Genomic DNA, 72,089 nt, shown 5'->3' with positions numbered 1-72,089 from the left:
TCATCTCTTGGTTCTTGCCCAGAAAGATACAGATAGGGAAAATGGGGATTTATTTCACATGAAAGGGGAGGAGACTGAATAGAATAGAAAAGTAGCTGCTGGAATATTTTTGGTGTGTTAATTTTTTAATCTTTTTTTCTTTGTTCATAACTAAAATTTAGAGGGATAGCTGGTTTTGATCAGTCTAGAATCAGTATCATCATCTATCTGGGTTGGGGTTTGTTTTGCACATGGCCTTGGCAAACTGCATCCTGCTGGTAGAGTGTAATGTAGTGGAAGATCTAAGAGGCCTTCTCCAGCAGTAATTGTTTTGGTGGGAGCAGTGGGGTGAGAGAGCCAGTGTAGGACTCTTTCTGCATCTCAGTAAGAAAGGCCCAGCAACAAACGGCTTGATAACTGCTTTAATAAGGAGAGGAATATAGATACCCAGTAAATCTTACATCCCTTCAGTTACTGGGTACCCTGTGGTTGTGCAGCAATCGGTTGAAGCCTGGGTAGATTTTCACACAGCATGCTATGCAGAGCAGATCCTCTCTGTGGAAAGATCTCCCTTTTGGTCACATTATTTCTTCACAAGAATCTCTATGCCTAAAAGATATTCTCATGAGAACTTCTTGCTGCACTTTTAGATAAAGGCAAGGCCACGCAGCTGGTGCAATCAACAGTACTCAGTGGGAGCTGCCTACAGGTTTCTCTCTTTCAGTGCGGTGGCTGAGTTCATGCTGCAGCCAAGGAATTTGTGTAGCACAGCACAGACCTGAAGGCCTCACACAGTATGTGGCACAGTACAGCATAGTGCAGTACAGTCCTGCACCTACTTATGCTGACTGTTATGTACATCACTAGCTCATAAACATGCAATATTCTCCCCATCAGGAACAATAGAGCAGCTATCCAACAATGAAATAACTGTGAGTGAAGAGTTGTATGTAGTGTGATATCTGCATTTGTTGATAATACAGAACCTAGAAATCATGATTTATTTTTACTATTCATATATGTTCTGCATTTAAATAATAAATTGTTTTTTTTTTCTGGAAATCTAAATAAATAAATTTAAAATAGAAAGAAGTCCCTCATAATTTCCTCTACTTCTCCCATGCTAAAAAACACCAACAGATTAGATGGATGAGATTTAATCCAATTTGCAGTGACTTAATCGAGGGAAGTGTTGTACGATAGCTGATAACCTACATACATTGTCTACATCTTATACAAACATAATTTCAGAACCTCTTGAAAGGATATGCATGTCTTCATTCATTTACCTATTTATTGCAAAGGGAGAATCCATTTTCTTCCGGATTACGTTTATCTCTTATGAAAAAAGCCCTCATTTACTAGTAGAATTGACAAAAACCATGTATCAAGGGATTGTTTCTACCTTTGAAGTAATTTCATTTTGTGACTGTATTAAATATATATATATGCATACACTTCAGCTACATTTTGACTTAATGAAGAGCTTAATAAAAATCAGCATTCATAGCTCCTGTGTAGTCAGATAAATTAGTTAATGCACAAACTGAGCTCTTATGTATTATGCAAAAGATTAGTTTTAACATTTGCATAATATGCTACAATGACCTACTGTTTCAAGCAGTAGAAGCTTGGTTAAAAGTGGTCTGAAAGTTGAAGTGACGTCAATAATGTAATTACTCCTAGCTTGGCACATCTCATTCATTGTCAAAAGTTCAAGACCCCCTATAGTGCTGACAGAACAGCTGAAAGACATTGAAGGTGGGTTAAAGCAAAAATAATGCAACAGGAGTCAGTAGGAAGAGCAGAGAACAACCAGTGTGATTTGGATAGCGGGGATACTTAGCTCTTCAGCATCTGATTCAAAATCCCATTAAATTGAAAAGCAGTCTTTACGCTTTCTTGAAGAATAATAGTCTGGACCACAAACTGCAGATCTGAGGTATGAGATTGTACTAACACAGAACTGACTACTCTGTGAACTAAACCTTAGATCAGTGTAATTTCTGAGGAGCAGGGGGAAGTAGTCTTTCGTTACAAATCTGGAAATAATTATGTGATAGCTTCTCTACATGAGAAACAGCAAGTGTCTGAATTTACATCATGAATTCAATCGTATCTGAGTGGCACTGAAAGTGGGTTGGAAATGCATAGTCTCCAGTCAGTCCTTGGTTTGGTTCATTACATGGTCAGAGACCTTACTGTTTCCTCAGGTTTCATGCAGGAAAAACTATGAAAACACTCTCACAAAATTTTGACTTGCTAGAGCAAACAACTTGCAAGAACAATAGGTCCATGGTACTAATGCTACTCAGGATGGATTCTCTGAGTCAGCATTACTCATAAAATACCATTCTCTAGTTGTCTGGTTTTAGATAGTCTGTACTGAAGGCATTTCAGTCCCTCCGCAGTCCTGGGGGCCAAATAACCTCTTTAATTGGTGCTGTTAAAAAAACTTCTTAACTTCCTCTCAAAGGATTAAATGAACATGTTAGAATTGTTAACTCCAAACTGACTAAGACATGTGAATGGAGCAATTAAAAGAGATATATACTACCACTGATTGTATAATGGATTTCCCTCTGTCATATGTTGGAAGAAGCACAAAGGCATCTTGTGCTGTATGTTGGGCAGGCATACAGGTGCCTGAATTCATTTACTTTTAATCTAATTTTGAAGGGAATGCTTAATGAAATTTAAGAAGAAATCAATCAGTACACAAAGTATTATTGCTTTACTTATTTTGTTCTTATTGAAGAAAGAAAAGCCTGGAACAGCCACTTCTTTACACATAAGGGGTGAGAAGAGTTTGCAATTCAAATAATTTTTGACTGAGACCATCTTAAATTATGTTTTTCTCAGGATAGAATAAGGTCTAATCCACTCTTGTGGTATATAAATGTGAGTTGCAGAAGTTGAATTTCAGTGTTGTCAATTCTTGAAGCTTGTTATTATGGGCCTTGTAGTGTCTGATGGTTCCAGTGAAGTGCTGGGCCCCAATGTTGTGTGAAAACATTAGCAAAAGAAATGATTAAGTTTTCAGGTTACAGAAGAGAAGGTTTTAAAAAAGAATATATTTGAAGGACTGAAAAAAGGAATAACCCATTTTGGGGGCTGGGGCAAGGGGGGAAAGAACAGTTGGTCAGCAGTGGGGATGGGGGCATTACAGCACCCACAGAGAATGGCTGTCTTGGGGTGTCCATGGTACAATGGCTTCTGCCGCGTGGGGCGTCATGTCCCGTCTTTTTTTTCCTCACCAGCACTCCCACTGTGCCATGAACTTTCCCTTCTGACATGGCTTTGTTCGGAAAGCATTGAACTGTTTAGGGCCTCTGTCTCCTCCAAAATGGGAGCTGCACCCCTGCATCACCAGCTGGGGATGATGAATGTTTTAACCTGCACTCCATCTAATACTAGCAGTTCTTCCTACTCTGACTTCTCGTTTTCTTCTGATTCCTTACACAGTTCTGCTTCCTTTCAATAACACACATAGGCATAGCAGATGGAGTAAATGAACCAGCTGGTTTCAGCACTGAGCTACCTGTGTCTCACTCCAGCCACTCTATCAGGAGGAAGACCACCTGCTTGAATGTTCAGTTAAAACCTCTTTCAGGAGAAAGAAGCAAGAAATTCAAAATTATATATTTCATTCAAAAATTATATAATTTCAATGCTTTGGTGATCATGGTGGGGCATAAAAAAGTAAGCAAGGCATCTAATTATGGTAACTGTTTTCAGAGAGTTGGTAACAGTCACAGGCACAGTGGATTGAAGTCAGGTCATTTTTATCAGTCAGATGAAGCCTTATTTTTTCACTAGGAAGCAGTGTTTGTAGCTAGCTTTATGACAGCCTGTGTTCTGTTTTAATTAGTAATATTATTTCTACTTCACCTAAAATAGCTGAAGCGTTCTCCTGGGATTTATTCTTGGATAGTATTTTGCTTAATCTTATCATTAATGGTAATAATTTTTTTCTTGCTTGGATTATCATCTTTATGCCAATGATTCTATTATTTAAACAAATAATTATTACACATTACAATTCCATTTACTGCATGACAATAACAAATCATAGTTACAGCTTATTCAAAGTAAATTAGTTCTAAAACACTAATAAAATTAATTGCAAGATGTTTGATTGGAAACTAGAGCCAGTTAAAACTGGAGCTCTTTATCATGGTCTTTGATAGTGCATTACTTACTGGAATAAAGCTATCAGCCTTAAATATCTTGGTGCTTGTTAGTGAACAAAGAGTAATTGAAACTCGGTTGCTAAGAGACATTATTTCTCATTGTTTACAATCATGATTTTCTTTGATTGCTGTGTCTATTGTTGTTCATTACGTGAGCTAAATGTTTTTGTATAACACTGTGAAAACATGCTTTGGATTCCAATTGTTCTATGTGATACCACTGAGCCTGTTTAAAAAGCTTTCAGTCAGGATAGCATGCTCTTGGAAGAGTGGTGGTGTGGGATTTTCTGTTGTAGAGGTACATTTTTGGAATGCCAAAGAGACATGAATTGAAGCTGTAATTGAAGTCCAAGGTTAGCAATGCTAGTGTTCTCTCATATACTGCATGTGGAAAAATTTGTAGCAATTTGTTGTCAAAACATCTTAGCAGCATCAGATATATTTTTCAGGTATTAACACCAGATTTTGAGGAAGCAATATTAGTTATCTGAAAGCGGGCTTTATTTTTAAAGCTGCAAGATACTCTTTGTAAGCTAAGCCCCACAAAACTGCCTGTATTTTACCCCAAACCATTAATCAATGCCCATAAAAAATGTAGCCACCTTCTGGAAGGGTATTCTTTGGCAACTAGAAAAAGTCAGAGCTCTTCAATTACTGATGCAGGCAGCCATCTATCATTTTTTCCCAAGTAATTCTGTTTGATCAGATCATGTAGCTGGCAGATTCTGTTCCAAATGATTTTGGTGATTAATGCAAGGGATGAAAAATTAAGAGCAAAAAACCCCACCCACACTAGCTGACTATTTTGAGTTGCCTTAAAGAGGCAACTTTTATTTTAGGTCAGAACTGTGGCCTGTGGAAAGATTTAAAAGACAATTTATAAATTTTCAACTTTTTAAATTTAGTATTTTGAAGTTTAAATTCATAAATTGTCTTTTAAATTAAACAAAATTTAGTGTATGCATATTCTGATTCTGGCAGAAAATTTTAGGAAAAGGTGGAAGGACATGGAATAAAGACTTATGCCATGAGAAGGATCAGTGAAGATTTTTGACTCTCCAGTAGTTGCATGATTGTCTCTGCAGAGAGCTACTCCATATCACTTTTTTCTGGCTGGCTGAGGATCCCCCCACAGAGTGGTTGAGTGTTTCTTACATGTCTAGGAGCAAAGAGTCCACAAATGCAGGAAGTATACACTGCAGCAATTTGCATGACAGGATTGGTTTACATAGCAATTTACAGCATAAATTTTCAGACTGGGAATATATGCTTTGGAGAGAGGCCAGTAGCCATCCAAGGGGGAAGGAGGTGTGACCAATTTTGTTTTGACTATAGTTTTTTTCAGATTGGGAGTTATACCCCTGTGTGTCTGTGAAGTACCTTGAAAAATGAAGTTGGAGCCTGTCTGGTGCTACAGAGCACAACTGCTATATACATCAGTCCTTGTGATGTAAACAGAGCATACATCATAAGAGAGTGGCTTCCATCAGAAAGAGAAATGGAATTTGTGTATGTTATGTGTGTGCATGCGTGTATGTGCACATGATTGTTGGTTTCACGTGAAATTCCAGTGTGGCAAAAAATGTCAGTTCTAGTCCTCTAAAGACCAACCTCCCATACTGAAAAGTTTGAGGTTGAATACTTTGATGTCATTTCCATATTTGAGATACTTTTTCACTTTAATTGAATGATCTGAAAAGCTGGTTTTTTTCATTCATTTAAAGAGAGGTAGCTTCCACTTGAAACTGCTGGGAAGTGAGGTTTGTATTTAACGTGTTAGTAGAACAGGAATATTGTGAAAGGGCAGATGATCTTTTAATTTTCCTCTGAAAGGGAAGTAACCTTTGCAACATACTGCAACAAGGATATCCTTTGTGTGTTTCCATGTGTAGTAACTACATGCTGATGCTGATACAGTCTGTTTTCGTAATGAGTGTTTTGCTTTTGTATATGATTTGTCTTAGTATTCTTTTGTTTCTTTGTATTAGGCTCCTATTAACTGGCTTACTGTTTAGGTGCTGTGACTAATTCTTGGTTTCTAGTTTCTAATTTGATTACTTAATTAATGGTTACCAGAGTTCCAGTTTGAGAGAATGATGGCAGTTGTGTAAATGCAATTCAGCTACCACTGGTTTTATATAATGTAGGAAAGGACTGAATATCAGTCAAGTTCCTAGTGAAACATTTTAAGATAGTGGGGATAAAATCATAGAAACCTATAGCTGGGAAGCACAGAAATCAGACTTGATCCAGTAGTCAAGGCAAAATTTTAATGGGTTCAGATACCTTTATGTGATCTGAATGAGTTTATTACATATTTAAGGGGAGTTTCTCTAATGGAGTCAGCCAGAATAGATCTCCCTTGAGAATCTTTCAAGTTTTCAGCCCAATTCTATATGCACCTTATAACTCTGCACCATGCAGGAACCAAGTTATAAATTCCAAAATCTGTTATCTGGGTGGAATTACAGAGTGTGTGGCTACCTAGTCTTTTGGGACTTTATTCGTTCAAGAAGAAAAAGTATATACATAAAATCTAGTCACCTAGTAACAATGAAAGGACTGTCTGTGTCCAGAAAGCAGATTAGGCTGGGGTTGGTGACTTTATGACAGCTATTCCAATATGTTTTATTTGAAAGGAAAAATGCCAAAGGTTTAGTGCTTTGGAAAATACTACTATGTAAAGCCTATGTTGTATGATGAACACAATATCACAACAGCAGTGACAGCAAAGAAAGATTTACATTTCTTTAAATGTTCACTCTTTCCATAGCAGTCCCTGTGTTATACCACCCTCATAAACATTGCTGGAGTCTTGCAGTCTCCAGTCATTCTGGAGAGATGTTTGTCACTGTGGTGCATGTGGACTGCCTTACAGCAAAGGATTCAGGTGCATATAGGGCAATGTGTTGAAGGAAACCAGTTTGGACAAAAAGGGAGAAAGTCTTGAGATGGCCTCAATGAAACCATCATCTCCTCTACCAATAAACTTCACCTAAGTAGTATCACTGAGCCAAATGAAAGAACACAGACACTGGTATGTTGCATCCATACTATAAGAATGATTATAAAACAACATGCTGAACAGATATGATATAGTAGGAGAGGTCAGTATAGAGGGAAGAGGGCAGAGCACTTATCAAGCTGTGCCACATGTTTTGTGGAAGCTGGTACCTACACCAAGATCTGATCTAACTTTTTGTCTCTGTGTGTCTGGTGTTTGTTCTCCACACGTGGTAGTTACAGGTGGACGAATGGGTGCAACAGTCAAACCGTGTAGCTTCTTTATTTGTGTTCATAGTCATATTTTGCTGTCTACGAGACCATTATTGATACTTCCATTCTCAGAAAAGATCCCACTAAAATCAGTGAGCATATTGGTGCAATACAAGGGAAAGGGATCTGGTGTTGTATCAGTTGAGAAGCATGTATGACAATTCTCTTGCTCACAAAAAAGGGGCCAAGGATACACAAAGCTGCTACTGGTACCTAAAACAAGTAAGAGAGGGTTTTCAGTCTTTCACTTGAAGTAAAAGGAAAAGGAAACCTTTTAATGTGTAGACTCTCATCTACTTATGATGCTGTGCATGACAGTAGCTGTGGGTGCTGGATTACATTTACTGCACTTTCTAATTACTCATTACACATTCACTCCTGTAATTTCATTATACTCTTCTGGGTAGTGATGATAGAACATGCCGAACTCTCTCACACTCCCATGGCTATGTGCAATGGCCTCTCAGTTCTGGTTTGAAAAGAAAGCTAATCCTCCAGCAAGCATTATTAAAAAGAAAAATCCAAGACCTCTTAAAAATCCCCCAACTGTCAGGGTCTCAAGTTTGGAACTGGTGCAGGGCATGATTTAGAGTAACTTGAAAATCTCTCAATATTATTCTGTGTATGCACAAAACACATGTCATTCTGTGTCTAGAGTGCTATGAAACATGAAAAGATGTTCTGCCATGGACATTTTCATCTCTGTGTTCTGAGTGCAAAGTAGATTTGGCATGTTACCAGCCCAGACTGGTAATGTTTTATTCCTATGTTATAATAATGTAGGCACCTATCAACAGCAGAAAGTAAAAAAGTTGTAGTGTTGCCCATTCTTGTGATGCAATTGTGAGTTTCATGTTATATTTTGACTCTTATAATGCCAAAATTATTCAGGAAAAGTTTTCAAACCTTGTTATTATAGCAAGATGCTCGAAAACAGATGCAGAAATAGGCATGAAGTTTCTGTTCAGATCTATTTCAAGCTGCATGCAATGTAACATCATCTTACTATGTGATTAATTTAAGATTATCAATTTGTTCAAAGGATAAAATGGTTTGGATTTATTTTTTATGATGGAAGTTTGCATTGCATAAAATATGAGCATGAGGCAATTAAAAGCAAGTCATTGAATAATATTCCTAATGCTTCCTTTTAGCCATTTTTATTTAAATTTGTTTCTACCACCTTTCTGTACCTGGCATAGTTTCATACTAAGTGTTTGTTTCAGATCACTCATTTGGGCTCCAGTCAGTCCTGAAAATCCTTCTGCATGTGTTTAAAGTTAAGGCATATGCACATGCATTTAGTTATCAGGTGTGGAGATACTACTTGGTGTGAGTAAAGAGTACAGGAGCTGTATATTACCTTCAAGTTATGTAACAAAATGTCTTATGCATCTGACATAAATTAGTCATTCAAATTATGGAAGTCAGAACCTCCCAATCCCTCAAAGACAAATTTTGAGGGAGTCGGAAACTGTTGGGATATACAATATTCTATTTGTAATGCTTTGTATTTCCACAATTTTTACTTTCACATAAATCTTTTTTGGGTACTGCTTATGCTTTGGGTTTCAGGTTTTGTTAATGTAGCTCTAAGTTTTCATTTGCACCACATGTTTTTCCAGGGAAATATAATTTATCTATTCCAATTTTGTATTCACTTCAGCTTCCTGCCTTTCTTCCTCCACCCAAATTAATTCTTTATTCTAGAATTATTTTCTCAGAAGTTTCCTGATTTATTGTTTTTATTTTAAGGAAATGCATGAAATGATAATTAATGCAGGCATTACTGCTGTCAGTTTACAATGTTACTCTCTAACTAGGACAACATTCATTTTGCTGATAAATGTGAGCGAAATCCAAAATTCAGAGTAAAGAAGTCATTACAATTTTGTTAGAGAAAAAGATTTTTAAATGTCCCACACTGTAGCTTGCAAATGGAAACTGTGAATTTTTGGTAGCCAGGGCTTTTACTTGTAGCGAGTATATGCCTCAGGGTAAGAGGTCAAGGATGAAGATGTTCCTCAGCTGTCAATATTCAGGCAATTGATCTTCTCATTTTATTTAATCTCACCAGCCACTTCCCTTCCTTTCCTCTCCCTTCCCTCCCGCCTCTCTCTCCTTTCCCCCAGTCTACTTAGGGAAACTAAATGTCCCTACTGCCAGCAGAGCTTAGTGTAAGTGTAATATTACATGAATCAAAGGCCCTTTAGGCCATGATATAGACTGGTAATTTATTACTGAAGAACAGAGGCTTTTTTGAAATTTCCTTTAGTTCAGGCAGATCACTATGAATTAACTAGGCAAGAGGGCAGCAGGTGTTCTCATTAAATTTACAGTCACTGGCAGCAGACAGGGAAGTATTTTTAAAAAGAATATGCAGCTGTGCTGACACATGTAATCTCAACCATCCACAGACACACAAGATGTGCAGGAGTAGGCACAGACTTTCCATTACTGCCCTTGAGCTGTGCTGGCACACAAGGACCAATGCGCATTGTGTGTGATTAGGTCCCTAAAACAGCAAATTGCTTGGACTAGACGTCCAAACGTTGTGAGAAACAGAAGAGCTACTTGCAGGGCTGGGTTTATTTGAACCTCCCAGCTGAAGTGACCTTGAACTTCAGAGGAGTTCATAGACTGATTGCAGCTTTGCAGTTTTGGCATTTCTCCACTTACCATTTTGTGAGTCTGTGAAATAACAGGTTCAACAGATCTCTTTATCTATCTCCTTGGCTCAGTTTCTTCAGCCATCAGATAGTGTTTTGTGTATAACTGGTGTTTGAAACTAAACAAATTACATTTTCTGCACAACCAAACCTGTATTTTCCTTAAAGTGAAGGAAATTTCATAAAAAGTTGCTTCCACGTCAATAATGATATCTTCTCAGCTTACCTTTGTAATTGTTTAGTATAAAAATAGTACTGAAATGCTTATTTTTTTACCCTGAACATTGGTTGGACAAATATTTACAAAGTAAACTCTTGGCATTGATCCAAAGCTCAATTAAGGCTTCCACTAGCTTCAGTGAGGTTTGCATCTGGCCTTTAAAACCTAGTTTTAGGTTTAGATGTCTGTGCTTTGTTTTCATTAATTTTCATGGAAGTTGCACACACATGCCTAAAGGTGTTACATTAACCAGAGTCTTATGCCTTGTTATCTAAGTTCAAAACAATCCTTAAGTGCAAATATACTGAAGAGTCAGTGCTCTGTATTCAAAATATGCTATACTTTGTCTACTGCTGTGCAGCATATGTCTTTTTTATACTGCACCCTGCTACAAAATTGTGCCTATATTTTAGTTTCTTTTTACAATATTTTAACTAAAAACCCTGAAAAACCATTAGTTGTGTTGATTAGAGAAAATCTAAATTATGCAATTCACCATGTGTAACTACAAAGAAATATATTTTTTTCATTTATAGACATTTTGAGTTTTGAACTAACATTCTAGCTTTTTTTTCCCTTTCTTCTTTTTTTTTTTTTTTTTTTTTTAGTTTTGGAGAGCATAAATCAAGCAATAAAGTATAGGTCCAAGTTTTTAATTCCCTTTTATCTTGAAAAATAAAGATGTTTCATATTGCATTTTTCAGTATGTCTGACTGTTAAAGCAAATAAAGGGAAACATATTGCCACAATTCCGCAATATTCTTTCTATGTATAAGCTTCCTTTCAGGATTAAAAATCACCAGAGACAAATATAGTTATCTATACAAGGTCTGAGGAAAATGTTTCCTCTCTCTTGTTTTGTATTTACAGTTTCCCTGGGTTCATAAAATGTTCTGATGCTACAGAGCTATGAACGAAGTACACTGCTTTTAATAGAGCTATTTATCTGCATTTGAAAAGATTAGCATGCAATCCCTAGAGACATTTCTCAGCTAATAAGAATAAAATGAATGCTACTTAACCACCTGTAATCAAATTACTTTTTATTCCCTAAACTCTTGACAGAGTCTGAAGTCTTGTAGTTTCCTATGTGGGCATTTTACAGACCCTGGCAGTGTAGTGCTGAGATTTTCCCTCTCTCTTCTCTTACATTTTCCCTATTCACCATCCATCATTACTTGAGAGAAAAGCAGAACCAAACAAGCAAACAGAAGACCCCCATCAGGATGACAATCCCCTCTGTCACAGCCCAGTCTGCAGTGCTGGTGGAACGAGGCCAGAGCATTTTATGTCTTGATGAACCCTGCTACAGCAGGCTTGACTGTTCCCAGACAACTGTCACAGCAAAACTGATGTATCTATGAAAAAAAGAAAAAAAGGTTAATTTAAGGAAAGGAAAAACTAATAAAGTGTCTTACAGTTCAAATGAAAAGCAATGTGTAAAACTAATTCTGTGCAGTGTAACTTGGTTTTCAAGGAATTATATTGGGCTCGAGTTTAGTCCAGCATCTCCAGGCAGAATTCAGTAGTTTTAAGTCAGAATAATTTTAATAGATATTCTGAGCTTGTTATATGTATACTTAGAAATTAAATGGGCTTTAGCTGTCCAGCTCTGATTAATTTTTCTGTTATCGCCAAAGGATGAGGTTTGATTTTGTCTCATCATACTAAAATGACCTACTTGTTATATGTGGATCCATTTCCCAGGCTGGGAAACAGAAGTCATGTTTTGCACAAATTTTATGGGTTCTTCAAGTTGGAAGCCTATTAGTAGGTTTATTCTTCACCTTCTGAAAGTGAATTAATCTAATTCATTGACTATACCTTTAATTAATACTATTGCAAATAAATTTGCTAGACTACTAGGAAAAAAGCCAACAGAACAGAGCCAGAATACTGTTAGATTAAAAAATAGCAAGTACTAACTATTGGTTGAAAAGTTAATGTATAACTAGGTAATATGTTCATGTCATGATTTTTTTTCATGGATTTCTGATCCTGATGCCAACTTGATACCAAATCTTTTATTCTAATCTCACTCTCTGTAATCTGCCAGTATGGGATTCCCTAGCACTTGTGCTGGCACTGTCTTCGCAATGTCAATCACACTCCCATCTCAGGTGAAACTAATCAGAAAGATTCAGCTGAAAAGGACTTCAGCCGTTTCTGCATGTCATGAGGATAGCCTGTTGTGGGCTGTTTAGAACAAAGAGGAAAGGGTTGTTTGCTGGGAGTGGGTCTTACTAACACCTTTGAGTTTAGCGTAAATGAAATCCAGAAATCAACTCTCTCTCCCTATAAGGAAAGTTACACGGACATGCCTCACATGACCTGAAAATGATAGTGTAAAGCAAGAATTAACAAATCTTATACAGTGGCCCAAGATGCCTGAATCAATCATCTTAATACCAAAAAAATTTAGCAATCTGTTCGATTTCTACATTTTAGGCATGCTTTATAACTCCACTTTTATATAAGGTCACTAGATCAAAAATCTGATGGAACAGTTGCTAATTTGTCATCTGTTTTATTTTTCTTCTTATAATTAAAACCTTTTTTAAAATTTAAGATGTATTCTGTAAAGTAAACAGGAGTCAGAACATATTACCAGCAATGACCTTATTTCCATAACAATGAACTCATTATCTTACTGACTGTTGAAAATAGATGAGGCCACACTCACACCAAAAGACAAAGAGATCCTACAGGGAGGACACTTTTGCTGGGAAGCTGCAGGAAACCTTTGTTTGGTGTTTTGTGGTTTTTTTTAAGAGAAAGGAAATATTTTCTTTTTTTAACCTTACTATTTTTGGCTAACCTGAGTTCATTTTCTTGTACTCTGGGTATTGCAAGGTAAAAAACAAAGGTAAAAGGCATGCAAAAAACCTGTTAATAATTCTTAAATATTTATTCTATGCAAATTAATTGGAGCTTAAATGTATTGTATCCTTGATGAGTCACCTGCAGTATTGAAAACTCAGACCAAGAATCTCTCAAAATTTGTACAGAAATAAGTATTATCAAAATCTGGCACCTTTTTTTTGCTACAGTCAACTGAAGTTTCACAGGAGAAAAAACCCAGTATGTTGCCAACTACCTTTACTCTTTACAGTGTTCAGAAATTTTTGATTGCTGATACCGAGACTCCTCTTTATAATAGCAACAAAAGACATTGGACATAAATCTGAACTGATTACCATCAAATGCAAGTTTCTGTTCTCAACAACACATTGTTACACGCCTGCTTAAACAGACTATTTACCTTTTCAAATCTTTATGTAAGATACGTGGTATTTAATGCATCTTTACTGCAGAAAAGCTCATAATCTTGGCATGTATGTATCCAAAGGAGTATCTGGTTTACCATTAGTTCAGTTAGTTTGTTAACAGACATCACTGTGACACTTGTTTTCAGTGATAAACACTTCAGATGCTTAATGTAGAAGTGATCAGTTTTATTTGCCATAAACACAAATTCTGTCCAGAGAGCCATATCCTTTTCATTATATTTATCATACACATGGTCTAATTAAAATTTCCTTTAAGAGTGTCTTTCGGTGTGTTCTCTTTCTTCCCCCCCCCCCCCCCCCCCCCCCCCCGCAAATGAATATCACGCTTTCATGTCTCATCTTTAGGATTTTCTTAAGGAAAATAACACAGAATAGATACACTGTTAAAGAGGTGCAATGTAACTCAACTGAGAATATGAACCACCAGATGTTCTCACATCAGTCCATATCTAGAATGAGTATACTGGGATGCAACACCTTCATGCTCCTTTGATCAACAGCTTCTTAATGCTGTGCTGCCTGATTGACTTCTAATGAAGTTCAGTTCCACTAACCAGAAGTCATGGTGTAACTTCTTCATTTTAACCATTGTTATCTTACACACAGCACCTCTGTCTACCCTATTTCTTGCTGTCTATGGTATCTAACTTTTCTCACATTGGTCATTCAGAACAGGTATATCAATTTATTTACCCTATTTGAGTTTTCACAATATTTTACTTGGACCTTCCTTTATTTCCAGCTCCCACAACAAGCGTGTTAAAATTAGGGGACAAAGGGAAAGTAAAAATCCTTGTGGTTTAATGAAATTTTTTAAGTCAAATAATTAAAAATTTTATTTTTATATCGTCCATATATCATCCATAATATTTTAAGTCCAATTATAAGCAAACAAAAGTAAGTATATTTATTACACTTAAAAAATAAGTATAACTTAAAGCTGTAGGAGGACCAAGTACATTACATAATTTCCTATGTTGTTTTTATGTATCTGTTTAAATAAAGAAGAGTCCTAAAGCATTTTTCTTTTCCAATTATGCTGGGATCCCTCACCCAGCCTTATAGTCTCTGAAATGCAACATGAAAACCATTTCATGGCATCAGAAGTATGCGGACAAGAAAGCAGAGGCTTAACTTTTCTAGTTGAAACTTCAGGCAGGATTTTAGGCTCCCATGTGAAGTGCTAAGGCTTGGACAACAGGCCCAAGCCAGAGTTGACCTATAGATAAATCCTGTATATTTTATAACTGATAACCATTGTGCTAGTAGGTATTTTACTAAGTTATAACAAACCACCTATGCTGATGTAAAAAGTGCTAAAGTATTGAAATACTGAAGCCTGAAAAACAGGCCCCAAGCTGAAGCTGCTAATTTAGCATGTAGTCATTAACAAAGTATGTAAGCTCACTAGTGAAAGATGTAGCTTAGAATATAATCAGCAGTGAGGACGAAATGCTGAGAGAATGTATCCAACTTCCCTTGTTTAGCCTTGTTCAAGGCTGAGAACCCAAGTATTTGGCCTTGCTGAAAACTCCCTTGGTTTCCCCCCCTCCTCCGAGCCCTGGCAGGCTTTGGGTGGAATCCAACAGGAGAATGAAACCAGAAATTTTCTACTCAAAACAAAGGTGCCAGATATTCTGGCTTGCTGATTTTAGGTATATAAGGCTGGGCCCGCTCACAGCGACTTTGGAAGCCTCACCTACGGGTGGACGCACCGCGTAGGATTTCCCACTTGCCGGGACAGGCTCTCCAAACCCTCGCTGTAACCGGGGCTGCCCAGCGACTGCGGATCTGGATGATGGTAACGTATGCAAGTGGTGATGGATCTTTCTTAATCACTATTCTCTCTCTCTCAGGTAGTAATGATATTACTACTACAGCATTACCCTGTATTTTCCTATTTGTTGCTTTAGGTGCATTATTCTGTCTTTTCTTACCACATGTTTTCTGTATTACACTGTTACATTATTTAGTTATCACTAGTAAAATACGCCTGTTCTTTCACTCTGGTGTCCGAGTTTAATTGGTATCCTTAATCAGCAAAACACCATGTAGGAACCTAAGAATAGTCCTATTTTTGTATTCAGGTGAGTAAGTTATATTAGAAACTAAGAGTGTAAGGGTTGTAGGATTCAGTGGATTGGAATGGTCATATTTACCAGATGTAGAAGGGAAAGGGCAATGGGGAAAGACAGTAATGGTGTCTTATCTTGAGGCATATACCAGCACTATACCATATACCATATCACTGTTGGACCAATGTGAAAAAACATGATGATAGTTAACCAACTAAAATTGTTTTGATTTTCCCAAAACTTGAAAAAACACATCTTTTTTTAAAAAACAAATAAAGCAGTGGCTGATACAGTGTTCACGTTATGAAGATTTGAATAACTGAAACTCAGATATACCAAATTCTGGTGGACATACTTTTTTTAATATATACTTTAAATAGAAGCTGTATATTACTATCTTGTTCTAACCCAAATACGTGGTTAAAATGCATAAGTCTTAGGTTTTTAAATTAGTGCAGATGTCCAGGAAGTATCTATCTAAAATGAGTAATCAGTAAATCATCTCTACTGTGACAGAAGCAATGTTGCACTCCTTTGATAGAATTCTTTCTGTGAAGGAAAAAGAAATTAAGATATACTTGTAATGCCCAGTCTCAGGGAACTCCAACAAAGAGAAAAGCAGTTTCTTGTTTGTCACTGGGACTTCAGTTGAAACTGCCTAACAAAGGGAAACAGTGATTAACTTAAAATTAGGTGTTTATACTTGCCTAATGTTAGTCATGAAGACAAAAATTTGAATGGCTCTTTATTGCTGTACATGACTCTCAAATCTCTGAAAGATAAAATTCTTGAAAAGATGTTGAGTTTTACCTAGTGAGTGTTATGGCCTTGACAAACTTTGAAGATTTCACCTCTAAACAGTGCTTGCACAGGGCACAGGTTTGGAGACAGCTCCCCACTCAGTGATGACTGGTGAGCAGGGAACGCCTCCGAGTACTTACAGATCAGGTGAAGTCCGTCTGTGGGTGTCTGTTAAACACATGTTGAATCTTATCCAACATATGCACATATGTGTGATGAAAGACACCCATACATATTTTAGCCTTCATTTTATAAAAATGTATTGCTAAGTAATCTTTTCTGAGAAGATCTTCTCCTTGGGATTTAGGGAGACTATCATAACGCACATTGATGTATCGAGTAGAGCATTCAATTGACATTGCAGGTGGGGCAAGTATAACTCCTGTCATGGCAGGAGATTGCCTTGCCTCTAGGTCTGCTGAAGTGGTGATGTTTCAGGGGACTGTTCTTATACCTCTGGTTTTCATTGTCCTTTTTCTTCCCCAAGGTTGTAAATAGTTCTCTGTAAGTTGAGAAGTCAGTGTTCACCGCAACACTAGTTCCTGCCACGTGTTTGTACTGGATAAATGCAGGTGTGGGTTTTCTGAAATACATACGTCTAGCCAGGAGTGATCTGCTCAGCACAAGACGTTGTCTTCTGGGCATACAGATGTGTACAGAAGGAAGTAGTTTGTTAAGTTTGCTAAGGTATCTGGATTGTAGTTCTAGTCAACTCTCTCTCTCTCTCCACCTCTCTTTCACTCCCTCTCCCCCTGCCTTTTTTTTTTTTTTTGATCTTGTTAGTCCTTCCCTCTCTGTCATTTGCAGTATTTCTGGAGGTAGATGTAAGTCTTACACATCTGCCATATTTGCAAGTGATGTCTCCTATGGCTTTAACAGAATCCCAGCAAGTTTAACTCTAACTTTTTCAGGGGATTTTTTCTCTTCATTTGGTTGGTGTGGTATGATGGGAGGGTGATGTGACTGAATTTCTGCTTTTTTCACAATCTCCCACATGAATCTTAATTGCTCCCTAGTTGTCTGATGCCTTTGATCATGTTTGGCCCCTGTACAGAGTCTGTAGCATTCCAGTTACAGACTTCTACTCTAGAATGGATTTGGCATCTTTTCTGAGAGAGTTTCTGTTCTTAGTGAAATCTCCCTCTCTCTCTGATATGCACACATGTGTATGATACTCTTCTGTGTACTCATTTCATCCTAATAACATCAGTGCATTGAGGAAGCAGATGCAGATTCTCCTATAGTATCTGCCAGTTCTGACAGAATGATGGAAGTGAGACCTTTGTCATAAATGTACTGTATTTTTTATAAAGATAGAAAGTAAACCTTGATGTTTTATTTCCCCTCAAATTATTTCTAGTCCCTGCCTTGAAGCTGGCACACACTTGTTTTGATTAATGCTTTTTATCAGATAGAGGATCCTTTATTCTTGTTCAGTTGCCATATTTCTGGGCTGCAAAACTGTTCTTCAGTCAGCTATGTACACAAAAACACAGAAGATAAGACTGTTCTGTGCCCCATGTCAGGACAAACTATACCAATCTGTTTCAAAAACTCCAGTGATGAATATTTGACAATCTCCCCAGGCAATCTGTTCTGGTACTTCACCTTCCTTACCCTTAGGAAACTTTTCCTAATCTAATCTTCTGCTCCCTTATGCAATTTAAATCCATTGCCTCTTGTTCTAACTGCCATCAATGTGGAGAACAAGGTATTCTCCTTTCTCTTTCTCTGCCTCTTTTTTATGTATCTGAACACTGTTACCATGTTCCCCTATCAGTTTTATCTTCTTTGAGCTAAGCAACGGCAGTTCTTTTAATCTGTCCCCATAGGTCATATTTTCTAGACATCTGATTATTCTCAATTGCTCTCCTCTGGACTTCTTAACATTTTTCCTTTAAGGTTATTTGTGGATTTGCTTGCTTCAACACCGCGTTTTCCCCCTCGTTCTCCTCCACCCCAAAATATACACACACAACCCTAAGGGGAGGCTGAGGGACCTGGGTTTGTTTAGCCTGGAGAAGAGAAGGCTGGAGGGAACAAGTTGCTGTCTTCCATAACCTAAGAGTGTATGGAGAAGACAGAGACAAATTCTTCTCCAGTGCCCAGTAAAAGGATATAAGGTAATGGTCACAGGTTGCAACAATGGAAATTTTAGCTGAATACCAGCAATGACAGTCAAGCACTGAGACAGGGGCTCTGAGAGGCTGTGAAACCTCCATCCTTGTCGATTTTACAAATCCTATCTGATCAGGATCTTAGGCAATCTGACCTAGCCTGGAAGCTAGTGTTGCTCTGAATAGTGTGTTCAACCAGATGACCTTGAGAGGTCCTTTCCAGCCTAAATTATTCTGTGAATCTGTGTTGCCTAAAACTGATCATGTTACACTGTGCATCAGTAATGCTGTAGAGGTAGAAGGTGAGGGATTAATTCTGTACTTATAAATTATAGTCCTGTCATGTACCTCCAAATTATGCTTGGCTTTTTTGCAAATTTATGGACTGAAGTTCACCTTATGATTTCACTATAGCCTCATTATAGCCTCCAGACTAGCCAGTAGAACTGCTGCCCAGGAGGCTCTGTTCAGCTGACTCTTCCTACTTAACCCTTCTAAAGCTTCCTTGCTTTTTTGCATTCCTCTTTCTCTTTTTCTTTCATTCAATTCGTGAAGAAACTTTCAAATTTCAGTCCTACCCTTAAGAATGCTTGCAGACCCTACCAGCTTCCTTAGTACATGGTAAATTTGATATGCATATTTTCTTATCTAAATCATTAATAATAATATTGATATTACAGGATCAGAACATATACCCTCAGCTTTGGTAAACTCCTTCGTTAAGACAGAGAACAACTCCTGTATGAATACAGCTTTCTAATAATTTTTGCATCTACCTTAAGCAATTTGATCTCTACATGTTTTTCTAGCATGCTTATAAGCATGTTAGATGAGACAGTCAAAGGCCTTACTTAATTAAAAAGATGACATATTCTGCTTCTGCTGTATCCATAAAGTATGTTATTCTGTCACAGAAAGAAATTAGATAGGTTTGACATAATTTGTTCTTGACAAATCATTGCTGACTGTTATTCATTTTTTTTTTAGTTTCTTTTCTCTTTTTTCTTTCTGTTTTTTTTTTTTTCTTTTTTTTTTTCTTTAATATGGTATTTTCTGATGATGCTGGCAAAATATCTCACTCATGCAACATTTTTTTTCTCAGAACTGAAGTTACATGTCTGCAGTAAAATTTTGTGTAACTTCTTTTCCTTTCTAAATTACCCAGATGTTCCTTTGCCAGTTTACTGGTGTCTTTTCTGTCTTCTGTGACTTGAAGATCCCAAACCTGCTGCTTCCCTGAGAACCCAGAATGGTGAAACATGTCATGATTACATGATTAGAAGTCTTTAATTTTTCAGGAATTCTGTCATCTTTTATTTCATAATTGCCTTAATTTCTATGCCCTTTTTGAAACCCTGCAGTTCATTAATCTGAACATGTTTGTTGAGCTCCCATGGTCTGCCTTAATCATTATCAAAGACTATCAGAAGGTCTGTGTTCCCCCAAAGCCAGGACTTGCTTGATTCTTGAGACAGATATCAACATTTTCTAAATCTTTCTTTCTAATCACATCATTCTTCTAACAAATGTCTGTTAGGTCAGTTAAATCAGAGTTTTCATCCTGAATTAATACTTATGTCTCTTCTTGATTTTTTTCCCAATCTTCTTGTATCAGTGCACAAAAATCACAAACGTATAAAAGTGTGTTGGTTCACTGAACTTATTTCCTTTCTGTGATGCTGCTATGAATAACTTTATCCTTGTTTTAAGGGACTTTACCCAGATTGTTGCACTTTCTTGTCCCCAGTCGGTCGCAGCTGAGAAGTCTCTTCTGTAAGGTTAGTAAATGCCATGCAAAGATGTGTAAACCCTTTTCATGACATAGGAACCACCTTTCACCAATGGCTTATGGAGCATCTTCCCCAAGTCAAGGAAACTAAAGCCCTCCTGCTGAACCATCTGTGCAGCCCTACTTTCATCTGTAGGATGAATCTGTCCTCATCTGATCCTTTGACCCCTGATGGAAGGGATTAATGAAAATACCATCTGAGCCTCTGACTCCTTCACCCTTGCTCTGAGCCTTATTGTTATTTTTGATCTGTTTAGAGACACTCTTGGCAGTATTGTTAGCATTCAGGTCCTTTATTACACCACATTCACTTCAATAGCATACGCTATTGAATAACCATTTTGAAGGGTCTCTCTAAGAATTTGTCATTAGTCTTTGTGCAAATAGTTATCTGTTGTTGGGCACACTACAAAATCTTTTTTACATGTAAACACTATTGTAAGGTATTCTTTTTCAGGCTGGATAAGTTCATGCTTTGTTTATGCAAGAGTCCTTCATTAAAGAGCCAAGACTGTCTGTCTTCTAGTAGTTGTTCCTCAGTAGTTCCTCACTGCCAATACATGATAGCTGGCTTGTTCACATCATGAAATATCAAGATGTGACTGCAATCAGTGCTATGGTAAGTAGGACAGCTGTATATCGGGGAGATTTTTAAAACTTGATAATCACCTGCTTTGCTTTTGTAGAGATGAGCATCAGGAGTGAAGTCAAAACAGAGAAGTCATAAAGTGTCGCAAGGATAATATTTTGCTTTCTTTTACCTTTTTTTCTTGTTTTTAATCACTTTCTTATCTATATCCTGACTGTAGTAATCAAATGTGGAAACAGACATTCTCTTCACAGCCATGATCTCAGTATATTTGGTTACAGTGTTGACTTCTGCAAATTCTGTTCTCACTGCTTCCTGGTAATCAAAACTTGGCTGTAGATTTCAGCAAAAGATGTACCTAGCTGCAAGTGCCTTTATGCTGTAAGGCATCTGTTGCTGCGGTTTTTTAGCTATTAATTTTTACCAGTACTTTGCTTTGGTGTTAAGAATACAGAATTAGAATGTGTGTGAATTTTTCTCAAGTGGTAATAATGATATCCAGGAATACAGATGGAATACTTAAATTAGTTAATTGTTAAGGTTGAATTCAGTTACAAAGAATCCTGGATCAAAAGGAATAGTTTTTCATTTAAGGTTTAGACACTTTTTCAACATTTTCCAAATGAAACAATTAATTTCGGAGTGCCAATACTTTTATTTTAAATGCTACAACAAGGTTTTTCATTAAAAGAGCTATTATGGTATTTTTCATTTCAACATAGCTTAAATTGTTAAACAAAATGGATAACTTAGTCTTGAGACAGATAAAGTTTCATTCCTTCTTAATAAAATTAAAAATTACAGACAACATATGATGCTGAAGGATGCAGAAACAAAAGGAAGAGCAAGTTACTCTGAAATCTTTCATGTTCAAATGTTAAAGGAAATGAACTAAATACTGGTTATAAGATGTTAAGTAGAAGGGTTTGAGTTTTTAGGGTATTCTGTGGGAAGAAGATTTTTAGTTAGGTTATATGATCCTCTGTGTTTGTTGGAAGAGAAACCAATTGTGTTAGGTCAAGAAGTCATGAAACTAGGAAGAAATGAAACTGAAAATCATAGAATCATAAAATCATAGGATCCTAGAATGGTTTGTGTTGGAAGGGACCTTAAAGATCATCTAGTTCCAACCCCACTGCCATGGGCAGGGACACCTTCCACTAGACCAGGTTGCTCAAAGTCTCATCCAACTTGGCCTTGAACACTTCCAGGGAGGGGGCATCCACAACCTCTCTGGGCAACGTGTTCCAGTGTCTCACTACCCTCACAGTAGATAATTTCTTCCTTGTATCTAATCTAAATCTACCATATTTCAGTTTAAAACCATTATCCTTCATCTTATCACTACACTCCCTGTTAAAGAGTTCCTCCCCATCTTTCCTGAAGGCCCCTTTAAGTACAGGAAGACTGCTATAAGGTCTCCTTGGAGACTTCTCTTCTCTAGGCTGAACAACCCCAACTCTCCCAGCCTGTCCTCATAAGGGAGGTGCTCCAGATCATCATTGTGGCTTCCTCTGGACCTGATTGAGCAGGTCCATGTCCTTCTTATGTTAGGGGCCCCAGAGCTAAACACAGTAATCCATAAGTGACTGTAGTAGCTGAATTCTGAATAACTTACATGTTCTCAGAGAAAGTTCATCCTGTTGTTTCTGAAACATGGTGGAGAGGTCTGCAGGACATGGGACTAAGGGCTCTGTTGACTCTTAACTGCATTAACAAGAAGGGAAAGCCAACAGATATCTGATCAGAAATAGCATTGTTTGATTTGTCGCAGGTGATACTGAATAGCTATGGAGCAAAGTTGTGACAGAGCACTGGAGAACGGACACCATTTTCTGTGATTTCTAATGACTACTTTAGTCACAAAATATGAGTGAAGAGTAGCTTGGTAACTGCATGAATCAGTCATGCCACACAGCTTATTTGGACATTTGGACAGGCTCTCAGATATCCTTCCAGATTGACTTTGGCAGTAGTAAAACTATTTGTGTGGTTTGTGAATTTTACATGTGCCACTCCATTTTGTTATCAACTGACTTAAATAACAGGGGAGCACATTTCAGTCTTTGCTTGGCTTTATATTGAGCTCTGTTGCAATTTCAGATTTTCCCCATTGTTGTCTAAAAAATGTTCAGTTGCAAAACACATCTTCCTCTATGTCCATCTGCTCGTGAGAGAGGAATTTGGTATGCTGCCATAATTATTGTTTTCTTCTTTCTTTTTTTTCTCTCCCCTTTCACATACTTAGTTTCTGATTTCATGCACCTGCAGGAGCTGGCTCATTGCTGACCCCATGTTCAGTGTTTCCAAGTACAGAGAGAGAGAGCCAAGACAGTGGGATATTTCAAGTTTCATTTTTTTCTTCACATATTCACACTCCTTTCAGTAAGTACTTTCTGAAAATTCATTTCCCTACATTTCTAGACATAAGTCTCTACTACGCTTATCTTTATATTTTTATTCCCATATTGGCAAATTATCTCTTGTAATTGATATAACTTGTATATTACACTAATTAACCTTCAAATAAAGATGTTTATTCAGGTGTTTTGCAAAGAGGTGAATTTTGTTTGTTGAAGAGAAAAGTTTAAGATTAAGATCCTTCTAGTGCGGAACAAGATAGCATCTCATTATGGAGCACTTAGAATTGTCTGATTGCAAATTACGCTTTTTTCCTATTATATTTGTGGAATTCTATGTTGTTTTTTCCTATCAATGTGAATTCCTTTACTTCAACATGATTTCAGAGGGTTATCTTCCTGCACATCATCTTGCTGTACACTTAGAACCCAGTTTTAAAAAGGCTTAACTTTGCAGGCATGCTGTTTTGTTTCCTTAGAACAGTTTGGAAAGATGTTGTCAGCAGATTTGTAGGAAACAAAGCAGCATGAAGGAGTAAGGGAATATTTTGAAGCACTGCCAAGAACTAGTACAGCTTTTGGAATTCCAGGAAAAATAATTTAGCAGGTTTTGGAATGCAACATTTAAAATTAACATTACAAATCCTTTTCCTATTATTAGTGTTATTATTTCTGTTACTCTTATTCCCTTGCCAAAATCATTCAACTTGCAAGGAAGAAATGGAGAAATTTATCCCAGGAGTAACTAAAGGAGTCTTTAAAAATTCAACACTTGGCTTAGAGAATTAGAAATTATGTATTTAGAAGAGGGGGCTGTGCAATCATGTTGCAGAACAACTCTGTTATAAAATTCGTTTTTCTTCAAACTGTTAAACGTTGTAAGAGCCATACCAATAGCAAATAGAGAAAGTAGAGAAAGTTATTATTAATTAACTAAAATGTAAATGTTTTTCAAATTTCTTCTGCTTTTCAACACAGCCAAACGCTGTCCAGTCTCCATCAGTGTGCAGAGCTCATGCATTTGAATGATGATGCTCCATAACGTGCTACAGAAGAGCAGAGTGCATATATATAAATACGGAAGAAAGAGTCTTTTGTAACTAAATACAGTCAGGGGAAAAAGACTGCCTATTTTCTCAGGCAGAAAATATAGCTAATAACAAGAGAAGGTCAGGCAGGAGGGGGAAGTAGACCTTTTGCAGTCAGATCTGGTGTATTTCAGAAGTTTATAGGGGATTGAGCTAAAACTGGCAACCTGAAGGAGTCAAATCTTTTGTGAAATGAGTTCGGTTTAATATAATTTATCAAGCATTAAAAAGTAATTTACGAGGATCACATACACCCACACGTGCATCAGCAACTGGCTGATCCTTGCTCTGTGGTGTTTGTTAGTTTCCAACTATGCATTTTATTTTCCATGTGTTGATACAGATTTAGATAGTGAGGAGTCAAGAAAAGTCTTTCCTTTTCAATAAAGGTTAATCTTAGTTGGAGATTTCCTGAGCCCCAGGTCCTAGGAAATGACCCTCCTCAGACTGGGCAGAGTAGGGAAGGGGGAGGTTTGTCACTACGGGGCTGCCATGCACGATGCCTGTGGGGATGTAAGGGGAATGACAGAGAAATGCGTAGTGAGTCTGGAGGGATAGGCCTTTGAGTGGTGTCTCTGGAAAGCGTGCCTTTTGTGTTAATCGACACCCACGGCCAAACTATTGCTTTACAGGCACTGTCTAGCCCTTAATCGCTACACATTACAAGCCCAAATGGGATCATTTCCAGAGCTACACACTAATAATATTTATTAGAAGGCCCAATAAAGCTTTCCTCTGTAGCCAGGCTCTTATTGTATGGTGTCATTACATAAACAAGCCTTGGAAGACTGTTTCCAGTTACAGATGTGTAGCAGAAGGCTTAATCTGAGAGGCCCAGTAGGATGTGATTTTAGATTTTTTTTTTTTTCTGTCTACATAATAGTAGACTAAATATTCAGGATGATTTGGGGACTACAGGGTTTCAGCCAAAAAACATTCTTTGCAATAAACTATTTCTCTTTTTTCCCTCCTTCATTTTAGAGATTTGGAGGGTTTGGGATTCTTTTCTTTTCTTTCTTTTTTTTTTTTTTTTTTTTTTTTTTAATTCTGGGGAGTCTGTACCAGCATCAGCTTCCCATATGTTAGAGGCATCTCAGGGTTTATTAGTCAGTCTAGGTCAATTGAGATTTGCTGTATTTGCTTTCATAAAAGCTGTGTGTACTATATACTTCTTGAACTGGAAATCACACAATGCTCCTTATTTGCCTTCAATCACTAGCAGATGCAGAATGGTCAGATCATTTCCCTTTAAATTGACCTAAGGGATTAAAGGAATTCAAAGGAATTTCCTACTAACTAGTGCCTCTGCTTTCCCTGACTTTACTTCTTGAGCCTTTAGGGTCAGAGTCTCTGGTAACTTAATCTGTCTCTCCCTCCCCTTGATATGTTCACTTCCTTCCTTTTTTTTTGCCTCTGGAGCAGTAACTGAGTAGCCAGGCTTAACTCCTATGCTTGCTGGCTTCCAAATTCTTAAACCAAGTATTTGTGTAAATCTGGTGGGATGTGGGTGCTCTGTTGAGAGCACAGGAGCCTGAAATGCACCTTTGTAGCAATTTTCAACCTTTAATACACAGGTATCAATAGGCATAGAATTACATCAAAGGTAAATGTGAAAAGCAAGCCTGCTGGCAGTAGCTTAAATTTGACATGCAAGGGTCCCAGCCTCCACTGGAAAAAAAACCCAAAACAACCAACTGTAAGGATTCAAGAAGGACTGAAAGCTGCTCTCAGTGCAACAGACAGAGTACTGGGAACAAGCGCAGGTCTCCCAGGGTTCATGAAAGCTGTCCTGAAGAGAAGGAGTCAAGAGGTGCTGACTCACAGTAGAAGATGGAAAATCCAACGGGGGAAAGAGGAGAGCAGGGTCACAATCTGCTTCCAATCAGGGATGGCTAATGGCAGTCCTGCATCTTTTGTTGGTTTTTGTTTCAGAAACCAGTCAGGAGTCTTTGTGTGGATTGTCTCAACTATCAGGGGACAGGAGCTTACTTAGCAGGTGGCCATCTGAAAAGTGGCTGATGCTTTTAAAAATACCTCTACCTCTTTTGTTCTCTGCCTGCTGCCATGACTTTGCTGTTTCTAGTTTTGACATCTGCTCTTTATCCAATTACTCATTTTGACTATGTACTTGTAGGGCATGAAAGGGGCTTTCTTTCAAAGGCTCTATGTGTCATTACTTTCTTTGCTGACTGCCATTTTCTCTATAAATGTGTTTCCATCTAAGAAAAAAAAAATTCAAACCCAGCAATCTTGTAATCAGATTGGTGATCAAAAAAAATCAAAAAGAGCTTTCTCAGCACTTTTTCCTTGAATTTCTTAACATAAAAACTATTGATAAATAGTATTGATTATAAAAAGTAGGTTTTTATAACTCATGCAATGCATTATTATTATCTGAAAGTTAGAAATTCTTAACTGACTGAATGAAAATCTTCAAAATATGAACAAAATCTTTCAAAGGAAGATGGTGATTTATGCCTCATATTTGCCAAGAACATGCAAAAAAATCTCTTGTCATTCCTAGAACTGCCACCTTCTTGTTCAATGAATTATCATCATCCCAAAGGTAATTTAAATGCTTATTTTACCTACTCACTCCTGGTTAAAAGGAAGAAAACACATAAAGTAAGAGAAAGAGTATAATGCATGATTTTTCTGGAATAATGTTGGATTTTTGGATAGCAAGCAGTTGGCACTTAAGAGTTATCATTTATGTTATTTCTTCACTGTAAACCAGACAAGCAAAATCTGTATGGACAGAGCAAAGCTTGAATTACCTCTGAATCCATCCAAAGTAGCCAGAAGTGTCTCCAGCAATTTTGTCATTATTTCTTTAGAACTGAATCCAAAGAGCCCGAGGAAACCCAGAAAGATGTCAAGTTTAAGAAATCAATGGGATCTGATGGCAGATACAGAGATAAAAATAGACGATGAACCTGAGGAAAAAAAAAATAATTGTCATTCTGTTTTTGAAGTTCAATCCTATCTTTGCTTGTTCAATCTTTAGAAAGGAGGGAGGAAATGTTAATGAAGCTGCTGTATCCACACAGCAGACTTTTAATCCTGTGGCTCCTTCTTTTGTACACTGCTCTAGTAAGTGGTATGTCCTGTCATTTCTTGTTTTCTGGTGACAAGGAAGAAAGTGATTATATAAAGTAAATAAAACCTTAAATGTGGGAAACATGGATGGGAAGACATGTTTTCTACATTTTCACACAGGCATCTTACCATTAATAAAGCAGCAAGTTAAAGTGATTTCAGATGAAATGCAAATATCTAAATTACCGTTAGAGTATCTGATTGTTTCTAGCAGCCTGTGGAAGTCTAGACTTGTTAACCTATCCAGGATGCAGATACTCCTGAATTCTGAATCCAAAATATGGTCTGTTGTTCTTTTATATGAAATTTCTCCCATGTTATACTGGTGAATGAGGCACACCTATTAGTTGCTTCAGCAGAGAGGGACTGGTTAATTTCTCCCATTCATGCTAGTTTAGGAAGTAGGCACTGGCAGCTTACTGGAAATGACCTCTATGGATAAGCCCATGAACAGAAGTAGCGTGAAGGGTGCTTTGGCCCAATGATTTTACTGAGGAAAAATGTGGGGGAATTTACTTGGTCCTTGGACATCCAAGGCAGGCTGGTAGACAGTTACAGCCAAAGCAGGGAGCTGCACAGCCACAGCTTGTGCCATGCACACGCATCAGGTTGTAATCTAAACGGGTAGACATGTAGAGAGAGAACCACCATCTAAATTCCTAAAATATGTATTTTATAGTGTGTTATACTCTCTGGTTTTAAATGATACATCGTGGTACTTTCTTCCAAGTCTTCAGGGAAATTAGACTTAGATTTCAGAGCAAGGATGTTTTTTCTGATATTCAATCTACATTTATTTTGGCTTTCTTCCATCTTCTGACTAACAGTTATACCTTCTTGGACCAAGAACCCTGTGCAGCTCCCTACTGCAGAGCACCACGTAGTCTTCTGTAGAACCAAGCTTGTTTCTTTCTGTGGATGATGAAGAGGAAGAGGGGCTCAGAAGATCACTCATAGTCAGTACTTGACTTGGGTAATTCTGATGTCTCCCTGGTGCCTGTATCCTGCAGTTAATCATAGCAGCCATTAACTGGTATTTAGCTGATCTTGCTGCATTTTAAGTCTTCCATTTTAAGTGGAAATACTGTAATTGATTTCCGTAGAAAAAAGCTCAGAATTTGTGTTTTTGATAATGCTGCTCAATCCTTTATTTATGGAAGTTCTCTGAACTTTCTCTAACATGTTAACAACTTCCTGTTTTATCTGAGTTGCCAAGAAATGAATATTGATGTTTGAGTTCAACATCTGCTATACAGACTGTCAACTCTTGTATAAGAGAAATGATGACTTTTTCATACAGTTTCATAAAGTGTATTGGTCTCTTTTGCCACCACTTTTCTGTTAAAAGTTCTTTGCTAATTTTGAGTTTTCTATTAGTCTTACTGAGCTTTTATACCTTCACTGTTTTGCAAGTGCCTCCTTCCTGCTGTATATCTGTTTCAATTTATTTTCCCTCAGACACATTAACTTGACTTTTTCACATTGAATCTCATTTTGTTACTTCCTGCCTATATTTCTGACCCCTCTAGGACACTTTGTTTTATGATTAAACAAACCTGTTCATGGGCTCCATGAAAGAAGAGATCGTGCATTTGTAGGTTTATTTTTATTGAATCATAGTGAAAATTGCACCTTGAGGGAAGGCTTTATTACATTTAACTACTTAGCCAGGATTTATTAAAATAAACAGCATAGGAGTCAAGACCTTCCAGATGGGATCTCAATCTAAATTGTGCTTCAAAATATACGTGGACTTGTGGGCTATCTGTATATAATTCCTCTACTAATGAAGCTTAAATCAGCCTAGATTAGTTGCTCATTATTGTGGGTTCAGATACTCCAAAATGCTTTATATATCATGGATTTAGATAGGTTGAGTGTGACAAATGAGGAGGTTTCCCTTTTCAAGGTACCTTGTGTGGGGGACCAACAATTAAAAACATCACATAAGAAAGAATTGACCTGTACCCGGTGCTCTGCCATGATTAAGGTGATTCTATCATTTTCCAGGACTCTGCCTTTTTTAAGAAGTCTTAGTTTTTGTCCTGTTGTACTGCATAGGGAAATTCTAGCTCAAGGCCAATTAGAGCTTATGCAGTATTGGTCAGAGTTGAGGGAGAACTGGATTTCTGCACTGAAAGTGTCTTTTATCAGATCATAACTCTCAACTTATTTGAGAATGGTGTAAGAATCAAAGCCATATTTTTCTGTGGGTGTGTTGAAGAGGCCAAAATCTCCAGTTAAAAATTGGATGGTTTGATTTTGTAGAAAGTTTATAGGAAAAGAAAGCATTTTGCCATATGAGTGGAAGGGTTGCACTGAGACAGGTTTTCATCTATTGCATCAGTGTAATGCTAAATGAATTCTACTGATCGTAGTGGGATGACATGGGATTTTTTTCTGTATTCGCACTGGCCTCACTGAGATCAGAGTCTAACCTACTATTTTTTAATGGACTTTAGGGAAAGTATCGAGGTTATTTGAAGGATTTCTGCAACACATAGGAACTGTGTGAACATGTAATTTTTGCTTTATATATACATATGACAACGTTTTAGAAACAACAGTAGGGAAAAAAGTCCTTGACAGAAGTGACTTACAGGAAAAATACCTTTATTTTTCTTTTGTTTTTTAACACTACAGTGATGGTAAAGTTTAAATAAGCGTACTGCACAGCTATGGAAGAAATAAAACTCACAACTGTATTACATCAAAAACCGAGCTCAGGAAAGCTAAAATCAAAGTCCGTGTCAAGTACATCAAGATCACCATCAGGCTTTGTCTGCGGGCTCAAAGAGCTTAGTCTTGATAAAGGGGAAAAAGGCGGGAGGAAGCAAGACTTTACACTCATAACTCACGTTCCATATCACATAACAGCCGCTCTGGACTTTGTCTCATCCTTTAAATCTATTCTTTACAGAAGAATGAAAGAAAGGAATGAGAAATCCACAAGAGGAGTGTGCAGTGCCTGTGCAGAGAATCTCTCCATACTGACAGCTTGCTGTAATGCCATTTAAACATAACCACCACCAGCTATGGAAACAGGAACATGACTGTGTGCTGCGTGTGCCTTCCCCTTACCCCCTGCACACTTGTGCTCATTACAGCTCTTTCTTTAAACTGCTGGCTAGACAGCTGGCAGTGCCTCAGAGGACTGCCGAGCAAGGCAGCATATAAATTACTGTTGCGTTTTATGGCCAAGATAAACTCAAACTGCAGGGTTATAGCCTGAACTGACACACAAAAAAGAGAACCTAGCAGGCCTCTGAAAAGCAAAGGGAAAAAGAAGGAAACAAAGCATATTTCGGTGAACTACGAGTCATGTGGTGGGAGGAGGGGGAAGAAAAGACACATAAAATGTAGACCTTCTCTAGGTCTAAAGAGAAGAGCAAGGTTAACACTTCTGTGCTTGCAACTGTAGATCTGTAATTTTAAATTAGTATTTCTTTAAGTAACTTTAGGCTTGCTTGAACGGTTTATCACTGTAGATTTTCAGAGATGGCAAATGATATGTGGTGACAATTTCCATATTATGCATTTTATTAAGTGAGGTTTAATATACATGTAATTTCAAGTGGGTCAGTGATTGGATAAAGTTCCCAGGTGAACACTGAGCAGGCTGGTCTGCTTGGAGCTGTCTGTGCTGTCTCCATGCCTCCCACATGGCTATAGCATATCATTTGAAACAATGAGTTCCAAGATACAACAAAGTGTGAAAGAGTTATTAAGGTTAAAATATTATTTCAGATCCACGTTCATTTGTGACTGACTTTACACAGGAAAGAACAAATAGTGGTTCCTGATTTGAGGGGCTTTATTTAATCCTGCATGCACTGTTGGGTAGGTTATGCTAGAGAACACAGGATTTGTTTGAATGCAAGCATGGCTTTATGCTGCAGCCTGTAATACCAGGTGCCAAATATTCAGATTTTTCTACATAGACTCTCCAGTCCATTACCTCACACTACAACAAGTATTCCCTGAGAGTGACACATAGTTTATGCAATAAAGAGAAGCTGAAAATATATACAACTTGACTTGTTCCCTCAGGAAGCAGTGATCAAGTGTCAGAAGACCCACAGAATAAGCACTGGACTGACTTACTTTCAAAAACCTACGGACTGGTGCACAGTGTGTGGTGTGTATTACTGCTCTGTTGAAAGGAAACATAAAGCATGAAGCTTTATATTTCAGCCAGAAACTCTGGAACCTCTGGGAGGCCACGGTCTAAATCAAGAATCAAAACACTTCCCCAGTGCAACTGCAAATTGAAAAGAAGCTCTTGTACTGTGCTGGCAAAGATATAGATGGAGGATGACTTTGAAATGCTTAAAATGCTCTCAGATCAACTTGGTGACTTTTCTAGAAAAATATTAATGTCAGATATGTATTTGTTGTGGTTTGTGGAGGCCTGATAGGTGAGAAAAGGAGCTCTTAAGAAAAGCAATTATTTTTTTGCTGTATATTAAGAGTATGATGGTGGGCTTTTAAGAGTTATTATGTGTAAATAAAACGACTAAGAAAAGTGAGGCAAAGTATTCTACACAATTTATTATAATAAAAATCCTACAAAGATAAGTCATAATGTTGTTTTGGTCTTACACATCAAAACCATGTTGCCTTCAATCAACACTGTACTCTATACCAAGCTGAGAGACTGAGTTTAAAAAAACTCTGCTGATTCCAGTTCAATTTAAAAATGTTATAGTATTAGGACTTAGTACCAGGACAAAAGGCTGAAGAAACTGTTTGACAGGAACCTCATGAAGTTCAACAAGAAGAAGTGCAAAGTCCTGCATCTGGGGAAGAACAACCACAGGCACCAGTACATGCTGGGGGCTGCCCAGCTGGAAAGTAGCACTGCAGAAAATGCCCTGGGGGTCCTGGTGGACATCAAGTTGAACACGGGCCAGCAACATGCTTTTGCTGCGAAGGTGAATGGTATTCTGAGCAGAATTAAACAATGTATTGCCAGCAGGGAGAAGGAGGTGATCCTTCCCCTCTGCTCAGCACTGGTGAGGCCATATCTGGTGTGCTGTGTCCAGTGCTGGGCTCCCCAGTTCAAGAGAGCCATGGACATACTGAACACAGTCCAGTGAAGGTCCACATCCCCATAAAGGGACAGGAACATCTCTTCTGTGAGGAAAGGCTGAGAGAACTGTGTTGGTTCATCTTTGGGGATCTCATCAATGTATGTACATATCTGCAGAAAGGGCACCAAGAGGACAGAGCCAGGTGGTGCCCAGTGACAGGACCAGAGGCAATGGGCACACCATGAAACACAGGAGGTTCCCTCTGAACATCAGGAAACACTTTTTTAGTATGAGGGTGACATTTACAACATTTCAGTATCCTTAACTACAAATCTCTAGCAGCTTCTTTTCAGGTTACATACTTAATAGTGAGAGAAATGTTGGAAGATGCCTAGAAAACATTGCTGAAAATTGGAAGGAACAAATAGTAGAACCAACCATACAGTCTGGGGAGCTGGCTACACAGCTGGTTGAAAGTACAGATATTTCTAACATGCTTATGGTATTTGCCAGATTCTGCTTCAATAAGGAAATACACAAAGAATGACTTTCTTGTGAGGTAAGCCACCACAGGAAAGATGTACCAGAGAAGACATGTTCTCCCAGACATGGAGAAAAGGTCATACCAAAGCCTTGTGCCTCAGCATTGTTTTTACATGGTCACGTTTGCACAATGAGCTTTAGTAAAACCAATACACCATGCAAGTTGCTTGTACTAGTTTTTGGTAGTAGCTATTATTATACAGTTCGTGTAGTAGTTACTGTTGTAGTAGCTGCTACAAACTTGTCCTTAGCTGTGTCCTCTTGGCTTGGCCAACCACACTTCCTCAGTCAACAGACACAGCCCTTCTTTCCCAGGCTATTGAGTTGAAAAGCACTGCAGGGTAACAGCAAAGACCAGCTGCTTTGCAACTTGAATCTGCCCAGGTCAGGCCTTCAGGGATGCTCGAGCACTTGGAGGAGATGCTCCTTGCTCTGTCCAAATTCCTGTCACTTAGCTCTGCTCACAGGCTCCCAAGGCTTATTGTCCTTCTCTGTATTGTCCACATACTTAGGCCACGCTTTCATAAACCTCCCTGGGCCTGATACAAATGCTGAAGGGAACAGAAGCACTGATTCCTACTGGCTCTACATCAAACCTGTCATTTACAGAAAAAAATACTAGAACCAGTACAGAGAGTATTGACTTGACTGACAGAAAATTACTGATTTTGTTAATTTTCTTACTGAATTTTAAATATCAAATAAAAGCATAGGAACCCATTCAAAGAAACAGGGATGGTTGCATATCTCCAATTTGTACCATTTGCAAAATGTACTTAGTTTTACTTGCAGTTGCTCCTACAGAGCAGTCACGGGGAGACTGCTGAAGTCACCTGGGTACAGGGACTGCCCAGGACAGAAGGAATGCTACTGAAACCACAGAGCCTTTCTTAGGCTAGAGAAGAAACAGGGAAGAAGTGGGCAGAGATACTGATCTCCCTTCACTGCACAGCTTGGGAAAAGCGTTTCCACACAGAGCTGAAGAACCCTGAGGAAATACATGAGGGCAGAAGGCAGCTATTCAGGGCACCACATGGCCAAGGCCAGGCAATTCCCAGAGGAGGAGCCACCCCACAAATGCAGCAGACTGGGCACTGGCTGCAGCCCCAACTTTGCCCATCACAACTCGCTCAAGCAGGCTCTCAAGCAGGAGCTCCAAAGCCACCACTACAGCAAAGGAGACAAGGACATTTCTGTGTGTGGAAGAGGTGCACAACTGGGTCACCTCCACAGTGGGGCACTTTGATGCCCAACACCGCAGCCTTTCCTCTTCCTCCCTGTCCACCAGCTCCTACAGACAATGGGACACAGCACTGCCCTGCCATAGCCTACACTTCAAGACAGTTCAGTTCACTGTTCAACTCTTGAGTCCAAACACCTGCAGCTCTGGAAATGACAAGTGACAACTGCTATTCAGTAGCCTCCTCCCCTGCTGCTGCAGCGTGCCAGGACACGGGTGCCAGGCTGTGATGTCACTGCCATGCAGCACAGGCGACACAGTGACATTTGAGAACTCCCCTGTGGCACCTGCAGTCAACTGGTGCCAGTTTGTTAGTGCTTGCTGTCTGGCAGGACCAAGCACAGCTGCCCAGAGAAATGCCTACAGCTAGGCACCACTTTGGTCTAACTCTGACAAGTTTGAAAGGGAGCCGTCTCCAGAAGAAATGTCATCTGCTTCTGCTCTGGACGAACTTGGCAGACTCCACTTCTCCTGTCCCTCCAGGATGGGATAAAGAGCACCTTGTGATGCTGATCTAGTATTTCCAAGCATACAGTGAGCACCATAGCACCAGCAGAATCCATCCCATTTCTTCAGAGGAGACCTCTGGTGAAGCTGATGACTTTGCATCCCTCACCTTTAAAAAGCAGCTCTGGAAAATGCTCCAAAGTCACCAGTTTCAGTCCGTTTGGTAGAGTGATGATGGCATCTGTGTTGTCATTGATGAAGAAGCCTTCAAAAAGAACTTAATAGCAAGGAAAGAACCTCACAGAGTTTTTGAAACTGACATCATGAAAAGTTTCCTTCATCAGCTCAACTTCTGTGGATACACCAAATTACAACATGACCCCGAAACATCTGACTCGCTTGAGGAATTTCTGGCAGAATAAGCAGCAGGACCTTCTGCTCACAGCAAGGTACATCACTTCCCCTGCACACGAACCAACTCTCAGAATGATTTCAGCATGACAGCTTCACCTTCCAGTAACATATGCCTTGGCAATGGAGGAGAGCAGGAAAGGCAGGAAATGCTCATAGCATTCTTTCTCAGGTCATTTCTCAGGTGAAAACACAAGGGTGGCCATTACTTAAAAGAACCAGAGCATAACCTTTTGGTCAGCCTAAGCTTTAGGTTTCAAATGCCCAGCAGATCTTTCCAAGACTCACATCAGTCTTTTGCTATTACAAGACTCAGTTCTCCTGTCCTGGTGTTTTCCCATCTCCAAAGGCTGGCAACTAACTCTTCTTCTTTTGCATGTTTTAGTTCCTCTTCCACTATAATCTCAACTTGAAGAAAGATGATCCCCACCTGCTCAAGAGGTGCAAGCATAGAGTAGGCCGCAACCACTGCATTTTCACCAGGCCCAGCTTTGAAGGAAAACCACTCCACAAGAAGCCCACACGTGCAGCCTGGGGGGGCAGCCACTGCTGCTGAACCTTGCGGTCCCTCCCTTTTACCACCACAGTGCAGCCAGGCCGTGCCTGGCCTCCAGCAGGCAGCTTCTGCTGCACCTGCTCCTTTAACAAGCCACAGCATACCTCCCACAAACAACTGGACACCCTACACACAAGGGCCAGGGATTCGTGCCTTTCCACCCCTGCAGCCAGGCACAGCAGATCTGCAGACGCCGGGGCTACCCTGCCTCCCTTCTGGCACACATGGTTTCCCATGGTTGTCCATGCTGGAAGCAGCCTCTGCTCTGGTCATGCCAGGGCTACTGCACACCCAAATACCAGCCGCACCTCTGAGACCAAACCCTCCTGCTGCAGGTGGTGGGCTGGGACCCCAACACCCGTTAGACTGCATCAAGTAGACACACTACATACCCAGCCAGTAGAGTGTCAGACATCTGGGAATAAACTGTCTCAATAAGAAACCCTTTCCAGTTGTCCTGTCCTGTTTTTACACCCGAATCCCAGATTGACTTTATATTTCACCAGTCAAAGCAGGAGCAACTGTTCCACAAGTGATTACATGATTTCTGGTAACAATCAAGTTCACATTCTAAGAAATCCCAGATCTTTCATATAGTTTGAGAGCTTTCCATGTTTACGTAAAGTCACATAGAAGCAAACCAAGGTGGAAACACGCATTTGAATAAGGTTCAAAGGTGGAAACACACTTCTTACCAAAACCTACCCAACAAAATAATTTGTGTTAAAAACACTGAGCCAGAGCTGGGGACATGATTTGTAATGCGTCAGGTGTTGAAAATTTCTGGCCTTGTAATGTGGTGTCCTGCAGATGACACATAGATTGTGTCTCACTTGAGTTTTCTCATCCTGTGGGCTCCAGCGCAGAGTGGTTGAAACCCATGGGTGAGTGAGAATATCCCCAGAGATGTGGGGAAAAAGTAGGAGAACAACTATTTATACTTAGTTTATATCCAAAAAAACCCAAGAAATAAATTAAGCTTTACTACCATTTAACATATAAATGGACACCAGCATCCCCACTTGCTCCACACATCAGAGAATCTCATGTCACAGAGAGTAGCAAGGTATTCTGAGGGAAGAATGGGTGTCCACAGTGCACAAGTGTTCACAGGGGTGCCCCTCCTCGTCTGCTCACTTTCAGTATGTTGACACAGTGACTGACCAACAACCCCCTACCATGGAAGAAAGCCCAGTGAAGATGGGCCAAGGCAATGTGACTGTGAAGCTCAGGGAAGAATGTAGTCTGGGACTGACCACAGGTGTTGCAAAGAAGCTGACTTGATCTCAACACCAAGGGGACCAGAGGGTGGCCTTTGTTTTAGATTTACAGCTATCAACAGCTACGTGGTGATGAGTTGTTGGTGGAAAGGTTTCTCCCTCAATTCATTCAGAGTGTGAATGTCTCCCTGCATTAGACAGGCCAGCATGGGGGGAATGGATAAGTGGCTCAGCCCAACATAAAGTATAAAACTGAACAACTAATGAAAGAATTTCATAGTGAGCAACAGGTTTAAGATGCCTTCAACCCACAGATGCCTTTAGAGCCATTGGTGATGCCCAGTGTCCCCAGTGATGTTGATGGTGAGTATATTAGAGAGACCAGTAATGGGAATCACATTGTCATCATGATTAAACTGTTTATTGCAGTGGCTACATATATTTTGCTAAGTGTAACTTACATTTGTATTATGTAACTATTTTGTATCAGTCTGCTAAATCAGAAATTCTATGTAACATCAAGTATCTTCAGATAAGTAAATTTGATATTGAACATTATACATTCCCTGTGTGGAATATCTAAAAGAACCTAGTCAGAGAGTAGTGGACTCTGAGGAGGTTCTTCCTGAACATCAGGAAACACTTTTTCACTGTGAAGGTGACTGGGCACTGGTACAGGTTGTCCAGAGAAACTGAAGTTTTATGCCTTGGAGATATGCAAAAATTGTCTGGACACGGTCCTGGGCACCTGGCTTTAGGTGGCCCTGCTTGAGCAGGGAGGTTGGACCAGATGAAATACAGACGTCCTTGCCAGCCTCAACCATTCTGTGATTCTCAGAGATCACACCTTGCCTTACAGAGAGGCATGTTGCCTCTATCCTCTTCAGGCACTTCTAGCAATTCCTTCTTAAGCCAGAAATTCATACACAATGATTTGGGTCATGCTGGTCACATTCAGATCCTGGGTCTGTTTTGTGATGCTGAAAAATGCTGTATCTTAGTAATATGCAATGAAAATAAGAAAAAGATTGTGTTCAAAGGATGCTCGAAACAGATGTGACTTCTTGAAATTCACTGAAGCCTTCCTGAAGACTCATCATCCCTGCTATGTGTGGTCCAGCCACAAGCTTCAGCATCACCGGGCTGGCTGGTGGGCGCTGCCCTGCTACCTCGCAGCCAGGAGGCTGTGTCTCTGCTCTGGTGTGTCCAGTGTTACACATGATCAAGGTGCTCAACCTCTGAGAACACAGTAGGGGAAAGAGATCAGAGCTGACAGACAGGGCTCTTTTGTGTCATACTGCTAAAGAAAGGAAATATGTATTTTATAGAGAACCTGTCCATTTCCTTCTTAATGGAAAGACAGAACTTCTGAGACTAACCCTATATTTCCTGTAAAGGGTGGATGGAGCCCAAGTGCAGATTGCCTGTCACTTTCATAATTATCACACTTATAGGAACAGCTTTTAATCTCCAGAGATTTCTCCCCAGGTCTGGCAGAGCACCTCTATGATGTCTTAAACCTGGCATTGATATATAGTGTCACCACCATGTGACCAGACATAAAAGCTATCTAAATACTGTAATCTGTTCTCACCCGGCAATAACACAGCACACATGCATCCTTTCTGCTGTCTGTCATCAATCATGATGCCTGACAAGTATGGATAAAAGGCTTCATAACATTGCATGCAAACAGACAGGGTTTTGGGTTTTCTTTATCCATAAGGGAACTATGTAGTTATACTTCTGTAGCTGTAAGCTCTTCCAGTCATATAGAGGCAGCTATGGGACATGTTTTCCATTTTTAAAAAAACACATGATGTCCATAATTCCTGGGTTCTTCTATTAGACTTCTTTCATTATAAATGTGTGGTAATTCTTACCTGGAATTCAGTTTAAGTTCTATATGTGAAGCAATGATTAAATAGATTAACATTTAGTGATTTGGTAGTTGTGTTTCAAAACTCATTCTGCTGAGGTTCTAATACTAGCTTTGCTTTGGAGATAGGCTTCCAATGACTAAAGTAAGCTTCTGGTCAATAAAAGAAAAAAATACACATATCTGTTAAATTATTAACTTTTAACATCAGGAAGTCATACATACTAATACTGTGCACTACTTTTGCATCAAGAAAAAAAGTAGAATATTTCTTCAAAGGAATTTTGAATTTATGTCATGATTTGTTCCTCTCAACATTACACTCACTCAAGGCAGCTTCCAACAGTTACATTATGTCAAATTTTAAACCAGTGCTGTAACTTTTTGAAGACAACACTGCAATCTAAATCAGATATAGTAACAAGTTGCCTTGAGATTGAAAGACCCAGATTATTGCCTTTAAAAAAATTGCCCTCAAAACCTTTATTTCTTTTGAAGATAGACATTTGCTGGAGTGTCTGTCACATGATCAGCTGTTTTTATGGGAGATTGCCTTTATAAAGATCTGAAGAGTCACTGAGCTATTCTCTTTAGAAAACTCATACTTCCTATGATGCTAAGTAAGGCATCAAGTGATACCAAAGATCAGATATGCTTCAACTTTTACTGTTAAATTTTAATTCTCTCATCCGAGCTTCATATGTTATTCCTACCGTTGTTCTGTTTCTCTTCCACAAATCATCTCCATTCCTTAATAATCACATCAGATTTCTCCAATTGCTGTCTCCCACATATGCTTTTTAGGTTGGGTCACATCATATGTTACCATGTTTTCCAGTTGAATGGCATTCTGCTCATTCACTTAACTTTCTTAATCATATTTTTAAAATTTATTTTTATTTGCAGATTTTAATTTATTGAGATGGAGTCTAGAGGATGACCAAAGAGGTCTTCTTATTATAAAGCAGAGACCAGTTGAAAATCAAAGCATTGCTGTTAGTTTCAGATTCCATTTTTCCTGGATATTCTAAACTTCTTCTGCAATTATTTTGGATGAGTTATTCCATTTACTGAATACGTATATGGGCCTTGCAACTCATCTTTATTTTGTGTACATGGAAATTATTTGGGTGTTTTTGATAGTCATACAGTTTCTGTAACAACTTTCAATAACATTCACAGTTTATCCTTGATACAAAGCAGAATAAGAGGAGATTAATAAACCGTAAAGCCATCCTAAAGCCAACATCATTAAAATAAATAGCCATCATTTTCCCTTTTCAGATGTATTTCATAGGATGGGTGAGGATATGTAACTCAGCTGGGCTCACCATGCAATCCTCCATTTTTCCTGGACGTCACACCATGTGAGACAGCATAAGTATTTCTTCTTATATATGTGAAGATAAGCTGTAGAGTGCTTTTTACCAATAAATGGTATTGATACAGAAAAGAAAGGTCTTAATGATAAAAGGTACATGATCAGTAATGTATGTTATTTTTCAAATAGAAACACAGACTTTCAAAACAAAGAAGTGTGTGGTCTCTAAAATCCATCCTAAATAAAACTGTACATAACCATAGCCGAAGTATGTCAATCAATTCCTTGCTGGTTTTTCTTTGAAAAGAAAATAAAATAGCAAGTACACAGAATGTGGAACAAATTACTGGAATCATGAAGATAAATCAATTATTCACCATTTATTACAAAATAAAAAAGCTCAACAATTCATAAATATAAGGTATGCTAAATGCCTAAACTATGTCTATTACACAAGGGTCTATTTCTGTCTTTATTACATTTTGCTTTTAACAGAGACCTTTAAAAGAGAGGGGATATTTTTATGTGGAAAATTTACTGGGGGAAAAATTTCCATTCCATTTTTGGTGATTTCATGCGCCTGAGATTTCACTCTTCCATAAAATTCCTCTGGGATAATGGAAATTTTTCACACTGAATCATATGAATGTTTGAGAAGTCACTTCTGTGTGAAATGTCATGCTCTGCAGTTCTGATCAGACACTTAAGAAGAATTGTAGCGACATTTTAAATTTGTCTTTTGAAGGAAGATATCAGTAAAAGTGAAAAAAACATCATTATCTAGACCAGATGACTGTTGAAATGCTCCTATGTGTTTCTAATTTGCTACAGGACTGAAAAAATAAGAATCATTCTTTCTTAAAGAAAGGAAGCAGTGTTCCTGATACTCCAAGGGAACCTTAATGTATGACACATTTGTGAAGGGAGTGAGATGATTTCACAGAGCCCTGTCTGCTGATAGATCATCTGCCACAGTGCAAGCTGCTGATAATTCCTTGGGTTGGAGAAAGACTGTGATTTCAGTTGAGAAAGAGGAAATGGAGCCTGGCTTTCATTTCTAAGGATTTTACTTTCTGGATATGTCTTGGAAGAGCTGATTTGTTACTTCTGTTTCTGAGATGAGAATTCTTGCTTTAGATCATACGGAGGAGGTATGTCACAACACCTAAGGCAATATCCTCATTCCATATTGGTCCTTTTTCTTAAGGATGAAGGGGCCAGAATACCATGAAAGGACTATAAAACCTTTCTTTCTGGATTGCAAAGAAGTCCCTTGTGGCGGCCAAGCTCTAGTGAAAAGGACTTGCTCAGAATCAGGCAGCAAGCACAAAGGGCCATGTTGCCTCTGCTAGGCTGCAGAGTGGATCATGGTATGTATAGTCTGTTGGAAGACAGGCATGCTCCTAGGGCTATTGTAGACATGCTGAGGACCTTTCCAGTCCCTGGATCAGCAAAAACATGGCTGAAAGCTGTCCTCCTGGCTGCCTCCTCCCTTGGCTGCAAGTTCTGTGCTGCACCTCTACAGGACATGGTCGCAGAGTTCATTTCTGCAATCTGAGGCAACAGCCAGGTTTAAGTGACTACAGGAGTTCAACAGTTTTGCATGCACATAAGTGCCTCTCTGGTTGAAGGGCAGGAGGTAGGATGCAGTCCATGATGAAGTATCAGAGCAAACAACATGCACAAACTGCTAGTGTGGGAAATTTCAAATGCTGCATGAATCAGTCCTTTAGAGCAAATAGCTCCTCCTGCAATTTCATTTCATTATGTTGCAGTTCATGCTCTAAATAACTTCAAATCAGTCTGATGGACACCAATAATCCCTCTAGTTCCTCAATTTCATTACTTAATCTGGGATTTAACAAATATCTATGAAGTGTCATGGCTTAAAGGTAAAGCAGCATTTTAAAGCAATCACTCTGGCTATTAAGCACTCCAAGTGATGAAAGAATAGAAAAAAAACAAGTACTACATATCAGAGATTTTCTGAAGTTTTTTTGAATAGGCTGGACTATATCTCCAAAAGACAGATGGTTTGAACAGAGTTGCAGGCATATTTTCTTCACAGATTTTAAGGCTTCCTTGAAATTGTAGCCTCTCAGTTTACCAGAACATCAAGAAATACTAGGTTAGATGGTGTCAGAATTGATTTTGCAGTTCTGATCTGAAATCTGTGATGGAACATAAGAGAACAATAGGCAGTGACTTGTAAGTGGACTGCTTTGAAACTCTTACGCTACACGCTTTGCTGCTCCTGTGGAAAAGACAGCAAAACCAGTCAGATAAGTATAGGGACGTTGTTTCCACGTGTCAAAAGAAAACAACAGTTGGACACAAAAGCAAGAAATAAGTTTTGCAGAGAAGGAATGAACTTATTTCTCAAAGGAGCCCCACAATTTATGATCAAGTTAGCAAATGGCAAATAATGGAGCTGTAAAGGGGGCAGGTGGTTGTCAAATCCAGAAACTGTATTTGCATTTGCACAGAGTTTTCCAGTGAGTGAGTAATTACAGTTTTTCAGAAGCTGTGATGCCAGGCAGTGCTTTATGTGGAAATAAGACTTTGTTAAAAATACACTTGTTAAGCATTTCCTCTTTACATATGATGCATGCCTCAGTGGATGTCATAATATTTAAATGGTTACTTACTGTTCAGTGTGTAAAATGTACAGCTTGGGAATGTACTTAGTCACTTGTGCAGAACTGTGAAGTCTAGGGCAAAAGGTAAGAGTTTCCAGGCTGAAGACTAAACTGCTGGATGAAAAACAATAAGGATGGTGTTGGATACAGACTCACAGCACCACTCATACATGTTAAACAGTTCTTTGTGAGGCACAAGATCACACAGCCCCCACAGTAATAATAAAGCAACATACCTTCTGGTTTTTACACACTTCTCTCTTTGAAGAATTGTACTTAGGAGCCAAGTCTTCTGACAGATTTGACAAATTTTTATTACTGTGTGTCCAACACAAATGCTTCTTCTCAATATACTTAGAGAAGAGTAAAAAATCTTTTAAAAAACACAGAGGTGCTTTCAGCTCCAGTCAAGTGAGATTAGTTGGTTTAGTGTGGCTGCATGGCTGCAGTCATTAATTGAGAGCCAAGGGAGATCTATTCTACAGAGAGCAGAGTATTTTACAGCATATCTTGGATAAAACATCTTTGGGTCAGTATTAACTCCCAAGCCTTGTTAAACAGCATAATTGAAAGAAAAATGTCACATAATTTTGCTCCTAAATAATTGATGGTGACTGAGCACTAGACAAAAGGCCTGGTTCTCCCTCCTCTCTCGAAGGCTCTCCAGGCCATGTCTGCAGAAACCTGCTTGCAGTCAATGGGATTTATGGGGGTGTAAAAATATTGTAGCTGATAAAAGAAACAGGCTGGGTACATGCCTGCACATCTTTTGTTTACTGAAGTATTTCTATTATTTGAGTTCTCACACCCCTATTTTCTTTTGTTGAATACACAGATGTGTTCAAGAAAGTAGGGGGAAATACCTTCAAATATGCAAATAAACAACATAACTGACAACTTCATAACAAACACTGCTGGCATATCTGTTGTACTTAAAGCAGCTTAAGATCTAAAGAAATCTAGGATTAACTTTTCTGTCTTCCAAAAAAAACCCAAAACCCTGTGCAAAACCAGGTTACAAGCTAAGAACACTTAAAAGAGAAAAAAAATTATATCTTTCTTGTATGAAAAGACAGATGGACTTTAGAAAGAGAGATTATAAATAGTTCTTTATTCATATAGGAATTCTGGAATAAATTCATTTACTGATTTAGGAATCATTTCCTCTAACGCTAGGGTGACCTTTCTAACTTTTCGGGTTCACAAAGGACCTCATTCACAGCATGCAATTCATACATAGCTACGAAATTTTGCATAATGCAAGTGACACTTCTTGATCCATTTTCCTCCTCTTTCTCTTTCTTGTGAACTCAGCTGTTACATCTGTAGCAGTTTCCATAGTAACACTCGATTTTGGACTTTACTAAAAGGTGGGAATGAGTAGCTTGCGAATGACTGACCAGGAAATAGGTTTAAAATGAACAATTATAAAATATTTAGAAGCTACTAGAAAAAAAAAAAAAAAACAACAAACAAAACACCACTGAAAAACCTTAAACCCTTTAGAGTCCCTTACAGTGTTAACCTAGCCTTCCAAAACCACTCCAAACAGCAGTTCTGAACACATAAATCATTAACACTGTGACCTGAGATTTGGCAGCTTGATGAGACAGTGGTTTCTACTGTGAAGATTATAGTAGTGTAGCTTGGTACTAAATTTTAACACTAAAGAATCCTGTCATTCCTGCAACTGTTCCTCTTTCTCTCAGGAAGTGAGCTTGCCCCAGCAATGTCTGTGATAGGAGTTGTATGTGATAACATTGAGGTGATCTGGGCAGGTGTTGGAGTCATCTTAGTGCACTAAGACTTAGTAGTGATCACATGGTAGTTGCATGGAAAAAAGTTTGTAAATTTAATGGATTCTTCCCCCCAACCCCTGCCAAAGTCAACTTTAGGGACCAACATCTCACCCTCAAATAGCACTGGCTTAAAGGGGTGCTTATATGCATTTGGCTAAACATGGAAAGAAGAACAGCAGTGTTATGAACTGGCCTAAAGAGCCTGGAAGACTGTTTCAGAGAGTCTACCATGACCACTGCACAAGCCCTCCCCATGGCATGAACACTCACTAGAAATAACTGTTGCAAATGTTGTCAAAAGGAAAGGCAACAGAGGAGACGATAGAGATTTGGTGGCTTAGCAGCTAAAATTCTGAACCTTTCACTCTGGATCCATGCCGAATGCCCAGCTTGAAGTTCTCAGAAAAAGTATTTTCTACTTCAAAATAGAAAGACCTTACCATACATAATTGGAAGTGATTTAGGATAAGAAGCTGAATAGTAGTTTTACGGGGTCATGACCTTTTAACCTGCACATTTTGTCATGGTGCTTTTACAGCTGGTGACATTTAGTCCAGGAAATAATTTGTCTTGACATATTTTTGTTTGGCTTTGGGTTTGGTTTTGTAGCAGTGGCACATAGATACGTTTTGTGATAAGTGTTTAGATGCCTTAAATTTAATTATTAGAGGGTTGGTTATCCAGCTAATCTTTGCATAAATGGAATTGTGATTTATTGTAGTGGATAAATTACAATACAAGTACATATCTAAAATCAGCATTACAAAGGCATGATTGAATTTCCATGGAAAGAAATTCTCAAGCAGACTGAACAGAGAAAGCAGATTGTGTGCTCTAACTAATGTCAGCCTGCTGGGAATGGACCATGTGGTGGTTCTAGGTCACCCATAAGTCTTAATTTCTTGCAATCACTGTAGATACCTGTTAGAAGACTGAAGCAAATCATGTGACTGAGCTTAGAAAATAACATTTATTTCCTGTTATCATCCTTTGCTTTATGCAATTGCTGCTGTATAAGGTGATTTAGCCCTGTCTCAATTGTGCAATTCTGTCACAGCTGGGTTTCTGTGTCAGCAGTGTATGTGAGCCACAGCTATAGTTCAGTGGTTAACAAAGCCTTCGCTTAAGTCTTCACCAGAAGAGACATACTGCTATATGCCAAATTAATGAACATACTTATGCATACATACATATATACACATTTGTAAATAAAAGTTAGGGCTCAAGCGTTTAAAAGAGATTTCAGTTTATCCTGATATGGCTTTGGTAACCTTCTTCAGAAATACTATGATGAGAAAAAGAAAAACATCTTAAGAAACAATTGAGCAGAAGTTTAGCCCTATGAATCACGATATTTTAGGTGGAGAGGAAGAAGGAAAAAAAGAAAAAAAACTATCCAAACTCAGAAAAAGAGTATACAATAAGATGACTGGTGAAAAAGAGTTAAGTGCTTCACTTCGTGCAGCTTGGCAAATGGGCAAACACAAATCATAGCAAAGGAAAAAAACATGCTTGGAAATCTCTGGAGACTGACTTCACATGGCTAATTTACAACCACATGCCACATCTGTCACTTTTACAAATCAATGAGAGTGTCTACCCTTTAATAGCTCAGGGTCAATGGTAAAGGTTGCTAGTGTCGACCATACAGACGAGACCTTTCAGGATGTCAGAAAAGAACCTTGGTGACGCACATTAACACCCACATGCTCCTTTATGTCACTTCCAATTTACTTTATCTTAAATTGTCAGCTAGCAGAGCTCAGTCTCATATTAATAACTAGAGGTTTGCATCCAAGCCAGGAAAAATAAACCATGCTGATAGCTCCATGAGGCATCTGGCTTGCTCTAAGGAAAGCCAAAAGGGAAAGACAGAACTCTAAGTCCTTCTTAGTCAAGGCTGAAATATTAAGGAAAGGAAAAAGATGATATGACTTACAGATGTGTAGTGTACAGAGAAACATTTGTGTTTTGTTATTTTCTGTATATACTTTTCAATAGGAGAGTGATTCGGTTCTTTTACAGTACTGGACTACAAAAGAATATATTAAGGCCACATATTAATACAAAATATTCCCACAAGCCGGAACAAGTTTCCCTAGCCCTGAGTTTATATTTCTCCATGGTATTACTAGGTATTTAATCCTCTTTCTTACTCTTTTTCCACTCTTATTGGAATGACTTAATAGGCTTCTGAATTCAGTTGTTGGAAGCTGAGCTGTGGGACTTGGTGCTGGAAACATTATTTGAGTAGATCAACAATGCCAAATGCGTCTCAGTCCAGCTAGCAGGCAGTCCCCCCAAAGCACATAACTATCCCTGCTCTTTAATAACACAGGGCAGGATGCAGAGCTAAGTACTTGGGAGAAGTGCTGATGCAGCCAGTCCCATAAGTGTACTTTGCCAGGGTTACTCCTGAAGGACCACAGCTATCCACTGGGGGAAATTGCAGAGGCCCTGAAGCACTCCCCGTGATGATTGCAGCTTCCTTCCTTCCTGTATCTAGTCAGGTGAACAAACCCCTAGATTTTCTTTCTGGCTTCCTCACCTAAGGAACATTTATCTACAATTTTGACTGAATCTGCACACGAGAACCTTGTTTTTGCAGGCAAAACTTGATCATGTTCATTGGAAGGCTTAGAAGCGAATCTATTCCTGTTTGGCTGATTGCTAAACCTGTTCATTGATAATTTTGTTGGAATCATTCTCTGTTTGTAATTTAATTAACTGCAGCTGTTTCCCTTTGGTCATATTATTTTCAAGATAAAGCATCCTAGTACATTTTTACTTTTTGTAGGGAATCCATTACATGCCTCCAATGTTGTTGGCAAGTTTTATCACCTACCTAATTGTCTTCTTTTCATGGTTGTTTATAAATTCGTAAAATGCATAGATCTCAGTAGCAATCTTGTGGCATCTTCCCCTTTGATAAAAACAACCTTTTCTTTCTATATATTATTTCCTATCTTTAATAAATTGCTATTTCTTGGCCTTGTCTTCTCTTCCTATCTTGTAACACCTTTGGAACCAGCCTTTGATGAGGAGCAAGGCTGAAAGCTTTTCTGAAAGTTCAGCTACATGGTATCAGTTAGCTCATGCTTACCCACATGTACTAAGTGATTTCTTTAGATAAATTTAGTTGCTATACTAGCTATTACTTCCAGCTACAAAAGCAATGTTGATTATTTCCTAGGATGTCATACTGATCTCAGTGATCATTAATTCTTTATCTTTCTGGGAATGATTTTTAATGGCCTAAAGTTTGACTTTCAAATATGTATTTTCAGGATTACCCTTGAAACACCTTTAAGGATTGATGTCACATTTGTCACTTTATTTTCCTCTAAAAGGTAAGTTAGATATGTCTGCCTCATCAGCAGTCACAGTTTTGGATTGCAGAATAGATTTCTTTCTATTTAACAACTGGATGCCTATCAGGATGGCAAAAAAAGTTGAACTAGCTACTGTGTGTGAAATGTTACAAAAGGACTAAGTACACCTCTACAGCTGAAGTTGTAACATTTTCTCAGACTCAAGTTCCTGGTAAGAACTAGTTCTATTCATGTGTTTCTGATGAGGTGACTGAGTTTTGCATAGGAAATAATAACTGACCTAGCTGTCAATAATCTAAGCTACATGCATTTCACAGCAGCTGATCTATGGTGGCAGACAGTTGATGAACGTGGGGAGAAAGTGGAGTGTAACTACATCTGGCAGAGACACCCCAAAGTAAGGACGCTACGGAAGTGATTTATAAGTTGCAGTGAAAATTTTGCCCCTGGATTTACCTCTATTAGACTGGTGTTTACTAGGCTGGTGTAGTGACACTGGTGTTTACTAGGCTGGTGTAGTGGCATAGAGATATGATAGGAGAACAGAAAAAAAAAACTTGCAGAATTGTTGTCGATATAGTTCTTCTGCAGTGAAGCAAAACATTTTCTCTGTTGGAGTTATTTGCAAAGTACACAATGTGGTATTAATGAAAAAATGTATAGCCATGAAGGACATCTCTGGAATTTTACTTTCTGAAACTGAATGCAGGTCTTCAAGCAGTCCTTTCTGCTCTCAGGCTCCAATGATATCTGCCACATTCATACTGTGGCTTGGCAGACTTAAGCTACAGATGAAGGTAGAGGCTGCTGCTGTTTAGAATACATTTCTGGGTTTCTTTGTATTATACCATTACATCATCCCAGGTTAAAAAAAAATTGGTCCCTCAGCAAAGTTTTCTCAGGATTTGCAGCACAGACTGACTGCTATACCATGGTAATCACTGTAATCAAGAATTCTTGTTTTACTAACGAGTACTTTATTGTGAATGTTCACACTGTACAGTGTATGCTGCATTGATGCTGGGCATTTAGGTCATGTTTTCATTTAAACTCTCAAGAGTTTTCAACCTAATACAACCACACAGGGGAGCAACAGGGAGAAAAAGAATGACACATAAATGCAACAGGAAAGACACAGTTCCTGTTGCCCTATACAGGTAGAGACTAGTGTTTGATTAGTCTGTGTTGCTCTTTGGTTTCATTTCTCACCAATGCTTTCCAGAATGACAGAGGTGTGCGCAAAATCTTCAAGAAGTACAGCTGGATAAATCTGCTTGGCAGCTTTAGTGACCTATACTCAGCTTTTACTCAATTGTTCTCAGTATACTATTGTCATTTGCTTAGGCCAAGCTGACAGTCTTAATCATGACTTACTGGCTTCAGTCCAAGTCTTACTTGAGCTTAAGATGCAGAAATTGTTCTTAAGTTGTTCTTTTCTTGCACTTGTAGTAACTAAAATATGTTTGGGATAAAGTACTGTTAAAACCAGTTTATCTCACAGGAAATCAACACATCTGCTGAAATCATGCTGAATTGGTCTCACAGAGGAAACAAACACTGAAGGTAAGGTAAAGGCAGAATCACAGAATCACAGAATCGTCTAGGTTGGAAAAGACCTTGAAGATCATCCAGTCCAACCGTTAACCTAGCACTGACAGATCCCAACTACACCATATCCCTCAGCGCTATGTCAAGGCGACTCTTAAACACCTCCAGGGATGGGGACTCCACCACCTCCCTGGGCAGCCCATTCCAATGCCTAACAATCCGTTCTGGAAAGAAATGCTTCCTAACATCCAGTCTAAACCTCCCCTGCAACTTGAGGCCATTCCCTCTTGTCCTATCACTTATTACTTGGTTAAAGAGACTCATCCCCAGTTTTCTGCAACCTCCTTTCAGGTAGCTGTAGAGGATGATGAGGTCTCCCCTCAGCCTCCTCTTCTCCAGACTAAACCACCCCAGTTCCCTCAGCCGCTCCTCATACGACATGTGCTCCAGACCCTTCACCAGCTTCATTGTCCTTCTTTGGACAATCGATGCAGTTCAGACATGAGTGCATAGTATTGGTTTTAGCTCTTGCACTGTCTTTATCCAGAAGATGCTGTGCATAGGAGCAATCCTGATACACCATATTGAAATCCATTAATTTCTTGAATTCTCACATGCAAAGCTCTGCAATTAGAGACAATGGCTGGTGGGACATGTAGAAATTTTGTTCAAAAAACCTGGTCTTACACTGCCAACTCTCATCTTTCCTATTCCATCAGTGTTTTGACGTGTAACAATGTTCTGAATGCCTCTTACGGGACAAAGTTGCTTTCTTGTTCTGGATAACCCTCTTAGGGCAAATATACCACACAGGAGACATAAGCTAAGATAAACAAGAGATCAAACTGCCCTTTAGGTTACGCTTGTCCATAAAAAAATAAAAATTAAAAAAAAAAAGGTCCATTCAGACACACACTGCTTTGGGTTAACAATAGAAGCATTACAATTACAAGAGTGCTGTTTTGCATATTTTCTTCAAAGAATTATATATTTTTTAATTTAGATGCCTAAAGAAAAATGGGCATTGTCTGTATTTCTCAGATCTCTTGCCTGGAGAGTGTTGTACTTTATTGTTTTAGAGCAGTTCTTGCTATTCTGTCTTTTTTCTTAATTCAAAGTGCTCAAGGTTTTTTTTTTTTTTATTTCCTCTTCCTTCCTTTTATAGTTTTTGATGTTCTCTAGAGAATACAGGTGAGTGAATAATATCACATTTTTTCTGTGCACCACCCCTGCTCAGCATGATCACACAGAAGGAAGTGGATGGAATAATTGACACTGGTCAAGGAGCTAAAGGCTGAACTTCATCCATAATTAAACAATACTTTCCCATGGCTGAGTGAAGAGCAAGCAGCTATCACTGCTTTCTGATGCTGTTTTATAAGACTTATCTCCATTTGAAAGTGTATATTAAGAGTGGGTTTTTCCCCGCTAGTATTTTCAGCAAAATTTTAGATTACGCTCTAGATACTGAAATTATTTTTTTTCTTTTATATGTACCGATACTTTTTCATTTGTTGATGCCAAATACTATGGCATCAAAGTGAGAATGCACTGAACTTCAAAGAAATGCTAGCACAAACAATCGAAAAATTGACCATCCTTTGCCCCTGCTCCTAGGCGGCAGGAGGAGGAACTGCTCCAAAGGGATCTTCACTCCTCACTTGTTTGGGGTCTTGTGCAAAAGAAGAGGTACAAGGTGGCATGTACAGCAGAAAAAGTGTTACCCAGAAACAATATGCTCTTCAAGCATCCTTGGGACACTGGCAAAGCTCCTGGAATAACATATCAGAACAAAATAAATTCAAATAAAAAGAAAACCTGACAAATATATGCATCAGGTCCAATTTGCGCTCAAGATAGCCTTGACTTACTTATTCCTACTGTCTCCTTGCATGTGAAATTAGTTCTGGGCACTACAGCTGTCACACCAAACTTCTGGATGCAAATCAGAAATTACAGGCAGAGTGCAAGTCCCAAAGGATCTCTCTCTGACTACAGGTGTTCTCAACACCCACCTTGGAGGTGAGGTTCCCACTATAGACATTGCTCAGTAAGTTATAATCTTTCATGATTTTTTACTTGAGCACTGCTACAGTCAAGTGCCTGACCAAGGCTTGACAATCTAGATGACGTTAGGAATAACTGAGAAAAAGTGCATCAGCTCCACCTAGGTTAAACAGAATAAAGGCTTAAATAAGGTATAAATAAAGAATAAAGAATAAAAATCATTCTTTTTCTGGGTCGGCTGGGAAGGCCTCCGGGCGTGGGGTGCGCGGCGATGTGGGGTACCCACCCGACCAGGGGTGGAAACACAGCCCCACCATTTGCCATGGACTGATCCAGACTGCACTGGAACAGGGTGAAGCCCCAGAACACTTACACTACATTCATGACATCATTATATGGGGTAATACAGCAGAAGAAGTTTTTAAGAAAGGGGAGAAAATAATACAAATCCTTCAGAGAGCTGGTTTTGCCATAAAGCGTGGTAAGGTCAAGGGACCTGCACAAGAGATCCAGTTTTTAGGAGTAAAGTGGCAAGATGGATGTCTTCACATTTCAATGGAGGTGAGTAATAACAGCCATGTCCCCACCAACTAACAGAAAGGAAACACAAGCTTTCTTGGGTGTTGTGGGTTTCTGGAGTCTGCACATTCCAAATTACAGTCAGATTGCCAGCCCTCTCTATCAAGTGACTCAGAAAAAGAATAATTTTATATGGGGCCTGGAGCAGCGACAGGCTTTTGAAAAAATTAAATAGGAAATAGTTTATGCAGTAGCCCTCGGAGCCAGTTCGTACAGGACAAGATGTTAAAAATGTGCTCTACACTGCAGCCGGGAAGAATGGCCTTACCTGGAGTCTCTGGCAGAGAGGCCAGGGGAGACTCAGGGTCGACCCCTGGAGTTTTGGTGTTGGGGATACAGAGGATCTGAGGACCGCTATACTCCAACCAAAAAGGAGATACTGGCAGCACATGAAGGGGTCTGAGCTGCTTCAGAGGTGATCGGGACTGAAGCACAGCTCCTCCTGGCTCCCCGACTGCCAGTGCTGGGCTGGATGTTCAAAGGGAGTGTCCCCTCTACACACCATGCAACTGATGCTACGTGGAGTAAATGGGTTGCATTAATCACACAGCGGGCTCGAATAGGGAGCCCCAGCCATCCAGGAATATTGGAAGTGATCACAAATTGGCCAGAAGGCAAAGATTTTGGAATGGCATCAGAGGAAGGGGTAACGCATGCTGAGGAGGCCCCACCATATAATAAACTACTGGATAATGAGAAGCGATACGACCTGTTTACCGACGGGTCCTGTCGCACTGTGGGAAAACATCGAAGGTGGAAGGCAGCTGTGTGGAGCCCCACACGACAGATCACTGAAGCTGCTGAAGGAGAAGGTGATTCGAGTCAGTTCACAGAGGTGGAAGCCATCCAGCTGGCCTTGGATATCGCTGAGTGAGAAAAGTGGCCAGTGCTCTACCTCTATACTGACTCATGGATGGTGGCAAATGCCCTGTGGGGGTGGTTACAGCAGTGGAAATGGAGCAACTGGCAGTGCAGAGGCAAACCCATCTGGGCTGCTGAATTATGGCAAGGTATTGCTGCTTGGGTAGAGAATCTGGTTGTGAAAGTACGCCATGTAGATGCTCATGTACCCAAGAGCCGGGCCACCGAAGAACATCAGAACAACCAACAGGTGGATCAGGCTGCCAAGATCAAGGTGTCTCAGGTAGCTCTGGACTGGCAACACAAGGGTGAACAGTTTATGGCTCGCTGGGCCCATGACTCCTCAGACCATCAGGGAAGAGATGCAACATACAGATGGGCTCGTGACTGAGGGGTGGACTTAACCATGGATGTTATTGCACAGGTAATCCATGAATGTGAGACGTGCTGCAATCAAGCAAGCCAAATGGTTAAAGCCCATTTGGTATGGAGGATGATGGTCAAAATATAAATATGGGGAGGCCTGGCAGATTGATTATATCACTCTCCCACAAACTCGGCATGGCAAACACTATGTGCTTACAATGGTGGAAGCAGCCACCAGATCGTTGGAAACATATGCCATGCCCCATGCCACTGCCCGGAACACCATTTTAGGCCTTGAGGAGAAAGTCTTATGGCGGCATGGCACTCCAGAAAGAATTGAGTCAGAAAATGGGACACATTTCCAAAACAACCTCATAGACTCTCGGGCCAAAGAACAGTGTATTGAGTGGATATATCACATTCCCTACCATGCATCAGCCTCTGGGAAAATTGAGCGATACAATGGATTGCTGAAAACTACACTGAGATCAATGGGTGGTGGAACTTTCAAACACTGGGACATGCCTTTAGCAAAAGCCACCTGGTTAGTCAATACCAGAGGATCTGCCAAGCAAGCTGGCCCTGCTCAATCAAACCTCCTACATATAGATGGGGATAAAGTCCCTGTAGTGAGCATTAGCAATATGCTGGGGAAGACCATCTGGGTTACTCCTGCATTGGGTAAAAGTAAACCCACGTGTGGGATCACTTTTGCCTAAGGACCTGGGTGCACTTGGTGGGTAATGCAGGAGGACGGAGAAGTCCAATGTGTGCCTCAAGGAGATTTGATTTTGGGTGAAAATAGCCAATGAATTGAACTGTCAGATAACTCTGTTATTGCAATTGGTGCCTCACAACATCCTCCTGACACATCCTAAGCCTCCTGCTCCACTGACTGAGCCAACTTCACCTCATTCCTCCAGCCTTAAAGACTGTCATGACAGATGGAACCCAAAGTTATGGACTAATTGAACTCAGTAGACATTGTGGAAGGACGGCCCATAGACTGAGGGAATGATATCTGTGAGACCTGGGAAAGGGGTGGTGATTCCTTAGGATGTATTTGGAACCTGAGCATAGCATGGAACAAGGGGTGGAGACTGTACTGGTTTTGGCCAGGACAGAGTTAAATTTCCTTGGGCTGAGAGGGAGCACAGCTGGAGGGTCGGGTCCCAATGGATCACTGGAGCATTCCATGTCATGTGACATCAAACAGCATATAGGCAGGTGTGTGCTCTCTCATGAGGGTTGTTCAGTTTGTTTTGGGTTTCCGGATCGGCTGGGCGGAGTTTCTCTGGTGTGGTCTGATCGCTGCTTTGGGGACGGGCTCTGTACTGGTTGCTGCTCGGTGACCCACTACTGCATTTTACCTGTTTTGGACTACTACTATTGCTGTTGTTTTTTCTAGTAATTTGTTTTTTTTTTTAACTTTTTTGTCCCTTACCTATTTCACCGGGGGGGGGGGGGGGGCGGGGGGAAGTAGGTAAACAACTGACCACATGGCAATTTGCTACAGGCTGAGTTCCAACCACAACAAAAGGCTTAAATAAAGGCTTCTTCTGAGTTAACCAGTTGGCAAACCAAAATATGTGAGCACTTACATGCTGGTGTTCTTGTAGTAGCTCTAGCCTCTTATGGATTGAAAAATATTGCAAAAATTCAGCTTCACACTAGGCTTGTGTGTTGAGTGTTGTAATTTGGACATGGGCCTTCAGCCTTCATCTGTGTCTTGGGTTTTCCAAGTGTCCCAGTTTACAATATATTTATGTGCCTAGTATCCACCTTGCTCCATATCTGCTCTCCATTTGGATTGCACTTCTTGCAAAGTATCCACCTCTGAGTGGGTGTGTGCAGCAGCAGGAGAAAGATTAAATCACGTAACTGGTCTTGCTCACTTTGTGTATATAAAGAACAATAAGTGTGTCTTCTGCCTGCTAGTCCTGATGGTTCAAGCCACCTGTCCATTTGATGACAGGTATTGTTCAGGAAGACTTACTCTGAGTGAATAAGAATTTTTTGATCATATAAATCTGGACAATACTTTTTATTTTGGCCATAAAAGCCTTTACTAGTCACTTAGAAAATATACCTAGGATGTTCTATTGTGTACCACATGGCCACAAAACCAACATTATTAGCTTCGATTATGTTATTATATGCTATTTTGAAAAAATAATTGCAGGAAAAAGGTGCAACAATTTTTTTTTTTTTTAAATAGCACAGAAATTCTGTAAATTATTACTTTGTTTTGCAATTATTTCTAAAATATTTTTGGAGACATGGACCCCACTCTATATCAATGGGGAAAAAACTAATCAAGAACCAAACATTTATTTAATTTTTTTACTTCCACAGTATTAAATTCTTCTGATGTTTTAGAATTTTGATTCCTGCTTTTGTTTTTACTTTGAAAAAATCTATTTATGTAAGTGTATTGACTTCAGTCTCCCTTTCAGATGGTTCTTAGATGACATGTATGTAGCACTGCATATTACTAAAGTAGATAAACTTCAGCATATTCATAATTTCCTGGACCTGGAAATCATGGTACTAACTGGTGATAGTGACTGTGCTGCTACTGCAGTGCTTATGAAAAAACACCCTTTGGTGCATTACTAAAACAATCATACTGAATGCTTTAGTAATAATGAACAAAATCTGGACCTGTCTTTTTTCCCAACCCAAACTCTGTTATGTGTTCTTCAACCCAGATGTACAATGGAGGTGTTTATACATACCAAACCAATGGTCTTTTTTGATTCTGTGATGTAGAAAATATGAAAAGAAATTTTGGCCTCTTGAGATTATTTGTTCTCCTTTCTAGGGAAGAAGAGGAGAGAAAATATTATGAAAGCAACTACTCAGAACTGATCAGAACTTAAGTGTGAAAGTAAAAGAATAAGAGGAAAATAAATAATTACAGAAGTGAAAAGACTTACAGGAATCCTATGTCTGCACATTGAAACAGTATTTCTTTGAAGGTCCAGTGAATATTTTCTAATAATCGTTAATACATAAGTAGCTTTACCTGTAATAAAATATATCTGATATTGTGGTAAATATTTTACCTGCATTGATATTATTGATGTTAGTTATAAGACATTAAAGAATAAAAAACCTATGAGAATTACTGCCATTTTAAGAAAAATCATTTACAGGACAAAAGGTGCAAAGTAGTAGGCACTGAATTTACTGTAAGGGCTAAAACACAGCACCTACTCTGAAGAGCTCCTATATCTGCAGTGTGAAGATATAGTAAGTGGCATATAGCCTTGAGAGCTAGGCTGTAAAATGCTGTGATTAGAAAAAGAAATAACAGGGCAGAAAACAAGATAATTGACTGCAGAGGAGATAGGAAAGAAGAGAAAGCAAGATTAAATGCTAACAAGGAACCTATTTCTGGAAGACATGGTCGGAAAAGTTTGCCCCCTATTTTGTTTAGCAGAAGCTTAGAAATGTCTAGTAAGTGTAAAGTAGGTGTTGTGAAAGCATATGATGTGGATTTAAATCACACTTTTGATCAAAATGATTCAAAGAATTGATGGTGGGAGGCAGAAAGAAGTAAGGCAGAAGGAAACAGACTCAGGTTCTTTTATTTGCTTAAAGGATGAAGTGATCCTAATTAAATAATCTCCCTTGATTTGCATTGAGTAGTAATGACGTTTTCTTCCCCTGGCACTGAAGTGTGTTTTACAGTTTCAGCAGCACTCTGTGTTTAAATCCTATTATTGCCTACCAGAATAAACAGGAATTTTAACATGATTATTTGGGATGTTCCACTTATTTAAAGCTGGATTTGTTACTACATCTATCAATAGATTCAGCATTTTCTTAGACCATAAGATAGAGTGTGAGCATCTGTTTGTCTTTCTCTAATACTTAGAGTGCTGCTTGGTGAAAATTATGCAGGATTTGAGAATAAATTTTCTCAGAATATTTTTAAAGGCTTGTTTCTAAATATACTATTCTTGAGAGCTGCGACTTTTGGAAAACAGGGGATAGTGAGCATAACACAACAAATAATCTTGAACAGATGTTTAAGAGGGAGGAATAAGGCATGTGTATATTTGCAGGAGTTTCTCTGAAGCAAAGGATAAAAACACTTGAGCACTTCAGGCATATGCTGCCTCTGCTGTCCTTAGTTTATAAAGGTGACAGAATGACATCATTTTTTTTCAAACTGAATGCTTAAAAGAAGCTGTGTAACACAGGGTTGGGAAAGTCCCATTGAACAAAATGCTGGAGTTTTTTTCAAGAATAGAAGGATGGTAATACGTGAAGCTGCCTAATGCAGGGTACTAGTCTCCAGGCATCCTGTCCACACTGTCTGTGCTGAGCTGCAACAAAATGAAGCCCTGGGAAAGCTGAAGTATTCCCATTTCAAGGGATTTGGAGAGGCTGAATGAATATTTCTTCTGTTTAAACTGGTCATCAGACAACCTTTTTAATTTGACTACTGCTGTTAACTAGGTCCTGTAGGCCCTTTTCCTCCTATGGACGGAGCAGTGAACATGTGACTACTTCTGGACATGACCAGCTCAACCCTGTTGCAAATCTCATGGTTTGTTTTGTTAAATGCCATCAAGCACCCTAGGGAGGGGAAAACCTGTGCCCTGTTCATGAGGGCTGGATGAGGGTCAGAGAGAGGGAGCAGCCTCCCACTGGCACTGCTCAGTGGGGTGAGCATGGTCATGGTCCTGCACACTCCCAGCTTACCCAGTGCTTTTCATACCCTGCTCTTCGCTTGCCACCAACCCTGCCCGACCGCTCCCTCCACTCCACCCCCCCACCCCTGGGATTCCTGCTTGACCAGAACATTCATAAAGCAGGTAGGTGGCTAAAAAAACTCCTGCTAACTATTTTGAAAATGTGATTTCCTCCTAATAATGCCACATTTCTGGAAAGCAGTACTCCAAAACTCATTTGGGTGCCATAGTCTCCATTGATTTTTTTAATAAGTATGTATCTCCAGTGAAATTTTTCGTTCATGAGGACCCATGATATCATAATCATTAGAGAGTTACTCATTGCTAATTGAACATTTGAGACTTCTGCAATTCATATGGAGTAAATTTGTCTAACATATGAGGACTCTATTGCTTATTTTCCTTATTTGTTAATTTTATAGTACATGTTGTAATTTAAGCTTATTCTCTGTTAATATACAAATGCTGTATCATAGCTATTTACTTTTGAAACAAGAGGTTTTGTGCAATTTGGAGAGAGGAGGGCATGTATTAATTTTTTGCTAGAGGGTTTAAGCTGGCTATTGCTGGTAATTTTCCCAAACTCTTTCAAGCTTGAAGACATCAGCTGGCATGTGGTAAAGTCTGCTGATAATTTTTATTTTCTTTTCCGATTTGAATTTAAGAGGGTATACAGCTTGGGACTGTGGCTCTTTCTCCCATTTTATTCTTACTAACCACGGCGCATAGATAATGTAATAATGCACACAAAAGTGTTCTTCTTTGTTCGAAAAGCTGCAGTTTAACGTGATCAGATTAAATTCAGCACTGAATACAACTGTGCTCAAAGGCTGGTTTAGCTCTTGCTAGCAACATTGCACATTTTCTCATGCAACATGCCAGTTTAGATGGACTCTAGCAAGTTTTGATACTTTATTAGAATTGCAGGATATGGGTATTTGGATACCTTATATATATAGGTATTAGGATATCTTATTAGGATTTAGATATCTTATTAAGACTGCAGTGCCTGTGTGTTTAAAATTGTAAGGTATTATCAGCATAGAAAGAGAAGTCCATGAAACATGATGTGATGCCATGAAGTGATCTCATACAAATGCTTCCATCAGTTGGCTTATTGTATTAGAAAAAGTAATCTTTCCATTAGTCCTTGCAGAAAGTTGCTCTAACATGTTTATGTTGTTTATGGTAGTTTTCATTTATGCCTACTTTTTTTACACTGCATTTTGCTTGGAACCTGATCTTCCAGGCCTAAGTTTTATTCAGGCAGAACTGGGTTTTCATTTTGCTTTTCTATCATCTCTGGTCACGTGGCTTCATTTCATTTTATCATGTTATTGTTATATAATAGCACAGGAAACAAAAAACTTTTCTGCCTTTTTACAGAGAAGATTTTCATTTGGAAGGAGAGGTGGCTGGCACTTCAAATTGGCTACAGCAATTTACAAGTAAAATTGGCAAAAATGGGTGAGATATGAATTGTACCTCCTCAGTGAATAACACCTATGATCTTCAATATACCACAGAAATTCAGACATCTGTTCTGTTAAACTTCTGATTGCTTGAAAATTGTCCTTACATACAAAAACCCCTGTGACTAGAGTATATGGGTATCTTTAGTGCTACAGTTGTCAGCACTAGTTAGATATAATAGAGACTGACTGTAACGTTCATCAGAGAACCTTAAATGAGGAAGGTAGTACTGCCTTGAAAAATAGAAATTACAAGTGTCTCTACTATGATATTCCAGTGGGTATAATTGAACCTCATCAGGTAATTCTATTTGTGCTAGATCCCATTTTGCAAAACTGCATGTGTAAAATATCTAAATCTCATTTTTATATCAGTGTTTGGAATCTTTTCAGGTCATCACCTCAGAAAAACAGTAGAAGGTTTGGACCAGGATTTTCAAAACTGACTTTAGCAACCAGTTTTCCATCGCCTCCAGTTGGGCCTGATTTTCAGCCCATTAGCACTAAGGATTTCCTGAACAACGGTGTTTTTAAAGAACAGGCTTTAGACTGCCTTGAGATTTTATTTGCTTTCAGCCATAAATCATGGCCTTTACCTCTGAATTCCATTTTTTTTTCAGACCATCAAGTTCTGACTTGACCTAAAAATCATTCATCAATCTTGGTCTAAATCTATCCATGTTACTTACCTGACCTGATTTCTGGTATTGCATTGCCTGTTTCCACTCAGTTGAGTGATGCCACTTACCCATTTGGGCAAAAAGACTCTTTGCTGATATGGATTAGCTTCATCAATAGCTAGGTGATCTTGTAGACATTTTTCCTGTTTTTCTTACATTATTTTTGTATTTTAACATACAGTTTTTTACTTAATCACTGTCCTTGAATATTGTAATTACACCTTCTGCGATATTTCAGAGAAAATGTGGACAGCTTAATGGAGGGGTTAAATTTACTAGACATGTGGAATGTTTCTTAAACCTTACTACATTAGCATTCTGTGCTCCGTCTTCTATCCTCCAGCCTTTAAGGAAGTGCTATATGATATGTGCACATCCCAAGTCACTGCTTCTGACACCATGAAAGGTAACAGGAAGATTTATTCAGACTTTCAGTCACTTTTCAGCTTCACTTACTTCCTTCCCAATCACTGGAAGATTTCTTCCATAAAGCAAGTGATAATACTTACAGTTGCATTTATGATACTTCTGGTTTTGTTTCACTTCCTTCAATTCTTTTGGTGCTCCCTGTGTACAAAGCTTGCATGAAATGTAAATTATAATAACCTTGAATTTCCATTTCACCAAGCCTCTGAGGTATTTTAAGTATCGACAAGCAACACAGAACTAACCTCAGCAGGTGAAAGTGTAGTATGGATAGGGACCAGGAACCAGCCCTGCCTGCAAGTTGCAAATAAAGCTGCAGAGAACCTTCTCTTCATGGGCAGTGCCTTCCCACAAACACCACGCAGAATAACCACTTAACCTGAAAACACCATAAACCGGGTTGCTGGGATAACTTACTGCATAAGAAAGATTCCGTTGGAGCATACATACAATTATGGTCTATTTTCATTCTTTTTTTAGTTTCAGTAGCCAAGGTCCCCCTCTTAGGGAGTAAATTTGGAGATATTATTAAATTAAAGCCAAAGCTGCTGCAAATATAGAAAATGATGCTGCTAATTGGACTCAACTAATGCAAAACTGATCCATAGCAGTCTACACAACCATCATATTTCGTGTCTATAGGCACATATATCTGTGTGTATGGTCACGTATATAAATGTATGCAAAATGAAATCTGCTAAGTATTATAAATTCATCCAATTACACTCTGTTATAATCCTTAATAATCAGCTTTAAACAGAGGTATTCATATGAATCTCCAGGCTTTTAGAAGGTCATTATACAAATAGATGTTATAGTTCAGTAACATTGCAGTTCTTTCTACAAAATGCAGATATCAGAATCCATATGCATTACCTCTGTCTTACTTGAAACATACAATGTTCAGCCTTTAGTGTAAGATTGATAAGATTTCAAGTTAAACTCAAGAATTTAATATTGGAGCACATTTCTGCCAAGTTCTGTTGGCTACCTTTTCACAAATAGAAATTTTCTCATTACAATTATGATTCTTGGTTATGTAGTTGAACCCTTACATATTCTGATGGAAAATTAAAGAAAGGAATGATTTCATTCTCGCTCTCTGGTGAGAGTGATCATTATGAAGCAGGTTTACTTTAAAATCCTGTCAGCTAGCATTTGTTTAATTGACATGTGCACTAACACTCTCCCGTTGAAATTTTAGCCAAGTGAAAACAAATTGTTAAGATCTTGCTCTGTTTCAGTTTGGTATGTGCAACTTGCCTAGTGCAATTTTGTTATTCCAGTACTGTAGTGTTTTTTAGAGTCCTGTTAAGATATATTGGCATGTGACCTGGAAGTTGCTTTTTGTTCAAAATATATTATATATTTGAGATTTAAACATTCTTATGTGATCAAGTGAAAAAATCTATCAACATCTTATAGCTCCTAACGAAGTGTCTCTCCTATACAAAATTACTGTTCAGATTGAGTATTAAGCGTATTTTCAAAATTAACTGCATTTATTTGTCTTTTGCTTATTTGTGTCATAGAAAAGCATACCTCTCCTTCAGTGTAAATCCCGTATCCAAAGTAACAGAATCTTTATACTGTGGTATAGTCTAATCTGTTCAATGTAGCCCATGACTGTCACATGCACTAGATTAATTTCTTTAGTCTACTCCTTTCTCCAAATGTAGGCAGACCTTAGGAACTACCACAGAGGACAGCAGGATTTTATTCTTTTGCAAGTTGGAAACAGTTTCCAGAATCAAGACTGCTCCCTCCCAGGCACCACAGCAGTCAGCCTCTCACTCTTTCGGAGGATGGACTTGATGAAGTTCATGAATCCCAGCACCAGACCTCAGGGGATGTCAGTTTGGTGGTGGCACATGATCAAGAAGGTCTACCTGACAGCTGGGTCCCTAACTCACACCTAGGTCCAAAGCTGCTTCTGGTCATGAGGCTAGGCGTGATGGGGAGGTCTGAATGGAGCCACTATATCCCCTGGCGAGGTATCCCCAATGAATATATGTGCATGTGTGGTCTGGTGCAGATAATGTTTTGGAACTGTCTTCTGTTGTAGTGTGCTGTTTTGGTTGTTAGATCTTGGGGTTTGACTTGAGCCCTGATGCTTTGCACAGTTATGTCTTTCACTTCTAACACTGGGTATTTCTAACTTAATAGGTCTGTGCTCCTACTCCTTACTTCATTTTTCTGGATCTTCTTTACGTCTATTAGATAGTCCCAAGCTATGTTAGTGCAATATCTTCTTCTTTAAGATCTGAGAGCAGTTTTTTTCTTTTATGAAGATATATCTTTGTAAGTATGCATTTTCTTGGCTTTTTCTTTGCAAATTCTTTAAGATTTTGAATGGACACTAATAAGCCTTTAACTGGGTCCCAAAGGTTAAAGTTAAAAAAACTAGTGTTCAAATTCTATCGCTCTTCAATTTTCTGACTTAAATCTTGACAGAATTCATAATTATCTTACTATTTTTTCATTCATCTAAAACCTTTTTATAGACTAATGGTGTTTGGTATCCCAAATTATATAAAGCTATTGAATTTTTTTAAAAGCTTGGTTACAAATTAAAAAAACCCCATGTGTCTATAGTAAGATGAATGATAAAAAATGATTTTATAAACAACTTCAGATGTTATAAACTAACATCTTCAAGACTGAAAATTATTCTTTTGTTGTCTTGTCAATTCAATATAAAGTAGAACTTCACAAATTCTCATGTCAGTAATTTACAAACTAATGGTTTGTTAAAGGAACTTGGATATGTCTTTCTGCTTGTTTGAAAATATTAAGTTGCAGAGAGTAAAGAGGTCTACTTTTCCTAAGACTTTGGCATCTTTACAATGTAGACTACATAAATATTAAAAATGGGCTGAAACAAAAACCTTCGCTGTGTCCCAAAGATATAGGAACAGCATACTTTGTTTTGAATCTGATGTCAGACCCGTAATTTTCTAATGGAGATAAACTCAAACCTTGACCTTTGGGGAAACTGGGTTCAGAGATGATTCTTTTTTATTCCGCACCATCAATAAACACATCTCATTAATAACGATTTCTCAGTGCAAAGGGAATCTTGATTTTTAGACCATTTGCATTGTTTTTGTTACTTCTTCCATGCAGATGTTTGTTTCTTTACTTAAAAAAAATTAAAAGCCATCTTAAAGGTGTTGCCCATCTTGTTTAATAGGATAAAGTAATTTTTAATGGACTTTTTTGTGATTACCTTATCACACCTTCATAAAATATATGCTAAGCAGGGAAATCACCAATACATCATCTGCACTTTAATAACTTTGTTTCTTTTTCTGATCATTATTTCACATTCATCTTCATATACAGAATACTTTTCACATTCTTTCTCTATTTGCATACCTATATCATCATAATATTGTTTGCATGAGAAATTGTTCATCCTTTTATGAGCTTTTGTTGGCTGTATATACTTTCTTTGTATGTCTTCATACTTTCAAGATTAATTTGATCCAGGAAGACATGTTAACAAAATTACCACATGCAAAGCCATTCTAATGATATCTCTAGCCTAGATGAAACCAGGACATTTTGAAAAATACCTAAGAGTCAATAGCTGACTCCTAGACTGGTTGGATTAACATTAGAAACAACCTTTTAAACCATTAGGATGTCATCTAATATAGAAGTATAAGAAATATACTACTTTCACCTCTTAAAAGTTCATATGAAGATTTTCTTTGGTTTCATTTCACATGAAATTACAGTAGCATATCTAAGTTATAGGGGGAATGCTTAAGCAAACCTGTGACCATGAGAATTTTTCCAGGAATTCATTCTATATACTTACATTCTTTCTTTTTCTTTTTTTTTTTTTTTTTTTTTTTAATTTATTTAAGCATAAACAATTATGGGAAGGTACCTCAAAGAAAATATTAAGACCTAAAATAAAAACTAATAAATACTACTGAAGAATAGTTTTGATTTTAAAACAGTGAGTATGCACAGTATAAATATAATTTTAAGAATCATAGTCATTCAGTCAGGAGGATGAAATATTCTGTGCAAATACTATGTTCAAAATAAAATCAAAACACCTCTAATTTTATATATCAAACACACAGCATATTTTATGAACTATTTACAAGGTAATAATTGCTTACAGAAATTACTCTAAGGGGGAACAGATACTCAATTTTTTGTTAAAAATTTTTATAAAGGTTTTAGCTGAAAAGACACAAAACTTACTGGTTTTTGTCAAAAAATATTTATCAGTTTTCAATGACTGCAAAGCATTAACATCATTTGCCATGTTTTGCACTAAAATATTAAGAAGAGTTCTGATACAGCATCATAAATCATCTCTAACTCATCTGAAAGGATGTAGCCTTATGAACTTTAAAGATCTTTTTAATGAAACTGGCTGAATTCTAAATTTAGAACCATGCACAAATCTATGTTACTTTTTATTTTGGTTCATACTATAAGCACATTAATCTTTTAACAGATATCAAATCCTCTGTGTTGCAGTATGCCCTTGAAACCGCACCATTTAGAAGCAAGAGAAAAATTCAATGTCTCATTTGTAGAAGACTACCTGACCTTTTTGAAGTAAAGGGAAAAAATTTGTACGGCAAATATGTTTCTGGAAACTGCCTATGCCTGTGATAGTATGTGAATATGTTGACACAGTTCAGATTTGTCATACTTTGTATTTGATCTGAACAACACTCATTTTAAACTGCATCACACTGTTGCATAAAAAGTAAAATCTCACTAACTATAATTACCCACATTACATTCAGAAAAAATACAACAGATGTATATAGTATCTTCTGTCTCCTTGCTTTTCAGTGATAAAAGAAAAAAGCTATAAATGCTTCAAACATTTAAACATAAATAATTCCTTTAAGCATACCCTTTCTCCTGAGCTGCAACATTTAGCCTTAATGACATTTTTGTCAGGACTACGGATGATATGCAAGAGTTTCTTTTGCTTGTGGGTTTTTTTTTTTGGTTTGGTTTGTTGGGGTTTTTTTGGGGGGAGAGGGGTTTCATTACTTTTTTTTCAGGGGGATATTATTCCTATGACTATTAAGCATTAGAAATAGAAATTAAATCCACGTAAAATGGCTTAGTTTCATTTAAACTGTCACAAAATTACCTGTATTATTTCAGCTGGTTTGGAGAAAGAAAGTTTTCATTGTGAATGAGACCAGCATAACTCATCCCATTATACCATCTCTAACCTAATATATCAAATATTTCCCCATTCCCCCTTCACGATTTTTCAAAATAGATTTTTTCTGATGGCCATAAACTCTACTGTGTATGAGGTGTTGTATCAAGATATTTTATGAACCAAAAATTAATGGGAAGGCCTGTCTGTAACTCCACACATCAAGGAAGGCTAGCTGAAAATGTCCTGAAGGTAGGGAGGATGTAAGGTACCTTTTCTCATTCATGCTTGAGTAGAGCTCTCATTAATGTTACCATGTTACCTTGTTATTAAAATGCTTCCTCCAATAATTTTTAGCATGCTTCATTCATGTACCTCTAAACAATGGAAAAATAGCATGGTTGGTAGTGTTGTTGGAGAGACACTGCCACAAACCTAGCTTAAAAATTGTGAGAATCCTAGCTCAATGTTTTAGCAAAGGACAGGGAAATGCAGAGTGGTGTTAAGATTTCTTTCAGGCAGTAGGGTAAGCTAGAAGTTATTATTACCACATGAGTTCTTGAACTTCAGCAACATTCTCAGTGCATGAGACCAGACTGCTTTCTCTAATCATAGCATGCTTATGAAGAAAAACATTTCCAGTGCGAGACCTCTGATTTAACACACAAGAAATTTTGATTGCTATGTCTTCTCAATTTGCAACTGCAACCAACCACTTAGGTTTTGTTTCCTTACACTAATAAAGGAGTGCAAACACTTCAGGGATACATTCTGCCTTTCAAAAAGTCAGAAACCCCACAAAATCTTTATTACAGTCGTACAAGTTGCAATTATTCATCTAAAGGAAAACACAGCAGAAGCTGCAGAAAAGCACTGATGTGCTGAGAAGAACAAGAGCATCAAGCAAGGAGTCAGCATGTGCAGCTTGGGATGAAGCTGAGCACCCTGAAAGGGGGGTCAAGAAGCTCAACAGTGACAGCAATAAGTAGACTCTCTGAGTGAAAGAGGACCATGGTGGGTCAACATTTCTTCAGAGAACTTGTGTGAGGAAGAGATTTACAATGGGGTCATTCTGAAGGGTCATTTGGCTTGAATCGGCTTGGCCATCCAGTAGGAAATCACACTACTTTTGTGGTTATCTCTGCTATAAATTACACAGATTCTCTTGGAGCACCATGTACTGAGGAAAGCAGCATCTCCCCTGCTTCCCTGTGACCTAACCATGTTCACTCTTCACTTGAATGGTAGGAATGCATGTCTGATATCCTTGGCTGGAAGAAGAGACCAGTGTGATAGAGGTTAAGCTACAAACTTGTGGATAGATTTATTGTTTTTTTGAATGTTTTTACTCACTGCATGTAGGCAACAACCTGTAGTTCTGTGTGTTTAGAAACGACAGATGTGAAGGCTTTTACTGTGACAATAATGTCATTATTTAAACACAAAAGGCTATATTCTGCACTGTGTAAGCAAGCCCAGAGTGCCCATTCTCTGGAGTTTCTTTGACTCATCACAGCTGAGTCCTGCTGCCATGAAGTACCTGACAGCTTTACCACTGACACCACTGAAGCAGGATTGCATCCTAAGAAATAGTTATATTTAACTACTTTCAAATAACTGCTTCCTGTTTGGAAAGGGTTCTAATACTAACACAATTCAATATAAATAGAAGAACAAAATGAAAAAACACTTTTATGAAAAAATGAAATAGAAGAACCCTTTAAAAAAAATGAAATAGAAGAACAAAATGAAAAAAACACTATAATACAAGGGAAATATTGTTAATAATTTGTACATGAAGCTTCACAAGATGCTGCAATACAGGATAGGCCACAATAAATAGGTATAGCATTCATTATGATAATGAGGTAATGCTATGTTGGAATGGATAATAAAGACCTATAGTAAACCTTCAAAAATATCCAGTATGACCTAAAAGTTTCCAGAAGCCTGGACATCCCCTATAAAGGCATCTTTTTTCTAAAGCAGGTGTATTGTTTACATTTTGTGAAGATTTATTGAGCAATATGGGCCATATTATGTCAGTTGCCCAAAGTCAAAGGTGCAAACTTTGGAACTGGTCACAAAGGGAGATAAGTACAATTCGGGAGAACACAGAGGAACTGTATTTCCTCTTTAGAGACTCCTATGTTGAATCATGCAGAAACTATTGATTATATTTCAAAGGTGCTTTTTTTTAAACACATACCAGTGACTTCATCTGTCTAGAGCTGTCTGAATTTCAAACAGATTTGGGAAATACAGTAGATAAAAGGAATTTATGATAAATAAATTATGCCACAAAAATGGCAGAAGTCTTCCCCCCCAAAGGATCTTTTAATAAAAAGATTAACCTTTTCCCTGCTTATTGATAATCGGGAAGTTGAGATGTAAATATATGCATCTTAATAAATACTTTAAATTAGTTTTAAAATGATAATTTTCAAATTATGCATAAGAATCTGTCAGTTCTTTCATATTATTACAAAAATGTTTTACTCTCTAATTTGTATGTGTTATTAATGTTTGCTAGTTTAGATTTTTATATCCTGAATACAGTCACATCTGCAAAAGGTTGATGTGCACCTCCCTTACTCTCTCTGATGATATTCACAGAAAGACTCGAAGAGCCTTGAGGAAGCACGGGCACCTTGTGCAACGTTTATTGCTTGTGATTAGAGAAAACTCCAGCAGTATATCACACTGAGGCAACAGCTTGAAGGCACTGAGGATATCCTGGGCAGCTGTGTACCCAAGTCCCTGCATTAAGTCAGGCAAAAGAGTGATCAGAAAACACTGTCCCAGGTGACAGCCTTCTCACCGAGCCCCTGGGAAAACAGAGGGATGTAAGCTGCCTCAGATGTCCTTTCTGCAAGGTCTGATGCTTGTGCTTGAACCTTGCTCCAGAGGGAGGTGAGTATATCAGAGCTCAGGTATGGGAACCTTGGCTGATGAGCAGTGCCAGGAACCTGTCTGGTTGCAGCTCTTTGGCTGGACAGAAGTGTGAGCATGTGGTGTGCTCCTCTAGCAGAAAAGTGTGTGCTTCTAGCCCTCACCAAAGTGGCAGAAAAAGAATTTGAAGGTCTCAGTATATACAGTGGCAATATAGTTGCTGAGAGTCTTTGTTTTCATCGCTTACTAGTAAGGTTAAAAATAAAAGTGCTTCTGTTAATTAAAGAATGAAGTGAGAACACTGAAATTACCACAAGATTTAGATTAAATATAATTTAATCTATTTTGGAGTGGGAAGGAATTTCTTTTAAAATGTGGCAATGTGGGGATGAAGACTTCATCTTTCAGCATCACGTGAGAATAATGAATTTCCTGAGGTTACTGTAAAGGAGAATATCTATAAACTATGCCATCCTAGCTTGATTGCTTTTTATGTCACTAAAAGTCCATTGTCAGGGCTATTGGTACCAGGGAATTGTTTCTTCAACATTACAGCAGGCTGTCTGGCTGGGTTGTGGGGCTGGAGGAGGGGACAAAAAGCACGACACATGGCATGAAGGAAGAAGAGCTGTTGCTCAGTGCAGGCGGGGTTCACCAGGGATTTTCCACCTGCCAAACACTCCCTACTACTCTATCCTCTGGATGTTCAGGCAGTAGCAGAGGCTGTGTAAGAAGACTAACAGTGACATTCTGCTGGGTTCACGCTGACTTGATGTGTCCTTGCTGATAGTTCTCCTGTTTATTTGACATGGTTGACCTATGATGTCTTAGTCATGGCTTGTTTGTCCAGCTGGGTTCTTCATTCTGGTAGATTTGCTTTAGAGTGCCATCTACCTCTGTGAAGGTACCTTTAGATCTGCTTTTAGTGAAGCAGGTGGGGAGGGCAACTGACAGGTAAAATTGCCGTGTTATTGAAAAAAACAGACGTGTGTATGCTCTGTGAGAGGCAGTATGGTAAATGCCTTTTCACTGACAGATTTAAAATGCAATGTTTGTCCTCTGCCTTTGTCAGCGTGGTTCAGCTGTTTTTCAATACTGTTAAAAAAAAAAAAAAAACAAAAAAGAAAAGGTGGCAGTCTAACCATCTAGTACTGTTAAAAGGTAATCTGCTAAACTACAAAAGTAGATACAAATAAGTAGATATCATGTATGTATGTCTAACAAATCTACCAGCTGTTAACAAACTACTTGAGGGTAAATGTAAGGGATGTAAAAGTTCCATAACTCACCTATGCCAGGAAGGGAGGAATCTTTCTTGGTAGCATCACTCGAGCATAAGTGATGAGTCCAGGATGCCTTCGGGCACCACAGAGCTACTGAGGTGTGTGCTGCATCTCAGTGAAGAATGTGGGAATAATGCCACAACACTCAGGCTCGCACCACAGACCCAAAATCTCTGAGAGCTTTGGCACCCCAAAGTTATTTGCTGATGGTCCACCTAGCCCTCTGGCCAAATGGCAACCTGCCAGGCCAAACTCTGAAAGGGGAGATGTGTAAGTCCTGCTTTGGTCCACCAGATGTGGAAGTATCTGGGTAGCATATGCTTTGGGGTTGTACTTTTGATTACCTGTCTTGGGCATTTCAGGTTGTTTAGCATTCTGCTGGAAACCCTTTAAAAAAGCAGCGGATCTCCAGCCTTCAGTCTGTTCCAGACAAAGTTTTTGATTTTTATTCTTTTTTCAACTGTTCTTGTCCCCAAGGTTGCAGGCAACTTACTTTGTGAGTAAAAAGGTCTATTATTTCCTACATAAGAACCTACCCCTCTATATTATGTAGGAGTAATGTGGGATATAAGAACTGGTGACCCTTTATAATAGATTTTCTTCCATTTGCTTCATTGAAACTTCAAGGACTGCGTTTTGGTTCTTCCTTCATGTTTTTACCTCAGAGACTGGCATGTTGGGGTTATGAAACTAGAAAAGCTCTAATCAGATCAAAAGTGGTGGCAAATAAGTACATTAAGTGCATGAAATCCTCTCCTTCAACATATATATGTTTTATGTGAGCACAGCATGATTGAATTATAGCAGAAACTCAATGTAATTTACACAGTTTACACAAGTTCTCTTTACCCTGCTTCTACCTCTTCCCTCCTAGCATAAAATAAATAAAATAAAATAATTCTTTATACATTTCTCAATAAATGCACTTCTGATATCTTTCTTATCAAATCGATCTGACATATTTCCCTTTCAAGCCTGACATGTCATTAAATTGATGTGTAAAGATTTTTAAAAGCCTCACAAACCAACTTAATTTATACATATCTTAATGGTATAAGGTAAAATGACTTTTAAAACTTAATATATTCTTATCATGTGTTTTAAAATCCATGTCTTTAAGGGGTGCACCATGTCATATTTTAATCTGTCATAGTAACTGCTTCACTCATTAGTTGCTATGTCTGATGTTAGAAATGTATAGCCACTGTAACCATGAAAATTCAATATTCATCCTCCTGCCTAAGGACAGGTTTATTATGAAACAAGAACTAAATTGTGCTTCATTCATGCAATATTTACATGGAACTAATTATGGATATCATTAAATTTGCAGCCACCATAATAATGCTGACTATTACACCTGCAATTTGATAATTTCTTTGTTTCCTTCTAAGAATGTCTGCTTCTGCATTCGAAAAGTTACACTTAATATTCCCTAAAGAAACCTAGTGTTAATTAGTATAATAAATCAACTAAAAAATCCATAGATATGTTTTTTTATGGGAAAGGAGTAGAAGCTATGAAATGTAAGCATCAATTACCTTTGACACTCCTTTCTATTCAAGAAATTGTATAAGAAACAGAGACAGCTTTGGACTGCATTTGAAAGTCTCTGAACTTGCGTGCTGTTTCGTAAAATGTTGGAAATGGCAGAAGTCAGCAGATGTGACTTGGCCACATCATGTCATTCTAGCACTGGCTTAAGAATGAGTAAGTGTACTACAGCAGCAGACCTTGAGTGAAGAATTAGGGATGCAAGAAACTCTTGCTTGGGCTGGATTGTACTACTTCTGCTCACCAGAAGTCATCAACAAAATGAAACTAGCTCTATCTGCAGAGCTGCATCCAGAAACAAATAAGATATTGAGATTGTTTTTTAAGTCCTGGCATAATACAGTAACTATAATTATCAAGGAATGTGATTTTGTTTAAATGATGCGTCCCAAATCTCTCCAGGGGTATTTTCTCATGCAAGGGCATTGTAGCAAACATATCTAGAAGCCACAAAGCTTTGATTGCCTAAACAATTACAGTAGCCTCAGCAAACTGAAACCCATTCTTTTACCAGCATCACAACAGGAAATGCTCTAAAACCTAAAACTGCATTTGTATAGCATTAGGAAGGGCATGGGGTGGAAACCTCCCATAC

Source organism: Strix uralensis, chromosome Z, assembly GCF_047716275.1.
Source record: "Strix uralensis isolate ZFMK-TIS-50842 chromosome Z, bStrUra1, whole genome shotgun sequence".
In the NCBI taxonomy this organism is placed as follows: domain Eukaryota; kingdom Metazoa; phylum Chordata; class Aves; order Strigiformes; family Strigidae; genus Strix; species Strix uralensis.
This window is presented reverse-complemented; position numbering follows the sequence as displayed.